Consider the following 72089-nt stretch of genomic DNA (forward strand, 5'->3'; position numbering starts at 1 on the left):
AGTACTATCTTTTCATATATGTTTCCTTTGCTTTCTTTTATTTACCTCAATTCTATAAATTGTAGGTTATGGTCGATATACCTGAGATAGGTGACCTTCTGATAGGAAACCTACACATGATCCTTATGCTTAGGATCAATTACTGTAGAATCTTTAACGATGAGAATCCATGACACTTCGAGTACGATCAACAAAATCAGTGTGTCATTCGGCAATGGACTCATTACATGACAGGATTCCTTGATAAAGCCAACATACCCAAGCGACAGAGAATGCGATATGCTAGCATTTATTTGAGAGGCTCAGCACATATATGGTTTCGTCATAGACATTGGCGGTTGGATTGCGACACGTGGGATGACTTTCATAAGCATATCAAGATAGCATTTGGGCCATTGGTTGACATATCTCAGTGGTTGATAGCATACCTCGTGGCAGAGGAGGATCCGAGAAGCCAGACGAGGATACCGACATAAAGTTGGATATCCTGATGATAGCCTAGATTAGGTTATGTTGTGAGAGTCTTGTTGATACTTTTTGTAAAGACCTTGAAAACCTACTAGGTTGTAGGACTTTGGTGTAGTTATAGTAGGCAGATGTAGAAACCCGACGTGTAGTTAGGGTTCTCTTTTTAGATTTATTGTCCTGCTAACTAAAATTCTATGGCATGATCTGTCATAATCATTTTTTATTGCTAGGTTAGTATTCATCCCTACTATACATTGTGTTATAAAGACTTGTGATGGTGCCTAACACTCGAGCCAAGGGAGGTCAAGTTGTTAATCAACCAGACCCAGCCGAGAGAGCAGTCATTGACCAAGATGCAGGTTGTGGCAGAGCCAGAGGAAGGGGTCGAGGCCGAGGACAAAGAGTACAGCCAGAACCAAATCTAGCAACTCAGATAGAGGTTCTTTGATTTTATGGCAACTATTAAAAAAGAGAAAATGTAATATGCGTTGGTATTAACTTCTCATCTCTATGCGCTTAGGATCTTTTTTATTTTAAATCAAACAAAAATGGTAATGACAATAGCTCAAAGAGGAAAGGGTGTTGCTGGCCAGGGCCAGGCCGCACCTGCTGCTAGAGCTCAGAACGCACCTGTCGCTAGAGCTCCAACCCAAGCTACTAGAATTCGCGAGATAGCCGAGCAGATGAATAATTTACAAAGGCTAGTGGATACATAGGGAGCCCAAATTGAAAGAAGGCAAAAGAGATAGGAGGACATTGATGCCCTCCAAGCTGAAAGGTTTAACACCCTTTTGGGACGACTACCCATGCCACCCAATAATGCTCAGAACAACGAAATACCACCTGAAAACAATGAAGAACAGAACCTTGGCCCACAGGTTGTCATTGAGCAACTGGTACTGCCAGTAGAAGCACCAAGAGCTGCCCGAGCGAAACCTATATCAGAAAGGTTCAGCAACCAGAATCCACCTATATTCGAGGGGAGCAGTTACCCATCAATGGCATAGGAATGGATCAGTATTTTGGAAAGGATCTTCGACTTCATTGGAACTACTGAGAGAGAGAAGGTAGTCTGTGTGACCTATATGTTAATAAAAGATGCCTGCATCTAGTGGGACGCAACCAGGAAAGGGCATAACATTGTCGAGATGGAATGGCTAGAGTTCTTGACCTTGTTCAATGGCAAGTACTTTAGTAAGGTAGCGATCAAGCACATAGTGAATGAGTTCACTGATATGAAGCAAGGAACTTCGAATGTGCAGGACTACGTTCAAAAATTTGACCAACTGTCTAGGTTCGCAAAGAACCAGGTGAACACTAAAGAGAATAAGACCTAAAGTTTTATGAAGAGCCTACGCAGAGACATTGCCAGGTGTGTAGACACTGGTAGAACTGGCCCGGAGACGTATGCCGAAGCTGTGGAACGGGCTCTTCGCTAAGAGTGTTGGATCGTGTCAAACAAGCCAGAACCACAGAAGAACGAAGACAGGAGGTGCACTCCCAACAACCCCGGACAATTTTAGGCCAATCAAAATGGCCCAAGGGGAAAGTTCAACCCAAGGTTCGGCCAGAACTCTGAGCGAACAAACAATCCAAGAGGCACAAGACCGATTTTTGGGGGAGAAAACAAAAGAAAAGGGGGACCTCCCAATCAGGCAATGGCTAGTCCCAACAAACAGCCAAGACGTGATTTGGAACAATGGCCACTGTGCAACAAGTGTAACCGACGCCATCGAGGAGAGTGTGGGATATGTTTTAACTATGAAAAGTTAGGGCACTTTTCTAAAGAGTGTCGAATGCCAGCCAAGGACAATGGAAATGACCAACATAAACAAATTGGAGCTTCGCCTCAAGTTTATGCGCTTACCCAAAGCGACAAAGGAGCTGGACCATCTGATATGGTGTCAGGTCAGATCTCTATCGCCCAAACCTTGGCATATGCATTAATGGATATTGGTGCATCGCATTCTTATATCTGCATCCTTTGTGGAAAAATTAAATAGAAAGCCTGAGCCTATGCTTTTATTTGTGGGGTATCCTTGCCTTCGGGAGAGGATATGCTGGTGCGAACATGGGTTAGAGCCGTACCAGTTTGGGTCGAAGGTCGTGAGCTGACGGTGGATCTGTTAGTCTTGGACCTACATGAATACGACGTCATATTTGGGATGGATTGGTTAACCAGATATGGAGTCATTATCAATTGCAAGCGCAGAAAAGTGGTCTTCACCCCAGCGGGAGAAGAACCATTCGTGTTCAAGGGTACGTCAAGAGAAAAGAAGTGTCCCATGATTTCTGCGATGAAGGCGAGAAAAATGTTGAGTGAAGGATGCATTGGTTTTCTAGAAAACATAGTGGATTAGGATAAGGAGACGGGCCAACAACCTTCTGATGTACCAGTTGTGTGCAAGTTTCCCGACGTATTTCCTGAAGATCTCCCAGGGATTCCGCCAGACCGAGAGATTGTGTTTGAGATAGAGCTAATTCTGGGAACTACACCAATCTCAAAGACTCCTTACAGAATGGTGCCAGCTGAACTCAAGGAGTTGCAGTCGCAACTGTAAGAGTTACTGGACAAGAAGTTCATAAGGCCAAGCCATTCTCCGTGGGGAGACCCGATCTTATTCGTGAAGAAGAAATACGGCTCGATGAGAATGTGCATTGACTATCGAAGCTGAACAAAGTAATGATCAAGAACTAATATCTATTGCCCATGATTGATGATCTTTTCGATCAACTACAAGGAGCGTCAGTATTTTCCAAAATAGACCTGCGATCAGGCTATCATCAGCTCAAGGTTAAGGAGACGGATATACCAAAGACAGCCTTCAAAACGCGCTGCAGTCACTATGAGTTCTTAGTGATGTCCTTTGGACTAACCCATGCACCTGCAGCATTCATGGAACTCATGAATCGCGTATTTCGCGAGTATTTGGATAAGTTCGTCGTCGTGTTCATTGACAATATTCTAATATACTCGAAAAGCCAAGAAGAGCATGCAACGCATCTGGGGCTGATCCTTCAGCGTCTACGAGATGAAAAGCTTTACGTTAAGTTTTCAAAGTGCGAATTCTAGCTAGATAAAGTTAGTTTTCTGGGGCACATAGTACCGGGAGACGGAATTTCTGTAGATCTCGCCAAGATAGAAGTTGTTAAGCAGTGGAAACTTCCGAAAAATGCTTATGAGTTTAGAAGTTTTCTTGGGTTAGTGGGATATTACCGGCGATTTGTGGAAGGATTTTCCAAAATAGTTGCACCAATGACTGCCCTCACCCGCAAAAACATCACGTATGACTGGACTAATAAGTGTGAGAAGAGTTTTCAGGAGCTGAAAACCAGATTGACGACTACCCCAGTGCTGACAATCCCTAACGACACAGAGGGATATACTATTTATAGCGATGCCTCAGGCCAAGGGTTGGGAGAAGTGTTGATGCAGCACAGAAAAGTAATTTCTTATGCTTCTTGACAGCTAAAGAATTACTAGAAGAACTATCCAACTCATGACCTGGAGCTGGCAGCGGTGGTTTTTGCACTAAAAATTTGGAGGCACTACCTGTACGGGATACACTGTGACATCTACATTAATCACAAAAGCTTGAAGTATTTCTTCACTCAGAAGGAATTGAATATGAGACAGCGTCGATGGTTGGAGTTGTACAACAACTACGACTGCAACATTTTGTACCACCCGGGAAAAGCAAACAAGGTGGAAGATGCATTGAGTCGATAGCGAAGTGCTTATGTGATGACAGTGAAAGAGATTTCGCCGCAGTTACGAGTCGACCTTGCTACCTTGGATTTAGAGATAGTAGTCGGTCAATTGGCTAACCTCTCTATCGAGCCTACCATTATGGAAGCTATAAAAGGCGGGCAGTTAGTCGATCCTTGGGTTCAAGGATTAATGTATGAATTGAGGAACAAGGGGAGACTAGGATTTCATATCTCTGAAGATGGAGTATTGGGGTTCAAGGAAAGAATATGTGTTCCGGATGATGACGAGATCAAGAAGCAGATCTTTTTCGAGGGACATAATGCTCCTTATGCCATGCATCTGGGAACCACAAAAATGTACCAAGACTAGAAGAAGTACTTTTGGTGGCCTGGGATGAAGAAGGAGACGGCAAAATATGTGGCACACTGCTTGACTTGTCAGCAGACAAAGGCTGAGCATCAACAACCAGCCGGATTGTTGCAACCCTTAGAAATTCTAGAATGGAAGTGGGAGATGGTCACTATGGACTTTGTCACAGGTCTTCCAAACACTCCCAAGGGGCACGATGCCATTTGGGTTATCGTAGATAGGCTGAATAAGTCTGCTCATTTCTTGTCGATCAAGGTAACTTATGGGGCACATAAGTTAGCAGATATTCACATTGCAGAAATAATGAGACTGCATGTTGTACCCAACTCCATCGTATCAGATCGCGATAGAAGTTTCACCTCGACATTCTGGGATAGAATCCAAATGAGGTTGGGTACTAAACTGAAGTTCAGCCTTATTTCCACCCGCAAATAGACGGTCAAAGCGAACGAACAATTCAGACCCTGGAAGATATGCTAAGAGCCTGCGTGCTCGACTTTCAAGGGTCATGGAATGATAAGCTTCCACTGATAGAGTTCACTTAAAATAATAGCTATCATGATTCCATCAAGATGGCTCCGTATGAGGCTTTGTACGGAAGGAAATGTCGATCACCAATTCATTGGCATGGGACCATTGAAAGAAAGTATCTTGGATCAAATGAGGTTGATCAGATTATTGAGGACATCCGACAGATAAGGCAACGCTTGCAAACTTTAGTTGATCGACAACGCAAATATGCCAACTGACACAGGAGACCCCTGGTGTTTAAGGTTGGCGATAATGTGTTGCTGAAGGTAGCTCCGCTACGAGGGGTTATGATGTTCAGGAATAAAGGAAAGCTTAGCCCAAGGTTCATTGGAACTTTCGAAATCATAGAGAGGATCGGGAAAGCAGCTTATCGTTTAGCTCTTCTGCCCGCCCTGTCTAAGGTGCATGACGTGTTTCATGTATCCTTGTTGAGAAAATACATGAGCGATCCCTCGCATGTACTCAGCTATGAGCAGCTTAGTATTAATCATCAACTCGTCTATGAGGAGAAGCCAGTGATGATTCTAGACCGAAAAGGAAAAAATGTTGAGGAACAAGACGGTGTCGTCTGTAAAGGTGCGGTGGTGTAACCATGGCATTGAAGAGGCAACCTGGGAAATAGAAGACAAGATGAGGGAGTTGTATCCTCATTTTTTTTAAGTTTCAAGGACGAAATCTCTATATTTTGTAGGTATTGTAACGTCTTGCATTTCGAGTACCTTGAAATGACTCGGGTCAGGATTGTTTTCCCCGAGTTAAGAATATTATTTTAAATAATATTATATTTGTTTGGAATTTATTTCCATGAGTTATTGCTAGCCAAATTATGAATTTTGTGTGTAAAATTCAAGATAAGACTTTCGGTCTTGGACTAACACAAAAACCCTGATCGGGTAAAAATCTCATAAAAAAAATGAAAAACTATGGCAAATATATTTTGGGCATAAACTAAATTCATAAAAATTAAATTTTGGTCAAAAATAATAAACCTAAGGGAAAATGGAAATTTTAGGGCATTTTGTGTTAAATGCTTAATTTTACCGAATTGGGGAATTTTATTCCATGAATGGACCTTAGGTTAAAATTTATTGTGTTATTAATTAAATTAAATGTGAGAGACACTTAATTTAATTATTATGTATTAAGTTTTGTTTTTAAAACTTAATAAGAGTGAAAAAGGTTATAGGAAGTCAAATTGGATTTTTCTTCTTAGGAAATATTTATTAACCTTTATAAAAAAAATTAATTAAAAAATATATAAATGCATATATAGAAATAGGTGGCCGGCCATGTGAGGTTTTAAATGGTGTGAACAAAATTAATTAAGTTTTAAAGCCCATTTTAAATATTAGGGTTAATGGCAGGTAGATAGTAAAACACTCAAGTGTTTTAGGATATTTTAATGTAGTCTAAACCCTTCTAACCCCCCCCCCCCCCCCCCCAAAAAAAATCCGACCCCCTCTCTCTCACAATCACTCTTATCTTTTTTTAAAACTCTCTCTCAAGTTTTCTCTTCATCTTCAACCTCAAGAACACTAAGAAGGCTTGGAAGCCTAAGCTTTGGTCTAGGAAGGGTTTCGCTAAGGTAAAGTTTCAAAAATCTTGACTTTGTAAAGTTTTTAACCATAGATCTTTCAATAGCTAACTATCTATGTTGTTGGGGGGGAGTTGTTTAAGGTATTGAAAGAGTTCTGAAGAACTCAAAGCTAGTAGGAACATCAAAATCTAGAGCAAGAACAACAAGAGGTAAAAAGTTAACTTTTTATGGTTGTTGTTGTATGGTTTTTATTTTTAAGAATTATTTTGTATATTTAGTGCTTAAAGTTTCTTATTGATGATGTAATAAGGCTATGGTAGTTGCTCACTAATTTTTATGATGCTTTTGTGTTGATTTTTGAAAATAGGGACCAAAATCCCTAAGGGTTTTGGTGAGAACCCTAAAACAAAATACAAGTTTTGAGCTGTGATTTCCAAGGAGTCAAGCATCCACTGTTTATTGATTTTGTAAAATTTAATTGCACTGTGATGTTGTTGAGATTGAGTACATAAAATTGAGCTTTTGAAACACTAAAAAATGTTACAAATGAGTGAGTTATGCTATTTCAAAGTTTAGGTAAAAAAACTATTATTTCGTATTCTTAATTTCGAGACCAAGTTTGGACATCCACTGTATAGGGAAAATAAACCCAGTTTTTTCTAAACTTTGGTGGACATAATCTTGGCATCACCTAGTATTCCACTGTAAAATTTGGTAACAAAATATTGACTGGTTTGAAAGTTATTAAGTGCCAAAGTTTGGAAAAAATAAGGACTTGAAAATAAGGTCATTTTTACCTCATTGTTGGAAAATATTTTCACCAATCAAAAATGCTCATTTTGACCTAAGATTTTTCAAAGACCTAAATGGCATACCAAAAATGGAATTGGAAAATTTTGGTAACAATTGGGTAAGTAAATTTCAAGTTATGACTTAACAAAGTATGTAGTTAAAAATGTGAAAAATAGGATTTTCACACTTAATGTAAAAATGAGATTTTGGAACTTAAGGTAAAAAGTAAAAAATTTCTTATTGCAAGATAAAAACTTGGTCAGTCTTGAAAACATATTTTGACCTAAAATACCATTTTGAGATTGGTAAGAATTATTTTATTAAATAATTTTTATTCTTTCTAAAAATAAAAGATATAATTTATTAATAAGTTAATAAATTAAAAGATGGTTTAAAACTCTATATTTTGAGAAAATAATTAAGTAAATTATTTTCTACTAAGTAAACTTGATTAATTGACTTCGGAAAAATTAACTAGTCAAGATGGGAAATTTTGAACAGTTTCCTAGTTAAGATAAATTAGGCAATTTTCTTAAAACAATTTTTAGAGATTAAAACCTTAAGAGAAATAAAAGGAAAATTAAGAGTTTATTTACTTGAAAAATAATTAAAGAATTTAATTAGTATTTTTGGGATATAATACCGGCTAAAATATTTTATATATCTTACGGACAGTTGAAAGTACGGGTTAATAGTGGAACTTTTAGAGAATAAAATTTTTAGCGGATTATGGGAAAATACTATTTTGATACCCGAGCCTAGGTGTCGAGACCATAGGGTAGGTCTCCCCGAAACTTAGGGTTTAGTCTCAAATATTTTTGTATGAATTTCCTTAATGGGTTTAAAACCAAATAAGGATCTTTAATCCTTACAAATGATTTTAAAAATGACCAAACTACCCAAAATAATAATAATGAATTATTAAGTGCCATAATTAATCTGAATATATTGTATGGATAATTACAGTATTTGCTAAGCATAACTGGATTATACATTGGAGGGTAAAATCTTGCTGGGAGCAAAGGACTCCAAGTAAGTCAACTTCTATTGTGTGGCTGCAACATGAAACAACTATCGTATTGTATGTTAGTATAGAGACACATGCACATATATACATTTTCGTAGAAAGTTTGCTTAGAAACGTTAGTCTAGTTGGTGCTGATCCAGAAAATATGACCGGTAGATATCAGTCATATTCTAGACGGTTGATCCCCATCACACTACTTGATTTATTTATGTCTGGTTCATTACTGTGGCGACTAGCCAAGAGGTGAGGATAGCTGGTTTAAACCTAGGGGTGCCAAAATAAATGGGACCTAGGGGCCCTCGTGCTTACTTAATCAGTGAAAGATTAGTTACCGAGCAAGTGCTCTGATATGTTATTCCCGGATAGTAGCTGTGAATATTGGCCATTTAGTGAGAGTGCCTAGAGATACTAGGGGTTGCCAAGTTTGAGTGAGGTTGAACACCCTAGGGGCAACTGCTCACCAGCACCACTGATTAACAAATAAGTCTCTGTAAAACCGTGTAACTTCGATTACACTCTTGGATAAGTAGTGATGATGTAATGACCCAACTATTTCTAAGACTTAGATCATTAAACCTACTAGACATAACTACTACTTTGAAGAGAACATACATGAGAAAAATTCATAACTTTATTGAAAAAACTTAAAAATAATATTTGTAATACATAAATGAGCCCATTGTTTTAAAATAAAACATAACTTTAAATGAAATTGTTTACAAAGCTAAATGTTGAAAATACATAAAAACATAATAAAGAGAGACTAAAGAAAATAACGTCGTCCTTTAATCGACACGCAGCCCATCCACTCCATTCACCTCAACGCACACACCGAGCTTCCAATAATCCTTCCGCCTTTGTATCTATCTTCCTGCATCACACTAAAAAAATAAAGGAGTGAGCCTAATGCCCAGCAAGGAAAAACTACTAACAACATAAAACATATACATAAAATTATATCATAAACATATACTATAAACATATGTCATATACTACTACAATGGCCATTATACTACTTGGGGCTTGTTAACTAAACAATTCATATGCCCAATAGATTTGTGGGGCTTGCTAGCTAAGCAAGTCATATGCCCATAAATTATTGGGGTTTGCTAGCTAGACAAGTCATATGCCCAAGGTCTAATATCATACTATACATAATGTTAACATATCATTCCACAACATAAGATAACATAACATATAACATAAGCATAACATATCATACAAACATATAAGATCTATCCTATTTTCCTTACCAACACCGGGATATTTGAGAACAAATGCGGGACTTGGAACACTCCTAAAACCAACAATAAAAATGTTGAGTATTTCTAAAGGGTAAAGAATAATTGTGGAACTAAACCTTCAAGAAGAAACTTACCAAGAATGACACCTTAAGTTCAAAGAACTTAAAAACCTAACCACAAAACCATAACAAAAGTTAGAACCTGAATGAAAACTAAAGAAACTAAGGAATCAAACAGAATTGAACTTAAGAATAAGAGTACCTTAGTTAATCTTACGGATTGGTCTAACTCCAATACCGAAATACACTAAACCTCACTTCCCAAGTATTTTATAAAGCTTAAGAATGGCAAAGCTTTTTCCCAACCCAAGTGCTTATCACTCTTATGGTCTCACTAGCACCTTGGAGTCTGATCACAGCTGAAGAGCAAGTGGAAGGGCTGGGTACTAAGTCCTATTTATAGAGTTTTAGGAATAAATATCTTTTTTTTGGCTTTGAATAAAATAATGAAGATTAAATGAAAATATTTGAATATTCATCAGTCAAAGGCTTAGGACTCGGTCAAATCGTTCAGAGGTAAGTCTAAGGAGTCAAAGCTTGTTTTAAAAATAAAAAACAAAAATAAAAAAAAATAAAGGATTTAGGGAGATATATCGCCCCCATGTGGCGATATATCGGCTCTGCCCTAATCCCGAGCCTCCGTTCCTACGTTCGTGCAACGCCAACGTGTTTTCCGTATTCTTCGTCAGGCGATATATCGGCTCCTAGCTGCGATATATCGGCATACGTGAATATTTTAAACACTTAATTGCACTTTTTCAGCATAATTAAGGTTGGATAACTGCTTTGACTGAGTTAAACTACGACCCTAACGGTTTCTGGTGAAGACTAAAGCTTATATTTCCTTATTTTATCATTAAAATACTAATTCCTTAATAATCATGCTTATGACAAGTGTCATATTCTTATTGGCTCTATCTACACCTTAGGTTATAATAAGAAATATATTTAGGACCAGCAATATTAATCAAATCTTATGTTATAATTAATATTCTTAAACTATAGGTTAAACTTATAAAATCCATAACTATTGCTAGGAGTTTCCAACTAAGTCTCAGTTTTAACCAAAATCCACGAAATCTAAATTACTACAACTACTACTAACTAGCTAACTAAGTAAACATTCTAGGACTCTACAATTCTCCCCTACTACAATGAATTTCATCCCCAAAATTTACTTACAAAACAATTCCGGATACCGAGCTTGCATGTCCTCCTCCAACTCCCACATTGCCTCCCGTTCATAACTATTCCTCCATAGGACTTTGACTATAGGAAAACTCTTAGACAGTAATTATTTCATCTCTCTATCTAGGATGCTAACCGGCTGTTCCTCGTAACTCAAGTCTTTCTGGAGTGCTATCGTATCATACTTGAGGACGTGAGATGGGTCTGACACATATCTCCGCAGCATTGAGATGTGGAACACATTATGACTATCTGCTAATGCTGGCGGTAGGGCTAATCTATATGCAACTGCTCCCACTTTGTCCAATATCTCAAAAGGACCTATAAATCTGGGACTAAGCATGCCTTTCTTCCCAAACCGATTCACACCTTTCATAGGAGATATCTTTAGGAAGACTTGATCTCCATCTTTGAATTCCACATCACACCGCCTGGCATCTGCATAACTTTTCTGACGACTCTGAGCAGCGAGAATACGCTTTCTAATCAGCGTTACTGCATCCTGAGCTTCTCTAACAGCTTCGGGTCCAAGTAGTTTCCTTTCTCCTACCTCATCCCAGTGTAAGAGCGATCAACACCTCCTTCCGTAAAGAAATTCATAGGGTGCCATCCCGATCATTGACTGGTAGCTATTGGTGTAGGAGAATTCTATCAGGGGCAAGTACTTACTCCATGATCCTCTGAAATCAAGTACACAAGCGCGCAACATATCTTCTAAAATATGTATGGTACGCTCGGACTGACCGTCTGTCTGAGGATGAAATGTTGTACTAAGACTTAACTTGGTACCCATAGCTTGCTGCAAGCTTCTCCAAAATCTCAATGTAAACACTGATCCTCTATCGAACACTATTGTCTTAGGGATTCCATGCAGTCTTAATATCTCTTGAACATAAATATATGCGTATTGTTCTGCTGTATATGAAGTCTTGATAGGCAGAAAATGGGCTGACTTGGTTAATCTATCTTTTACTACCCAAGTCGAGTCTTGTTGCTTATTTGTTCATGGAAGTCCTGTCACGAAATCCATGGCTATATCGTCCCATTTCAATTCTGGAATGCTAAGCAGTTGTAATAAACCTGTAGGCTGCTGATGTTCTTCTTTCACTTGCTGGCATACTAAACATTTAGACACGTACTCCGCCATATCTTTCTTCATTCCTAGCCACCAATACATTGCCTTGATGTCGTGAGGCATCTTGGTTGACCCTGGGTGAACTGAGTATGGGGTATTGTGCGCTTCTTCTAAAATCTTCACCTTAATCCCTTGATCGTTTGGCACGCATACCCAATCCTTATATCTTAATAACCCCTGACTTGATATTGAGAAATATGTGGCCTTCCCTTCTCTTACTGCATCCATATGTGTTACTAATGTGTCATCATGCACTTGCCCAATCTGTATATCTTCTAATAGACTTGACTGAATGGACAAGTTAGCCAGTTTACCAATGACTACTTCTATTCCAGCGTTGATCAGCTCCTGCTATAGTGGCTTTTCTATTCTAGCTAACGCTGCTAGACTTCCATAATTCTTTCTACTTAGCGCATCAACAACTACGTTTGCCTTTCCCAGGTGGTATAAGATTTCGCAGTCATAATCCTTCACTAGCTCTAACCACTTGCATTGCCTCATGTTGAGCTCCTTCTGAGTGAAGAAATACTTTAAGCTTTTGCGGTCCGTATAAATCTCACATTATTCTCCATAAAGATAGTGGCGCCAGATTTTCAACGCAAAGACCACCGCTGCCAACTCCATATCGTGTGTTGGATAGCGTTGCTCGTATTCCTTTAGCTGCCTTGAGGCGTAGGCTATCACCTTGTCATTCTGCATCAGCACACAACCCAATCCTTGCTTCGACGCATTGCAATTGACTACAAACTTATCGTTGGGTGTTGGTACATACATGACCCTACTATTTCTAAGACTTAGATCATTAAACCTATTAGACATAACTACTACTTTAAAGATAACATACATGAGAAAAATTCATAACTTTATTGAAAAAACTTAAAAATAATATTTGTAATACATAAATGAGCCCATTGTTTTAAAATAAAACATAACTTTAAATGAAATTGTTTACAAAGCTAAATGCGGAAAATACATAAAAACGTAATAAAGAGAGACTAAAGAAAATAACGTCATCCTTGAATCGACACGCAGCCTATTGTAATGACCCACTAATCTAGACTAATTGGACCATTATCGAAACTATACATAAAAACTTACATTTTACGAAAATACCATAATTTATTGAGTAACTTGAAAATAAGAGTTATCTACAAAAAATGAATACTAAGAAGGATTTTGGGATCCCATTGTCTTTAAAACAAAATAAGATTTAAAATAAAAGACATTACATAATAATGCGGAAAATACATGTAAAACCATAAAAAAAAAACATAAAAGGAGACTACATCCTCGAATCGATAACGCTCGGCCCCTTGACTCCATTCATCATCGATACACATCCTCCCAAGCATCACGAATCTTACCGCCTCTAAGCTTATTTTCCTGCACATAAACAGAAAGGAGTGAGCCTAATGCCCAGCAAGGAAAAACCTAACACATAGTCATATACACAATTTCATAAGAAAACGTAAAGACTTAACATAATACATATAACATACACTTATTATAATGGCCATTATTACTTGGGGTCCCATAGACTAAACAAGCATATGCCCATGGGGTTAATGGGGTCCTACTAGCTAAGTAGGTCATATGCCCATAACCCATTTGGGGTCTTGTTAGTCATATGGGTCATATGCCCAAGCCTACATACACATATACATATCATAACACTTTTAATAACATAAACATATAGATAACATAAGCACATAACATATTAATTCTAGCCTATTTTCCTTACCAAAGTTACCGGGATAAAATGGACTGAGTTAGGACTTTTGGAACACTCCTAAAACCACAATGAACAAGGGTGAGTCTAAAGAAAGGAGATGAAATGAAAGAGAATAGGAAGACTAAACCATTAAACGAAAATATGCTTACCACCACTTAAGTGCTTAAGAACTTGGATTCCCTAACCAAAAATAAGAATAAGGTTAGGGGACTGAGTAGAAGGTTTTGAGAAAAGAAATAACATAGAATACAGAAAGGACTAGAGTTTTGGGTTTACCTCAAAGATTGCAAGATCAATCTAACATCCACCGAAATACTATAGCACTCACTTACTTCCCAAGTGTTTGATAAGCTTATGATGTTTAAGCTTATAGTTTTTCCCCAAACCAAGTGTTTACACTCTCTCACTCACTTAACACTAGCAGCCTCTGAACTTAGAGCAAATGGTGAATAATGGCTGGGTACTAGGTCCTATTTATAGAGTTTGGGAATGAAAATATCTTGATTTTACTTGAATAAAAATAATGGCTTTTTAGGTGAAAATCATTTGAATAATCGTTCAGCAGAGGCTGAAGACTCGTTCAGAAGATGCTGGACTGTTGAAGGAGTTTGAATGGCTGAAGGGAAAAGAATTCAAACGAATTTGAAAACATGCTGGTGGAGGCGATATATCGCCCCCTATAGGCGATATATCGCCTGGACCTTTGTTCCCGAGGCGACCGTGCATCGATTCGTGTTTTCCGTATCTACGTGCTGCGACATATCGCCCCCTATAGCTGCGATATATCGGCATACGCAGAATATTTAAACACGAGTTTACACATTTTTAGCTAAGTTTGAATGGACTAAACAGCCTTGACTAAGCCCTCAACGTGCTCAAAGCTGCTGACTGACCCTATACATTCAAACTTTTACCCTTATTTAATTTAATCCTCAAAAATACTTAATCCTTAATTACCATTCAAAACATGTGCTTAAAATCCTATTGGTTGATGTCTAAACCTTATAATATAATAATATATTCCTTAATATCAGACACATTAATCAAACCTTAGGTTATACTTAATATTCTTAAACTATAGGTTAAACTTAGAAAATCTATAAGTACTACTATGAGTGTCCAAATAACTCCCGGTCTGAACCAAAAATCCAAAGTAACAATGATAACACTAAACATACTATAATACTACTAAACAATTAGCTAAGTAAAGTTCTTGGACTCTACAATTCTCCCCTACTAAAAAGAATTTCGTCCTCGAAATTTACTTACCAAATAACTCCGGATACCGGCTCTGCATGTCCTCTTCCAACTCCCACGTTGCCTCGCGTTCAGAACTATTGCTCCATAGGACTTTAACTATAGGAAAGCTCTTGGACCGTAACTGCTTCATCCCCCTATCTAGGATGCTAACCGGTCGTTCCTCGTAACTTAAGTCTTTCTGGAGCGCTATGGTATCGTACTTGAGGACGTGAGATGGGTCTGACACATACTTGCGTAACATCGAGATGTGGAAGACGTTGTGACTATCGGCTAGTGCTGGCGGTAGGGCTAGTCTATATGCAACTGGTCCCACTTTGTCCAATATCTCAAAAGGACCTATGAATCGGGGACTGAGCTTGCCTTTCTTCCCGAACCGCTTGACACCCTTCATAGGAGATATCTTCAGGAAGACTTGATCTCCAACTTGGAACTCCACATCGCGTCGCTTGGTATCCGCATAGCTCTTCTGTCGGCTTTGAGCAGCAAGCATACGCTGTCTAATAAGCGTTACTGCTTCTTGTGCTTGTCTAACAGCTTCGGGCCCTAGAAGCTGCCTTTCTCCTACCTCGTCCCAGTGCAACGGTGATCGACACCTTCTTCCATATAGCAACTCATAAGGTGCCATCTCGATCGTCGACTGGTAGCTATTGTTGTACGAGAATTCGATCAGCGGTAAGTACTTGTTCCACGATCCTCCGAAGTCAAGTACACATGCGCGTAGCATATCCTCTAAAATCTGAATTGTACGCTTGGACTGCCCATCTGTCTGAGGATGGAAAGCTGTACTAAGACTTAACTTAGTACCCATGGCTTGCTGTAAGCTTCTCCAAAATCTTGACGTAAACACTGATCCTCTATCTGATACTATCGTCTTGGGGATTCCATGCAATCGTACAATCTCTTGAATGTAGATGTCTGCATATTGGTCTGCCGTATAAGAAGTCTTAACAGGCAGAAAATGAGCCGACTTGGTTAGTCTATCTATGACTATCCAAGCAGAATCATGCTGCTTATTTGTCTTTGGCAGACCCGTCACGAAGTCCATGGCTATATCGTCCCACTTCCACTCCGGTATGCTAAGTGGTTGCAATAATCCTGCAGGCCGCTGATGCTCCGCCTTCACTTGCTGGCATACCAGACACTTAGATACATACTCTGCTATGTCCTTCTTCATCCCTGGCCACCAATAGACTGCCTTGATGTCATGAATCATCTTGGTAGACCCTGGATGAACTGAGTACGGAGTACTGTGCGCTTCTTCTAGGATCGTCTTCTTAATACTCTGATTGTCTGGCACGCATACCCGATCCTTATATCTCAATAAACCTTGACTGGATATTGAGAAATCTGTAGTCTTGCCTTCTCGGACTGCATTCATGTGCGTTGCTAGTGAATCATCATGTCTCTGACCATTCCGTATATCTTCTAGCAGATTCGATTGGATAGACAAGTTAGCCAGCTTGCCTACAACCACTTCTATTCCGGCACTGATAAGCTCCTGCTGTAGTGGCTTTTCTATTCCGGATAAGGCTGCTAAGTTCCCATAACTTTTTCGGCTAAGTGCATCGGCAACTACGTTTGCCTTCCCCGGGTGGTATAGGATTTCGCAGTCGTAATCCTTTACTAATTCCAACCACCGGCGCTGCCTCATGTTAAGCTCCTTCTGAGTAAAGAAGTATTTTAAACTTTTGTGGTCCGTATAAATCTCGCACCGTTCTCCGTAAAGATAATGGCGCCAGATTTTTAACGCAAAGACCACCGCTGCCAACTCCATATCGTGAGTTGGATAGCGTTGTTCATACTCCTTTAACTGACGTGACGCGTAGGCTATCACCTTGTCATTTTGCATCAGTACGCATCCCAATCCTAACTTTGATGCATCACAGTAGACAACGAACTTGTCGTTGGGTGTTGGGACACTAAGTACTGGTGTTGAGCAAAGCTTATCCTTAAGCAACTGGAAGCTTTCCTCACACTTATCATTCCAGTTAAACTTTTGTTGCTTCCGGGTCAGGTTGGTGAGTGGAGTGGCTATTTTAGAAAAGCCCTCTACAAACTTTCTATAGTAACCTGCTAGCCCTAAGAAGCTTCTTACTTCCGACGCGTTCTTTGGTCTAGGCCAATCTTTCACGGCCTCTACCTTCGATGGATCTACTGCAACTCCGTCTTTCGATATGATGTGCCCGAGGAACGCCACTTGTGAGAGCCAAAACTCGCATTTCTTGAACTTCGCGTAGAGTTGGTGCTCCTTCAATCGCGTCAAAATTATCCTCAAGTGTTCCTCGTGCTCCACTTCATCCTTGGAGTAAATTAAAATGTCGTCGATGAACACAACGACGAATTTATCCAAGTAGTCCTTGAAGACCCTATTCATTAAGTCCATAAACGCGGCTGGCGCGTTAGTAAGACCAAAAGACATAACTAAGAACTCGTAATGTCCATAACGAGTCCTAAAGGCTGTCTTAGGAATATCTTCCCCCTTTACCTTGAGCTGATGATACCCGGACCGTAAATCGATCTTAGAGAATACAGTCGCGCCTCGGAGTTGATCAAACAAATCATCAATCCGAGGTAGCGGGTATTTGTTCTTAATCGTTACTTTATTCAGCTCACGGTAGTCTATGCACATGCGCATACTTCCGTCCTTCTTTTTCACGAATAGTACCGGAGCTCCCCATGGTGAATGGCTTGGCCTAATGAAACCCAAGTCTAGGAGTTCTTGTAGCTGCGTCTTTAACTCCTTGAGTTCCGTAGGTGCCATCCGGTATGGTGCCTTAGAGATAGGCTCGGTGCCCGGTACTAATTCTATCGTGAAGTCTATTTCTCTAGTTGGCGGCAATCCTGGCAAGTCATCGGGGAAAACTTCTGGAAATTCTTGTATGACTCGAACATCTCCAACTTTGAGTGATGTCTCCTTCTCCACATTCGTGATGTTGGCTAAGAATGCTTGACATCCTTTCTCCATCATTCTCTGAGCTTTGAGAGATGATACTAACGGTGTGCGTAGTCCTGAAGCTTGTCCCATGAAACACAGTTTCTGGCCGTCAGGAGTATCGAATGTCACCTTCTTGCGTCTGCAGTCGATCGTTGCGCCATGCCGTGCTAGCCAATCCATGCCTAGTATGACGTCGAAGTCTTTGATCACCAGCTCTATCAGGTCTCCTTCTAGTTCCTTGTCCTCAATCTTGATTGGTACGCCTCGTACAATTCGTGATGATAGAACTACTTTGCCCGAAGGCAACTCGGTTGCAAACCTAGTTCTAAATCTTTCACTAGGTTTGTCTAGTTTATCTATCATTCCTAACGAAATATACGAATGGGTGGCTCCCGAATCAAATAATACATGACATAATTTATTGAGGATGGAAACCTGACCTGTGACCACCTTGTTGCTAGCATCCGCCTCTCCTTGGGTTAAGGCAAAAACCCGAGCAGGAACCATCTTTTCGTCCTTCTTTCCTTCCGGCTTTTGCTGAGGACAGTCTCTTTTACGATGCCCTTCTTGACCACAGTTGAAACACTCCTTGGTGTTGGCACGGCATTCTCCGGGGTGCTTCTTCTGACATTTGGCACATGGCGGGTATTCCACGTAGCCCGACCTATTTCCCCCATTACTTGGTCGTGCCCTTTTATTGTTGTCGGCTTGCTTGTTGTCAGGATGCCTTCTCTTCTGTCCGTTACCGTTGTTGTTGGACTGACTGTTGCTGGATTGATTGTTGTTCCGACTGGCCTGAGGTTGGCTCTGCTGCCTAGGTTCCGGCTTGCTGGCTTCTTCTTTGCTCACGTTGGCTTGCAACCTTTCTACTTCAATTGCCGTCTCAAGAACGTCGGCATATGAAGTGTTTCCCGGGTTTGCTAGTTTAACCCCCATCTCGATCTTCGGGCGAAGTCCTCTAACAAACTTGTTCACCCTTAGATAGTCGGTTGGAACCAACTCTGCTGCGAACTTTGCTAAGCGATCGAACTGACGAGCATATTCCGCCACTGTTAAATTCCCTTGCTTCAGATTGGTGAACTCCTCAACTCTCGTAGCAAGCACTGCTGAATTGTAGTACTTCTTGTGGAAGAGCTCCACAAATCGGGTCCACGTCATGGTGGCAGCATCGTGGGATTGCTGGACCAAGTCCCACCATATCCTGGCATCTTTCTTGAGCAAAGATGAGACGCAGGATATGCGGTCTGCATTACTAAGGTTCATGTGGGCTAGGATCGGCTCCACATTCCTTAGCCATTCTTCTGCTTCAAAGGGGTCCGTAGTCCCTTCGAAGTTCGGAGCGTGCTGCTTGCGGAACCTCTCGTACACTGGCTCCATGTGCTGAACAGGATAAGGAGCGTAGTTCGTCATAGGCCATCCCCCATACGGACCAACTTGTTGGGGTGCTGGGGCCATTGGCTGTGGCTGCGGCTGTGGCGGAGGCTGAGGCTGAGATTGAGCCTGTTGGCGTTGTTGCTGCAGAAGTTCCTCAACTTGCTGTCGTAGTCTGGCAATCTCTGCAGTGTTGTCAGCTGGCTGTGCCGGTGCGTTGCGGCGAGCAGTAACACGTACTCTCCTTCGGCGAACGGTAGGGACCGCATTGGTCGCTGGAACATCGTTGGAAGCGTTCCCGTTGGTGCGAGCAGATCTTCGGAGAGACATCGAAGCAGAGTTCTAACAGTTAAAAGAAACATGTTAGAACTTTTTCCTAATAGGCTCTAAGGCAAAAACTTATTCTAAAACAAACATATCTCGGACCTATTTATTATGACTTTTTATGAAAAATTATATAGGTCTTTATTTATTATTAGAGTGGGTTTCTATACTTAGAAAAACAAGTCATATTTATTTTCTAAGTGTGTTTCTAATCATCCTATATGACTTAATTCTCAGGCTCGAAACTTATCTTTGTTCCAAAGTTAACCATATTGAGGGAGGGCTGGGATCAGTAAAATCGTTCCCACTACTAAGGCCCCCTAACTCTCAACAAGGAAACCAGGTTCATTGATTCGTATCCACCCTCACCGAACTCAGTCATTATTCATTTTATTTAGTATTTATTATGATTGTGAAAAAAAATTTCAAACTCACACATGATATTCAAATAGCATGTTTATTCATTTGGAAAACAATTTCACTTATTACAATCATAACATAAAAGTAAATAAAACAAATAAAAACTACTAATCTAAAAATCGGGATCTTCTACATCCGATCCGTCATCTAACATATCATCATCTATAGCCTCATAGTCATCATTATCATGAGCATCAAAATGCCCTCTAGGAAGGTTTGTGAGAATCCTATTCTTTTGCTCCTTGGTGAATTGAAATTCAAATTTTGCGGTGAACCTAACTAAGAGGAAATAGTATCTCATTGCTAATGGTGATTCATCCTCATCATTCATTTCTTCCCATATTTCTTCTAAGGCTGCTATTACAGGATGGAAATCTTTAAACAACCTAATCACTAATACATATTGTTCTGTTGATCTTAGCATTATTTGTTTAGCCTCTTGAAGGCCACCTATTGCTTGGTGAAACAAAAGCAACCTTCGTGTAATCCTTTCTAAGGCTCCTACGGTGTTTCTTGGCTCCCTTATTCTTTTTAAGGCCTTAATGGCTCGGATATCTTGGTAGGTTAAAGCTCCATTCATTTTTAACTGAAACATAAACACTAAAGTTGTTAGCTATACACATAGACAAAGTAACTTGTAACTTGTAACTTAAACACTTACTTGGCGGTCCGATTCGGAGCTTTGAGCATGTGTATCGAGGAGAACTTCATGCGAAGGAACCGTTTTCTCTGATACCAACTGTAATGACCCACTAATCTAGACTAATTGGACCATTATCGAAACTATACATAAAAACTTACATTTTACGAAAATACCATAATTTATTGAGTAACTTGAAAATAAGAGTTATCTACAAAAAATGAATACTAAGAAGGATTTTGGGATCCCATTGTCTTTAAAACAAAATAAGATTTAAAATAAAAGACATTACATAATAATGCGGAAAATACATGTAAAACCATAAAAAAAAAACATAAAAGGAGACTACATCCTCGAATCGATAACGCTCGGCCCCTTGACTCCATTCATCATCGATACACATCCTCCCAAGCATCACGAATCTTACCGCCTCTAAGCTTATTTTCCTGCACATAAACAGAAAGGAGTGAGCCTAATGCCCAGCAAGGAAAAACCTAACACATAGTCATATACACAATTTCATAAGAAAACGTAAAGACTTAACATAATACATATAACATACACTTATTATAATGGCCATTATTACTTGGGGTCCCATAGACTAAACAAGCATATGCCCATGGGGTTAATGGGGTCCTACTAGCTAAGTAGGTCATATGCCCATAACCCATTTGGGGTCTTGTTAGTCATATGGGTCATATGCCCAAGCCTACATACACATATACATATCATAACACTTTTAATAACATAAACATATAGATAACATAAGCACATAACATATTAATTCTAGCCTATTTTCCTTACCAAAGTTACCGGGATAAAATGGACTGAGTTAGGACTTTTGGAACACTCCTAAAACCACAATGAACAAGGGTGAGTCTAAAGAAAGGAGATGAAATGAAAGAGAATAGGAAGACTAAACCATTAAACGAAAATATGCTTACCACCACTTAAGTGCTTAAGAACTTGGATTCCCTAACCAAAAATAAGAATAAGGTTAGGGGACTGAGTAGAAGGTTTTGAGAAAAGAAATAACATAGAATACAGAAAGGACTAGAGTTTTGGGTTTACCTCAAAGATTGCAAGATCAATCTAACATCCACCGAAATACTATAGCACTCACTTACTTCCCAAGTGTTTGATAAGCTTATGATGTTTAAGCTTATAGTTTTTCCCCAAACCAAGTGTTTACACTCTCTCACTCACTTAACACTAGCAGCCTCTGAACTTAGAGCAAATGGTGAATAATGGCTGGGTACTAGGTCCTATTTATAGAGTTTGGGAATGAAAATATCTTGATTTTACTTGAATAAAAATAATGGCTTTTTAGGTGAAAATCATTTGAATAATCGTTCAGCAGAGGCTGAAGACTCGTTCAGAAGATGCTGGACTGTTGAAGGAGTTTGAATGGCTGAAGGGAAAAGAATTCAAACGAATTTGAAAACATGCTGGTGGAGGCGATATATCGCCCCCTATAGGCGATATATCGCCTGGACCTTTGTTCCCGAGGCGACCGTGCATCGATTCGTGTTTTCCGTATCTACGTGCTGCGACATATCGCCCCCTATAGCTGCGATATATCGGCATACGCAGAATATTTAAACACGAGTTTACACATTTTTAGCTAAGTTTGAATGGACTAAACAGCCTTGACTAAGCCCTCAACGTGCTCAAAGCTGCTGACTGACCCTATACATTCAAACTTTTACCCTTATTTAATTTAATCCTCAAAAATACTTAATCCTTAATTACCATTCAAAACATGTGCTTAAAATCCTATTGGTTGATGTCTAAACCTTATAATATAATAATATATTCCTTAATATCAGACACATTAATCAAACCTTAGGTTATACTTAATATTCTTAAACTATAGGTTAAACTTAGAAAATCTATAAGTACTACTATGAGTGTCCAAATAACTCCCGGTCTGAACCAAAAATCCAAAGTAACAATGATAACACTAAACATACTATAATACTACTAAACAATTAGCTAAGTAAAGTTCTTGGACTCTACACCTATCCACTCCATTCACCTCAACACACACACCGAGCTTCCAAGAATCCTTCCACCTTTGTATCTATTTTCCTGCATCACACTAAAAAATAAAGGAGTGAGCCTAATGCCCAGCAAGGAAAAACTACTAACAACATAAAACATATAAATAAAATTATATCATAAACATATGTCATATACTACTACAATGGTCATTATACTACTTGGGGCTTGTTAACTAAACAATTCATATGCCCAATAGATTTGTGGGGCTTGCTAGCTAAGCAAGTCATATGCCCATAAATTATTGGGGCTTGCTAGCTAGACAAGTCATATGCCCAAGATCTAATATCATACTATACATAATGTTAACATATCATAACACAACATAAGATAACATAGCATATCATACAAACATATAAGATCTATCCTATTTTCCTTACCAACACCAGGATATTTGAGAACAAATGCGGGACTTGGAACACTCCTAAAACCAACAATAAAAATGGTGAGTATTTCTAAAGGGTAAAGAATAATTGTGGAACTAAACCTTCAAGAAGAAACTTACCAAGAAAGACACCATAAGTTCAAAGAACTTAAAAAACTTACCACAAAACCATAACAAAAGTTAGAACATGAATGAAAACTAAAGAAACTAAGGAATCAAACAGAATTGAACTTAAGAATAAGAGTACCTTAGTGGATCTTATGGAAAGCTTTCTGGGTTTTTCTTGGGAAGTTCTTCTCAATTCTTGAGGAGAGAGAAGGATACGGTAAAAAGTGAAAAGTGGGAAAGGTGATATATTTATACTAATCGTGGTGCAGTTAAAGAGGTAATGATGGTGGTAAGTTTTCGATGCATGGGGAATCGTATTAGCCGTCGAAATATATTTGGGAAACAGTAATGGTCATGATTGCTTACTTTTTCGAAAAGGTGCTGACAGATGTGATAGGTCAGACGAATAGCTGGTCGAGTAAGTTTAATAAATGCTAGTCGCAGTAAAATAAACTTGGGGGAAAATGTTTGCCCTAAAAAGATTCACCTGATGATGTGGCAAAATTAGTCTGCATGTGGGATGCGCGTGACTACTTAATTGGGTACGTTTTGGTCAACCATCGACCAGAATAGAATTAACTCGGCAGAAGGCATATTTTATGGGCGACCAGGCTGGTCGCTGTATATCAGATACTTTCTATAGATATATAATCTCGCATTTATGTGATAATTTTAATTTCCATTATTATTTGACATACGCTTGTATTAAATGTAATCAAGGTCTACCGGCCCATAAGGAGATCCTTGAGCCTATAAATAAGACTCAAATGGTTCATGAGAAGTGACTTTTTTGGGATCTTGAGAGAGAGAATTATTGTTTTACGCAATACCTTGTATCTTTTGTTGAGCTTGTGAAACTCAGTTGACCCTAGTTTACTGATCGCATGTTTTCTTTACACTAATAAGAACACTAAGTGGGCGTAGGTCATTACCAATACCTGGGGCCGAACCACTATAAATATTTGCGTCATTTATCTTTTTGGTTTGAATTCATCTCATTTCTGCGTTTTACTTGACTCTGTGTCGTTGACCAATCCCAAGGTCAACATATATATTAAATCAGAAAAGGAAGAAAAAAACACTCAGCCCATTCTCCCTCTCTCTCTCTCTCAACTTGCTGCCAGCCACAAACGACATCTCTCCGGCCACCCCCCCCCCCCCCCCCGCCTACACGCGCCTCCCAGGCATCTTCCCCGTCCCCCGAAACCCCCAACCCGACGAGCCCGTAGCCGCACGTGCCCCCTATCCCTCTCGACGAAGCCTCCAAAGTTCGGTGACTATGTGGGTTTCGAAAACTTTTTGGGCATTTTCCAACCACCTCTAGCCACCCCGAGCCAAATGACCACCACCACTGCATTCCTTGTGCTTTGGGCTTCAAAACCCACTAAAGGATTGAACTCAATGGTCGTCGAAATTGGAATCAACATTTGTCGAAATCCATGGAGATTCGAGAATTCATGGCTCTAATCCGGCCATTCTAGGCCTTTCCGAGAGAAATCACCACCACCATGACGTTCCTCGAGCTTTGGGCTTCGAAGCCCAGTCATCATTTTCTCGAACCACCATTGTGGGATGGTGGCGCCGCCGTCATCGTCGGAGCTCCGGCGAGAGCTTTAGCTACCAATTAATTTTTTAAAAATTAAAAATAAAATTTTTTAGGACTCGCACAAGTCCTAAAAGCTTTTTCATCACATATTTTGGTATTTTGGTCGTAAAAACTTAAATATAAAAGTGTAATAAAAAATAGATAATTATGATGCAAATATGACTGCTATCAAAATTCACATTAAATAGAAATTTCATTGAAACAAAATTATTTTGTTGTGCGTAAATTAGAAATTCAAACATAATTCAAGTTTTGTGTTCAATTTGTTGTGTTGCTAATTGTCTGCTCTGAGACTAGTCCTTCGTTTTAATAAAAACAAGATATAAGTGATCAAATAATGGCAGACGATTTCTCAAAAAAAAAAAGAGAAAAAAAATGGCAGACCAGGCCAAGGGACAACTTCTCCTAATACAATTATTTTTACATTTGAGGCTTTTTTTTTTTGTCTAAAATATATACTAATATGTCCTGATGAATTTTTTCTTATTAATTTTTACATATAATATCTATATATATATAAACAAAATTCAATTCATAAAGTATCAAACATGACAAGCATAATACAATCATAGAAAATGTAATTTATAGTAGAGATATAATTTTATATTAGGATTGAATTAATGCTTCCGACTAAGAACAATGACATACAATGCCAAGTTTTGCTTGACAACTCCTAAGTCCTGACCTGGTAATATACACGGAACATAACATTAGTCAGAAACCAACATAATAATTTTTATTTTTCACGAAAATTTAGAATTTTGTAAAATATTGATGAAACTAATTGATTTGTTAGTCAATACACTTATTGCTTTGATTTTTTTTTTTTTTTTTTTTGAGAAAACTATTATAATTTTTGAAAAAAAATTATGTATACATTATAGCATGTTAATGGTCGCCTATTATATACTACTACAAAAAAAAGTATTTTAGGACTCGCGGGGCGTGAGTCTTTTATTTGAGAGTATTTAAAAGTAAGGTTTTTTAGGGCTCGCATTGCGAGTCCTGAAAAGTTTATTTTTAATTTTTAAAAAATTAATTGGTAGCCAAAGCTCCCGTCGGAGCTCCGGCAACAGCGGCGGTGCCCGCCACCACCCTACGACGGTGGTTCGAGAAAACAGTGAATGGCTTTCGAAGCCTAAGGTTCAGGGAATGTCGTGGTGGTGATGGTTCTTCATGGAACGGAACGTGGTGGCCAGATTGGATTCAAAAAGTTTCGGACTCCATAGATTCCGACGAACACCAAAAATGAAATCTAGCGACTTCTAACCCGATCCTTGGTTGGGTTTTGCGTGGATGAAAGTTTTGAGTATGATGGTGGTGGTGGATCGACTCACAACGACCCAAGGTGGTCGGAATCTCGTCGGAAACTTTGGGAAAACCCAAAATCGCAGGCGCTGTTGTCCGCCTTAGGTGGCGCGTGAGGGTTTGGGCTCGCATGGGTCGAAGCTTCGATGGCCTCCGAAGCTCCCTGGCTAGCGCGTGTTGCTGGTGGCAGTGGGGAAGGCGACGGTCGAGCTCTGCAAAGACTCAGGCGGGAGAGAGGGAAGGAGAGAGGTTCGGGTGGGAGAGAATCCGAGAGAGAGAAAGATGAGGGGGTTGAGAAATTCTTTAAGGACTCTCAATGAGTGTCCCAAAAAGTCCAGGAGATGTTTTTAGGGCTCGCACCTAGGTGAGTACCCTAAAAAAGTGTCGTAAAAATATGTTTTTGTAGTAGTGTGAAAAGAACGCCCTAGACTAATACTTATAAAATATTCGCATAACATAGCTTATAAAAGAATACCATCCATTATTAAAGTCTCAGGGGGACTTATTTAAAATCATGCAAGTTGGCGCCATAAGTTTAAAATAAAACATAGGTTTTTATGCAAAGTTCAAAAAAAACCAATTAAGTTAAATAACAGAGTCCCACTGATAATTTAGGAAAAGTCCCTTAAAACAAAACATAATTTAAATGGCGTTCTACGTTGATCGTTTTATCGTCCATAGGATTGCCCCACGCCATACACCTCATGATGAAGAACTCCTCACGTCACCACGCGTGCCATAGAGAAATCCTATTTGCTACCTGGAAGGAAAGTAAGGGGGTGAGCTAAAAGCCCAGTAAGGAAGTACAAGCAAATAAGCAAGTAAGAAAACAACAAACAACCAAACACTAACGTTCATCTAAAACATCATGGTCTATCATAACATAATCGTAACATTTCATCATATCATAACATAAATGTGACATATCAACATATCATAACATAAATGTGACATATCATCATATCATAACATAAAAGTGACATATCAACATATCACAAACATACAGCATACATGATGAGCATGGAACGCTAGTTGTCCATGTCACCCTATGAGGTAAACAGGAGATCACTGGTCCTTGAATAACCTCGGCGCGTCCGCCCTAGGAGTCACGTCTCAATGTCCTTAGTAACTCGTACGATGTATCTGACATCGAAATCTGTTTGATGTATCTAACATCACATTCTGTTTGATGTATCTAACATCACATTCTGTTTGATGTATCTAACATCCATATACATATCACATTCAACAGATCATCACATTAAGGCATTCATAATTTCATAACAGTTCATTCATAAAACAGTCTTACCATTCATAGCATAAAATCATAAAATCTATCTAACTTCCTTACCTCAGGTCCAAGCTAAGAATTTCACAATCTTTTCAACGAGCCTATATCATAATCAAAATAACGTTTCTTAGGTTCATAAAATTACTATTTTGCCCTTCCATACAACTCATGTGTGCATGGGCCATGCACTCATGAATACAGTTACACTAAAACATGCAATTATCGCCAAAAGAATAATGCCCGTTCTACCCATTTTACTAACATGATTGCTTTATAAAAATTACATAGTTGAATAATAATCATGATTTTGGACGTAAAAGTTGATTTGCATGTAGCATGCATACATGGGAACGTTGCGTAATAAAGACGTTTTCAAAAATGATAACTCTACATTTCTTGCTTCTATTGTTTGAAAATCAATGGCCATATTACATGCTTTATTTTTCTTAAAATTTCTAAGTTGATTAAATTTCTCAAAAACTTTATTTTATTTTATAAATTTATTTTATTTTAGCTCAAAATAAAATATGTGACATTTTCATTAAATAAATATTAATTTACCAAGAATTAACCAACAAGCTTGGATTTAATTAAAATACCTATTTTAACATGTTTCTTTAGAAAAAATATATTTTATTATTGTGTTACAAAAATGATGTGAACAATATATTTTAAGTGTGGAAAAATACATTTTGATTTAATTTATTTAAGACTTAGTTTTTAAGTAGTAAAAACTCATATGTGACAATTTAATAACAATTGTTAACCTTTTTAAAACAAACTTTCAGCCACTATTTATTTTATTCAAAAATCACAAATAAATAGAGTTTAAATATTTTTCTCAATCAAAATAAAGAAAAATCATTATTTATCAAAATATGCATTCATACCATTAAAATATCATTTTTCAATATTACCATAACTTAGGAAAAATAATTTATTCCAAAAATTAATCAAATTCATTTTTAGTGAAACTTACTTCACATTTTATTACAAAATTCCAGCAACCATTTTTTTATCATTAAAATCACCATATTCAATTTATAAACTCATTTTTTTCTCGAAATTCAATAAAAATTCTGTAGGAAGTTAATTGAGTAAAATATCATAACATGAGACTTAAAATCCTCTTTTAATTTCATAAGAATTAACATATTCATCAAGAACATTATTTATGCATGCAACTCATCTTTTTATCAACTTTTACCCAATTATTTGAAAAAAAACAGCAAGCTTAATTCTTTGTAAAACTCAACTTTTGTCTCAAAAATTACATAAAATCATTCATGCCTATAATCTCATTATGCTCTTATAATATGCATGATTCTACTAACATAATCACATGAATCCTTTTAAAATCATTTGTTGCAATTCCATGAAAGCCAACAAAACGTTTTCAATAAAAATAGCATATAGTAAATTTATACCATATTCACATATGCCTTATTTTAACCTAGCATATTTCTATCATTATTTTCATGCATCTCATAATTTAATCATTCAAAATATAACATGCATCTAACAAAATTTCATGATCAAAATATCAAGATTACCACTTGTTCTCTTACCCATATATCAAAGGTCCTAAAACATGGATCAAATATTTTGTAAATCACACAACATATCAAGAACACCCTTGGGTGTACCTAGGCCGAAATCACCTTACAAGTGTTCCTAGATTATAACAATTTTTTTTTATGCATAGCAAAATCAACATCACAACCCTTAAACACAAATCATGCCCTCACAAAAATCCAAATCCTATACATCAATCCTACCCAAAATCAACCATTAGCACCATTAGCAAAACCTCATATACAACCCACCAAAAACAATATAAGGCTAAGGAAAAGACCATTACCTCTCTTGATTGTAGAATCAAGAACACAAAAGATCAATACCACAAACTCCACACCCTTGTTCAAGCCTAGGGTTTTTATGGGAAAGCCACCATGAAGAGAAGGAAAGACCCAAACACACACAAGAAAAATAACACAATTAAAATCATATTATCAAATAAAAAGATTATGTAAAAGAGAAAACAAGAAGACATACTCTAGGGGGGTTCCTCTTCACTTTCTTCTTCCTTCTTCCTTTCTTTCTTTCTTCCTCTCTCTCTCTCTCTCTCTACACGCCACTCTCTCTCTCTCTCTCTCTCTAGGTCACGGCAGCCACACACACACAAGAGCAATAGCTCTTCTCTCCTTTCTTAGCCCCTTTATCACAAATCCTCTCATAAAGTCTCCCCAAACAATATTAAGGTAAGTTTCCATTTCTCTTTTATTTTCCTTGATTTTTCTTTATTTCAAAAAGATACAAAGGGATAAGATATGATCATGCCTATCCCCAAATGATCATGGTCTTCAAGTCTTGATTTTTTTACCATTTTAAGGAAATATTCCATTCCCACTAGGTCACATGCCCACTCCTCATTTCCCTTTTCTTTTCTTCTTTTTTTTTTTATAAATAAATTACTCAATTAAATCTAAAATAAGGAAACCTAAAATGTGTAGAAAATCTACACATGTGCACCATGCTACCATGCACTAGCACACACTAAATTACTAGGGTGCATTTCTATCTATCATGCACCTTAGTGCATTCCACCATAGCTCACATAAATACCTCATTTGTCACACTTAAATAAAATGTAACACTAGTAGTAAAATAACATGTTACACAATTATTCACTTGTTAAATTAATTAACCAAAACATTTCTAACAATTAAATAAAATAACAAACAATCAAATAAAACAAATAAACAATTAAATAAAATAACAACACTTAAATAAAACAATTCATCACACTTAACATTTAAATCAAATAAAGCACAAAATTTAAATAATCTAAAAAAAAATTTGGTGCACTACATAGTGATATATGAAAGTTACTTTTTAAGTCGATGAACTATTAGAATGATTCAAACAATTGAATAATGAACAATTACTAAGAAAGTAAAGAACACAAGAGAATTTTTAAAAAGTTCACTAATAAAAATCAGCTACTCCTTGGGTCACAAAGCTCAGTTGAAACAATTCCTCTGTAGTAAACTTTGTTCTTTACAAATTATAAAATTAACATGCCAATTTGCTAAAAAATAATCTAAAACTCATAGCAAGATTTACAATTATCCTAAGTTGAGTGTCCCACTCAACTTTTTAGGCTTCTAACTCTCTTAGAAGAATGGTTGAAATCCCTTCAGCACTAAGTGTCTAAAATCCCTTCAGAACTCTCAAAACAGATCCCTCTGCTCTTCACTTTGTAGAATCTAGAAACTTGAAATCCTAACAAAATCTTGGAACAAAAGATTAGAGAGAAAACAAAGAAAACTCTCTGCAATAAAATGAATTGGTTGGTTGCTGAAGACTCAGAACTAATTATACATATATACAGCTAATGAAGCCTAACAGCATCACTAACAACCTCTAAACTGAATTAGTCAAACACTAACTAAACAAATTTATCCTACGTGGAAAATGAGAATACTGAGATCACCATATGCAACAAATACACAATCTAGATGCATCTAGGATCATGATTTGCCATATAAAATCCAACATAGTCCATAACTTTTACAAGTTTGATTATGATTTTCAATGTTGGCAGTATAACTTTGGTACAAAACTTGGTCCTACCTACACTTAAGAGGTCAATTAATATATATCATATTATATATATTTACATAATCACTAGCTGCTTTGAATTGATCTATTATAAATCACTGTGTGTTTCTGTACATTTTAACAATAGGGATGACTTTGTGGTGATAAGCATAATCTAATAGCATAAAATTTGTTTTTTCTTGGAAAGAGGTCTCAAGTGTCTCAGCTTCAAATCCCCTTCCCTAATATATGAGTGACTTTAATACACCAAATTACAGTTTTCATTCAATTTAATTGAGTTATCATCAAGACCCAAAAACAGTGACAACATTAGGTAAATTAATAACCATTCACACTTTTTATACAATCTTTCAAACCAAAAAAATATTTGGTACATGTATCCCACCAATGAATAAAAGAATATAATAATATTGAAAAAAAAAACTCTTTAACGTTAATCAATAATATGAATCAAGATCCATAAACACATTTGGATCTCTTGTAACACATGAAAAGGTGAACTATACACAAACTATAACATAACATGAACAATAATTTATAATACAAATTATTATTAGAACAAAACAACACCTAAGAAAAGGGCCAAAGACAAGGTGACATGAACGAATAATAGACCCGAAGGTCGTTCTCCATTAATGGCCGACGACGATGATGATGAACTGCCTCGAGTTCCGGTTCCAACTCCTCTGCCGCCGCGGCTGACACCTCCTCTACTGCCGCCGCTTGCACCTCCTCTACTGCCACCACCGCTTGAACCTCCTCTACCGCCGCCGCCACCAGCTCTGACGTAAGTCCAAAGATTATGATGACGATGATGAGGTTGGAATGAAGTTAGAAGATCATGTTTAGTTTTTAACGATGATGATATTTGGGTTCCATGATGAGCTGAAGTAGAAAGAGAATATTGGAATAGTAAAAATACTAAGACAAGAATCATACAAAAACAAACAGAGGATTTCATATCTCAGATGATAATATTAGTATAGAAAATATTTGGAATTATTGTATAGCTAGCTGAGAAATTAGGTGGTGTTTTATCATCATTTTGAGCTATAGAAACAATTTATGATGACTTGTGTTCTTATTGTATTTATAATGTAAGAAATTGAGGATTTGTTACATATCCCAGTGGCGGTGGCGCGTTGAATTATAATTATATCATTAATCAAGGGATTTTGGACATTACACGGCATTATTATTATGTATATATTAAGATAATTAAGGTTTGATATTGTAAAACTTGATACAATAATTCATTTGTTGCACGTTAATGGGTCGGTATTTGAATATTTGAATTATAAATCAAGCATAAACATTACACGGTATTGTTTTATTATATAAATTTAATTAATACATTATAATTTTGTTTTTGGAACTAAAATAAAAATTATTAAATAGTGTCATTTGTGATTAAAAAATTAATTATAATAACATAAAAAGGAAACGTCTTGTTTGAAAAAGAGAATTTACTTATTTGGTACCTTATGTTTTTGCAAAATATCGTTTTGGTACCCTCTGTTTACAATAATACTTATATAGTACCATGTATTTTAAAATTATACATATATTTGATACCCTAGACCCAGATTTAATAGATAAAATTTTGTCAATATAATCAAACTGTCATCAGTTATATGTAATTAAGTAATTAAATTTAAATTTGGAACTTACATAATTGACAGCAGTTTGATTAAATTGGTAAAATTTTATTAATTAAATTTGAGTTTAGAGTACCAAATATGTACGGTTTTAAAATATAGGGTACCATATGAGCATTATTGAAAACAAATGGTACTAAAATGATACTTTGCAAAAACACAGGTACCAAATAGGTACCTATCCTTTAAAAAATAAGGTTTGACTAAAATTGAATAAAAGATTAAATTTGATCAATTTTGTAAAATGAAATAGTTTCACTAAAATATTATAAATCAAAGGATAAATGTTTATTTGGTATAATATGTTTTATCAAAATACAAATTTAGTACTCCATGTATCTAATAGTTATCAATCGATACTCTTTATTTGTAAAAACTTTTGTTACTACGAGAATGTCTAAATTTTGAATATTCCAACTTTACCCCTAACTTTAATAATTTACATGATTATTATATTTGTTTTTAAAAAAATGAAAATATATTTTTGAATTTTCTGAATTATTAAAATTAAAACTAAAAAAGAAACATTAAACAAATAGATTTAAAATAGCATTTTCAGTTTCTAGTGCTTTCCCTATAATTGGCTCCTTTATGTCTTCTCTTGCACGCCACGCCAGAGAAGCACATTCATCCATCACCTTCGTCGAAGAAGACAAAGGGAGGCCGCCTGAGAAGACGACGATAGTGGAGGTCGACGCCGTGAGCATCGCCACCAACCCAAGTTGACGCCGTCGCCTTTAGGTATTTTTTTCGTCTCTCTTCTTCTCTGTTCTGGGTTTTTGTTTGATTTTTTATTTCATTGTTAAATTTTGTTTTGGTTGTTTGTTTTGTCAACGATTATGTCTGATTAGAATGTAAGAAAGTTATTTATTTATTATTTTGTCTAGTTGTTTGTTTTGTTAGGTTTTGTTGAGATTAGTTTTTCAAATATAGGTATGATAAAACAAGCTGCCCGTAAGAAAGTAAGTGTTATACCTTCATCATTTTCGTTTGAAAGGCCTGAATCAGTTGTATATGAGTCATCTGAAGATGAGGCAGCCCATCCATTTGAGAATGTAAATGAAGAACCAGTTCAAGAAAAGACAATGGCCCCTGCCACTGTTGAGAATGAGCCACTAGCCCCTGTTGCATTTGAAGTTGAGTAAATGGCCTCTGTTGTAGTAGAAAATGATCCAAGTACCTTTGCTGAAGTTGAGAATGAACGTATAGCCCCACCTGCAACTGAAAATGAGCATTTACCACATGAGAATGTGGAACCAGCAACCCCTGAGTTTGATGGCATGCCAGAATTTGAGTTTGACTATCATAGTTTTCCTACCCAACAAAATTCAACTCGGAGCCACAGATATGCAACTCGGAGTGCAAATTCAATACCACAGGACAGCCAAGTAGCTGTTGTGAATGATGATGCATTGTCAAGCCAAACTGATGATAGTGACATGGAATGGAAAAAATGAAAAAAAATGATACTTCAAGTGATGATAACAGTTCTGAAATAGGCCAATATTGTGGTGAATCTAACATAGAGGAAGCATTTGGGGAGTATTATGACAGTGGCACCAATGGATCTGTTCTCAACTCAAGAGACTCAATAGAACCTGCTTTTGAAGAACATGTGTTTCTTTTTTTAATCCACCAACTCTAGACATAGCTTTTGAAGAACCTGCTCAAGACTTGCTTTTGAATAACCTGTTTTTTTTTTTAAGGTTGTTACAGTATTTATATATTTTGAAGACTGCTTATTGTAAAGCCTAAACTGAATGTTGTTGGTTTCCTTTTGTAAAGCACTTACAATGACTGCTTGTTTGCTTATTGTAAAGCCTAAACTGAATGTTGTTGGATTCTTTTCGTAAAGCACTTGAGTATTCACTTTGGTTAATCAATAAATATGTCGTCAAACTCAATTTTCCAAAATCAATTTTGCTTGAATTTCAGTACTAATTTATGTTTATTGATTTGCTTAATCAATGATTATATGCTGCAATGTTTATAACACATAGACATAGAATAGGTTTACATAGAGACATGAATTAATATGTTGCTTAATCAATGAATATGCTGCAAAGTTTATAAGATAAAGACATTGAAAATGTTTACACAGAGACATGAATATGATATTGAAACACTAAACCATGTCTTTCTAACACTAAACCATAAAATTACATAATATAACTAGAAGTAAATATTATATTTCAACTAAACCATATCTCTTTAATATAAAAACATAAATTACATATTATAACCTGAAGTTGATATTACATTTAAACTAAATCATATCTCTCTAACACAAAACATAAAATTACATCTTCAGGATTATAAATACAACTATAAATACCATACAAATACAAAACACATACAAACACACCTAAGTAACACTTCACAAAGAGCTTAGAATTATAACAAAATTACGTGTCTTAATATCACATAAAATTACACCTAAGTATTCAAAAATATATCCCACATTTGCGTGGGCATGCAAACCTGACAATCACCTTAAGACAAATTACACAATACTAAGTATGTCTCTACTATAAAAACTTAGAACACATAATTGATTCAAATACTTGGAAATAAGCCTTCAAAGCAAACTAAAGCCTAGGCCAAAACCATCATAGGCATACACAACATTTAAACATGCTTGCATAATGTTATTATTGGTGAAATACAAAAAGATAAGTGTTAAAATACAAGCAAAGTAATAAAACTTAGTGAATTTCACATAGTGAAGATGTGAAATTTGAATTTCAATTGTAAGCACTTAAATTGTGTTTTTTGGGTACAAAGTGATGCATGAAGGTATCTAAGGGTCCCCAAAAATTTTCGTAGCATTTGGAGTATTTTTTGGACCTTTGGAGGGGTCCAAAACTAGAGAGGGTGGCAATACGTTGCCACCCAAGTGGCGTAGCATCGCCTGATGCTTAGGGTTTCAAAAAACCCTAGCATGCAATGCACCGCCAACATGTAGGCGACATATCGCCTGGTAGGCTATACATCGCCTGCATGTAGGCGACACGTCACCTACTAGAGTCTATACAAGCTACATGAATTGCTCTAAATATTTACATGCTGGTGACTTGATATACCAAGTCACTATGTTGCCACATCATCATAATTGTTAGTACTAATATATGGGTAGTAACCATTGAGAAGTCTTCCAATATATATATATATATATATCTGTGTGTGTGTGTGTGTGAAGAGGTATTATCGATGGTGTTCTGGCAGAGATGCCCTCATTCGGCGGAAGAAGACGATGGTGGTAGGGGTGGTGGGCTTGTCGACGACGGTGGTAAGGGTTGGCTTAGGGCGAAGGAGGGTGGGCTAGGGCAGAGAAGACACAGAGAGAGGAAAAAGGGAAGAAAATGAGAGAGAGGGAGAAACTGATGAACGGGGTGCTTTGTTTTATTAAATAGGGGAAACCTAGGGGTAGACCCCCGCTGCTAATAATGGGACCCTGCCGCTATTAACAAAACAATAAGAATTTCCCCTTATTAGCGGCTGGCAGTCCGTCGCTAATGATCTGTGGGGCCCGCCGCTAATAGATGTTCTGTTGACGCCGTTTTTCGTCAACAGATAAAAGAATAGAGCACGTAAACAATTTAAGACAATGGCCAAAAATAAACAAACGAATCAAACACGATTTTTTACGTGGTTCAGCAGTTAAATCTGCCTAGTCCACGAGTCTCTGTTATTAATCTCAAGATTATCTCTAAACAATTCTTTAGCAAGAATTCTCCAGAGTTTTCTCTCAAGGATTAGGATTTCCCTCCTTTACAATGGTGCATGCCTTCTCTATTTATAGAGAAGGATGCAGAATACTATCCCACATATTTTGGGTAGTTACTCTTTTGTGAATACAAATAAATGGCTTTAAATGCCAATAATCATATATTAAAGGAAACGTCCCCCAAAGATCAGGGGGCGTATAACTGTATTAAATAATATCCCACAATTCTTGGGGATTTACATCAACTAATGAGGACTACATCTCATAGTTATTACACTTGTGGATACTCAAGGTGGTTATGGCGTATCTTCAAGTCTCCAGCATTTCTGGTTTCATGTCATTGTGCGAGCCACTGACATCTCCCGAGCTAACGTTTCTTTCGAGATGGGATATCGAGCTCAAGAACCATGCTCCGAAGTTCCTGAAGATGAAGGTGTTCTCGGAGCTACCTTTCGAGATCGAGGTCATTTCGAGATCACCGCATTCGAAATCATACATCATACTTTGCAGGCTCGACTTACAACCCTAGATCACTAATCCTCACGAGACCAATTGTTGCGAACTCAGCTTTCGAGGTCATATTTACTATGGCTCGAAATCTGGGTATAACATTTTGCCCCCTCAAAAGTATTTGTTCGAATCCTAAGAGAATGAAACTTTTGAACTACTCTTTTCGGGAACCATACCGTCACACTCTTGAAAATGGACACGTGCCAGATGGGTATTGCTCACTTTAGGTACTTGAGTACCTTGGGAACACGCCCACGATCGTTCGTCTGACAACTTTTCGGCGCCATCATGTCACCGATTCCCATCCATTCGATCTGTTGAGGAATTTAATCAACGCTCCTGATTAGTTTAGTTTTCCCACCTATATATACAAGACTCCCTCTTCGTCTTCTTCACATTTGTTCATCACAAGCCAGAAAAAAGAAAAACACCCCCCCTAAACTTCTTTCCACAGTTTATCCTCATTGCATGTTTTCTAGGCCGAAAAAACAAAAGAATCCTGGTTTGTACGAGTCAGTGAGTTCTTTCTTGCAACCTCTTCTCCACTCGACGATTTCGCTGCAATCACCATCACTGTGTAAGTACGCCATTTTTGTTGTTCTTTTTATACTGTGTTTGCTGTGTATGTTAGTATATCTTCTTAGCATGATGCGATAGGAGGTTTTGAACCGATAGGTTTTTAGGCTTTCTGGACTTCCACTCTGGATGTTCGTCTCTGGTTTATACCCAGTTTCGACGTTTGAATGTGGTTCCCATTTTCTGGGTTTTGAAATTCTTAGGCAGCGTTTCTTGTACATTAAGCTTTCAGATAAAAACATGGGTTTTGACAAATACACGAAACCCAAAAACGCTTTTCCTGGCTAACCGCCACTCTCCTTTCCCTTGAATTTCGGGACTTTAAAAAAAAAATCATCCACGCTCCTTTTCCTTTCCTGTGGAACACATGCTCTGACTCTTTAGTAAGGGTCTAAATACTTAGTTTCTTGTCCTTAGATCTCCGAGCTCATCCATCGAGCTCGTGATTCTTGCATGCATGGCCCTCACCATTTTTTCTTTCTCGTTAGATGTCACAGAATCCGGAAAGACGGTGGGTCATTACGAGCAATTCCTTACGAGCCCAAATCTCCGAGCCCGGAATCGATCTTTGCCCGGAACCAGCGTCGGATTAAAGAATACGAGATCGCACGCGAGCAAGAAGGCATTCGAGCCCACTATCGTCGCCAGATAGACGAGGTCATCGAAAAGAAGAGAAGGGTTCTTCGGGAAGCCATCTATCCGGAGCCTAACCCAGGACCTAGGCCAGTTCCCCTCGATCCCGCGTTAAAAGTCACGGTAGCATACCACCCGGGGGAACTTCAGTTTTCCTTAATGGCGGAGCCTTCGTCTTCGCAGCCTAGGAGGGAGATGTTTGAAGCCGAATTCTACCAGAGCTCGGTTACCACCTCCGACCAGATAACTGACATCCTGGCCATCCATGGCCTTAGCTCGTTGGACACACTGAAGTGTCGAGCTCCGACAAGGCATGAACGGAGCTGTTTCGCTCTTGGGGGCCGCGATTCCAGTGTGAAATACGCGGCCTGGAGCCAGGAAAATATAAGGGCAGGAGCTTTGCTGCCCCTGAAGTCCTTTTTCAGAGACTTCATCGATTTCGTTGGGTTGGCTCCATTCCAACTCAACACCAACTCATACAGGGTGCTGTCTGCCCTGAGGTCCTTATTCCACGAGCTGGGGTGGATAGGACCTTCACCCCAAGAGATTTTATATCTCTTTTGTTTGAAGAGTAATCCCTCCCAAGCTCGGGGAGGAGATGGTTTCTACTATCTTTCGAGCTACCCCAAAGAGACGAAGATCTTTGAAGATCTTCCGAACCACCCCCCTGACTTCAAGAAGGCTTTTTTCTGGACAGACGGTCTGTTCCCGTCTCGACATCGTTCGTTTAGGCGGATTCGTAAGTATTCTCGTTACTTTCTATTTTTGAGCTCGAATTTTTAGCCCTTGAATCCATGTTTAGTTGAAGTTTATCTCGCCTTTCAGCTAACTTTCAGCGTCCCACCCCTGACGAGACAATGAAGGAGCACAGAGAGAGCCTGCTCCGACTCCCTTACGGCAGGAGGTCTCTCTCATTTCTGCTACATGAGGACAAGCTGCGAGCTTGTGGGTTGTTGGGACAGGGCCAGTCAACCTCTGACTGGTCCAGTAAAAAATATGAACGCTGGGAGGAAGTGCCTCTGCCCACAGGCATCCTTCCTCCGAGGAGAGAAAGGAAAGCATCTCTCCCAATTCGCTCGAGAAGTCCGCGGTCGGGAAATGAGGCCAATGACGAAGCCTCGAGCTCGGACTCCGGAGGAGGTAAAACCCTTCCTACTTCGCGAATGTGGTCCCCCACTCTGTTAAAACACAGGCCCAATAGACTAGTCTTGTGCCCACAGGATAGATACCACTTCTACATATGGAGTTGGGTAGATGACTGCGTCCATAGGTTTGATAGTGGGCTCGGGAAATATGATACCATGTACACCACGGACGAGGTGTGGAATGGGATAGCGGTGCAGTATGGGACCAATGTCTATAGGGACCTCTCGAGGTTGTCACCAACTTATAGGGAAGGCACTCCCCCCGCCTCTTCTGAAGACGGGGGAATTTCATGGTCCCCAAGCTCGAGCTTGGGGAAGAGTCCCAGTTAGGTTTTTTTCTTTGACTGGTTTACATCTTTTCCCAAAGTTATTATCATTGTTTAACTCATTGTCATTATGCAGGTGCCATGAATCCCGACCTCGACGCCGTGCTCTTTAGTGATGGGGGAGCTGGCGCCCAGAAGAGCAAACGCCCGAGGATACCAAAGAGGCCCGACCGACAGTCCAAGGTGTCTAAACGTCACGAGACGACTCCCACGGCCCAGATCACTGCGGACACCTCCAAGGAGCCGACTGCCCAGGTCGATGGGTCAGGCTCTACTGCATCCATCTCGCAGCTTCCCACCGAGACCCGGTTAATAGTTTCTCGGCCTCCGAAGAAACCTTCTACCTCAACGGTTCAGCTGCCAACGGCCCAAACTCATACTGAGGAATATGTACTTGATGGCGCCGCTGGGGCAGAAGGGGCGCTTCTCAGCTCGGACGTCCTTTCTCGGGTGGGTCAGAGCTTTTCTGGCTTTGGTGCCGACCACTGGGACCTCGTGCGCAAGGCCTCGGACTGCAACACTCTTTATGAGAAGAGTATCGAACTCTCCGCCGCGGTAGCCTTCTCAATTCTGTTTAGAGTATTTATGTCTTAGAGTATTTATGTCTGATTATAATTCTGATTCATTCTTTGTGTTTCAGGCCCTTGTTGTTTCAGCGCAACTCAACTACAAGCTGACCAACGAGGTGCAAACGAGCTTATCTCTGGCTCAAAAGTCGAAGGATCTCGAGCTGAAGATGGTTGACGAGCTCAAAGACTCGAAGTCTGAAATTGAAAGATTGAAGACCCGTCTCGAGGAGCTTGAAAAGTCAAACGCTGAGCTCGAGAAGGCCAAAGCCAAGCTCGAAGAGGAGAAGTCTGCCACCTTCGACTTCATGGAGAGCGAGAAGACCCGCCTCCTGAATGAGTCTAAGGAGCAGAGGGAGAAAGCGGTCGACCAGGCCATGTACAAACTTTGGGCCGACAATGACGATCTTGACACCAGCTTCCTGGGTCCTCTCGAAGCCACATATGTTGAGCGGTGGAATGCCCGTCTTTTGGCAAGTACAGCTGCTCGAGAGGTGGCCCAGCAGGATAGTCATGCTATTCGTCCTGGAGGGTCTGGTGATATTGATGCTGAGAAGGCCAAGGATACTCCTCTTCCTTAAATCCGATCTCGGAGAGATCAGTTATCGGGGCTGCGTCCCCTCATTCTTGTAACTATTTAAATTTGTGCCCACGGGGCTGACACAATTTCTTTAACTTTTTCTATTATATGCTTTACATTTCTTGGCTCGAAATATTTTGCATTTTTCTTGCATTGATGAGTTATGTTTATTTAATTCATACAAACATAGTTTAGATTTAGGCTCGAAATTCGATGCATTCATGCATAGTTTATTCGAATTATCCGCTTCCAACCTCGTTATTTATCAAGGTCGGACATTACTTTAACCATGAACTGAAAAGTACTTATATGGCATGTAATATGAATGATTTGGTTATATCTCTTCGTCACTTTTCCTCATCCTCAGTATCTTGGCTCCGAGGTTATGAGTTCGAAACTATTTTTCTAAGATATTCCAGCCTCGATTTCGACATATTTCGCAATAGGTTTAGGCTCCCATTTATCATTGATCGATAATTTGGCTGGTTTGTTCCAAATCTGTTGTTTGCACATCTGGTTAACTCCAAATATTTAGGTTTTTTGATGGTTCGGTTATGTTCAAACTATCTAAGATCGCGTACTTGGTTATGTCCAAATACTTTATATTTTTGATAATTCGGTTACGTCCGAACTATCTAAGATCGCATACTTGGTTATGTCCAAATACTTTATATTTTTGATAATTCGGTTACGTCCGAACTATCTAAGATCGCGTACTTGGTTATGTCCAAATACTTTATACGTTTTTGATAACTCGGTTATGTCCGAACTATCTAAGATCGCGTACTTGGTTATGTCCAAATACTTTGTACGTTTTTGATAACTCGGTTATGTCCGAACTATCTAAGATCGCGTACTTGGTTATGTCCAAATACTTTGTACGTTTTTTATAACTCGGTTAAGTCCGAATTATCTGAGCTCGCGTATTTGGTTATATCCAAATACTTCATGTTTTATTTATTACTTTTTTATTTTTTAAGCTGGTGGTATGTATGCCAATGATGCCCCCTTAATATCCTATGAGTGTGACCATAGGTTATTAACTTAAGAGAGATTGCAAAAATAAAAAATAAATTACATGCGGAACAAAGTAGACATGTCATTCAAAAATAAAGAAACATAGATAGAAAATCATGGTTACAGGCAACACTTTTCCTATACTATTGATAATAAGGTCTAAGGTGTTTGCCATTCCATGCTCGTTGTAACGTGCCGGCCTTGATGGCACGTTACAAGCTAGGATGGCGCTCGGTCAGATGCGCACGCGAGGGTGCAGGCTGGTGAGCATGCTGATGCCTAGTTTGTACGGCAGTGGCATTTTCGTAAATATCTTCAATATTGCCCGGAAATGGACGAGACTTGGTAGGTTCCATATTGAAGGGTCAATGAACGCATTGGTATGATCGGATTTGGGAGATTCGGAGAATTGGCGAGCTGGAAGCCAAATATGTCTCCCAAGCGAAAATCATATATGTTCCTGGTAGAAGGCTAAAAGCTCAGAAGGCTCTTTGTAGGGGGAGCACCTGGTGTCAGCTCTCCACCACCCCCTGGCGCAGGCGCGTCAAGTGAGCTACTACTAGTTGGGAGGACTAGTAGGGCGGGCATATGAGGACCATGAGGGGACTCATATGTCTCCATGAGTAGGAGTACTCATGGACATTACCGGGCCGCCCCGGTAGTGCGTCGAAGTGTGCTGCCAGAGGTTTAAGGGTACGGTTCCCTTGGCTTGCCGGGATTCCGCTTGCATGGAACGTGGCCCAAACCCTCGAGAGATGTCGTGGTGCGCCATGGCCACGAATCTCGACACGAGATGGCACGGGAAGTCATTCGTGGGACTTGTTAGCATGCAAGCATTGGAGGGTGCACTATGCTTGAGTAAGACAGAGGTCCAGTGTATGCTACTAGTCTGGCAGCCAGTCTCGAGGGCCTGCCAACATGCATGATGGTATGGTGCCTTGAGGATTGGACCATGGACGTATGGGAGTCCTTGGTCTGTGACGTGAGCTAATCGGATAGTATCGAATGGGACATGATGGGAGGTGTTGGCACGTCAGCTTGGTGTTGGCTCTTAGCCACACATGCTACCTTGACTTGCGAATGTCTGGGTGAGCATTGGTGTTGGGATTTGCCTTGCCATAGTGAGAACCTATGGACAGTGTGAGTGTCTTGGCTAGATAGCCTTGATGCATGGTTGCACTCATAGATGCTTGAGAGCATGACTCAGCGAGAGTTGTTCGAGAGACGGAAGTGTGCAGAGGCACACGGTCGCGCGAAAAATGTGCCCATTGTTATTCGAATGGTTGGAAGGCTGACCTTGGCTCAGAGGAGTCAAGGTGCCGCACGGGCATTTCCGCTGTCAAAATGTCAGCCCGTGACACTCGTGGTATCAGGCTCCCATCTAATCTTGCCAGTTTGTATACGCCAGGTCGAATGACTGATTCTATCTGGTACGGTCCTTCCCAGTTCGGCCCGAGTACTCCAGCCGATTGATCTCGAGTTGCTAAGAATACGCGTCTCAATATCAGATCTCCCACTCCGAACTTTCGATCTCGAACCCTTTTATTGAAATATCTTGTGGTTCGTTGCTGGTAAGCAGCATTTCTTAGCTGAGCCTCTTCCCTTTTTTCTTCGATCAAGTCTAGGGTTTCTTCGAGCTGAGCGTGGTTTGAATCCTGATTGTAAATCTGAGTTCGAATCGTTGGAATTTCGACCTCAATGGGCAACATTGCCTCGCAGCCGTATGCTAGAGAAAATGGGGTATGTCCAGTTGATGTCCGAGCTGTAGTTCTATATCCCCAAAGGACTTGAGGTAACTCCTCAGGCCATCGTCCCTTTGCTTCTTCCAACTTTTTCTTCAAAGAACTTTTGAGAGTTTTATTAATGGCTTCGACCTGACCATTCGCCTGAGGGTGAGCCACTGACGAAAAGCTCTTTATTATACCGTTCTTGTTACAAAAGTTGGTAAATAAGTCGCAATCAAACTGGGTTCCGTTGTCAGACACAATCTTTCTTGGCACTCCATATCGGCACACGATGTTCTTTATCACGAAATCTAGGATCTTCTTCGAATTTATGGTCGCCAATGGTTCAGCCTCCGTCCATTTTGTGAAGTAATCAACTGCGACCACAGCATACTTTACCCCTCCTTTGCCAGTTGGGAGCGAGCCTATGAGGTCGATCCCCCACACTGCAAAAGGCCATGGGGATGTCAACATGGTCAGTTCGGAAGGTGGAGCTCGGGGTATCGTGGCGAATCTCTGGCATTTGTCGCACTTTTTCACGTACTCGAAAGAGTCCGTTTTAATGGTTGGCCAGAAATATCCTTGGCGTATAATCTTCTTGGATAGGCTATGCCCCCCGGTATGATCTCCGCAGAACCCTTCATGAATTTCTTCAATAATCTTCTTTGCTTCGGGGGGAGTCACACATCTGAGCAATGGCATGGAATACCCTCTTCTGTATTGCCTTCCATCCAGGATGGTGTAACGAGGAAGTTGATACATTAGTTTCCGAGCCTGATTTCGATCTTTTGGAAGAATTCCATTTTCGAGGTATTCAACGATCGGGCTCATCCAGGTCGGTTCTGTCTCGATCATACACACATCTTCCTTGTCTGGCTTAGTAATGCTGGGTGCTGACAGGTGTTCTACGGGTACAACATTCAGCTCCTCATTTTCGGTGGAAGTGGCGAGCCGAGCTAAGGCATCTGCATTTGAGTTTTGTTCTCGGGGAACCTGTTCGATCGCTTAAAACTCGAAAAACTCCAATGCGGATTTTGCCTTCTCCAGATAAGCTGCCATTTTTGTGCCACGAGCCTGGTATTCTCCCAAGATTTGATTTACCACGAGCTGGGAGTCGCTGTAACAATGTATAGCTTTGGCCTTGAGCTCCTTTGCTATTCGCAGTCCCGCAAGTAAAGCCTCATACTCAGCTTCATTATTAGATGCTTTAAAGCCGAACTTTAAAGCAGAGTGAAATTTGCTCCCTGCAGGAGTGATCAGAATAACTCCTGCCCCTGCTCCATTTTCATTTGACGACCCGTCGACGTAAAGTTTCCACAGCTCGTGGGCCGTGGTTGTTACCTCGTCGTCGGCTGTACCGGTGCACTCCACTATAAAATCCGCCAGCGCTTGTGCCTTAATGGTTGTTCTCGGATGGTAGGTGATCTCGAACTGTCCGAGCTCAACAGCCCATTTAAGGAGTCTACCAGACGCCTCTGGTTTGGACAAGACTTGCCTTAGTGGTTGATCTATTAGTACATGGATAGGATGCGCTTGAAAGTAAGGGCGGAGCTTGCGAGATGAGTGGATTAGGCTGAGGGCGAGCTTCTCCATCAGTGGATATCTTGACTCTGCCCCCAGTAATCTTTTACTGATGTAGTAGACGGGTTTCTGTATTCTCTCTTCTTCTCGAACTAGCACCGCGCTTATCGCGTGTTCAGTTGTTGAGAGGTATAGGAACAGTACTTCTCCCGTCTCAGGCTTCGATAGGATGGGTGGTTCGGCTAAGTGCCTTTTGAGCTCCTGAAAGGCTAGTTCGCACTCATCTGTCCATTCGAACTTTTTACTTCCTTTCAATAAGTTGAAGAATGGTAGACCGCGGTCCGTTGACTTCGAAATGAACCTGCCCAGAGCTGCCATCCTGCCAGTCAAGCTTTGAACATCTTTATGCTTCCGAGGTGAAGGCATATCGATCAGGGCCTTTATTTTATCGGGATTAGCCTCGATTCCACGAGAGTTGACAATGAAACCCAGAAATTTCCCTGAAGACACCCCAAAAGTGCACTTCTGAGGATTCAACTTCATGTTGTACTTTCTGAGCACGCCAAAGCACTCTTCGAGGTCATCAACATGGTTTTTGTTAAGTTGAGACTTTACAAGCATGTCATCAACATAAACTTCCATGTTGTTCCCTATTTGCTCTGAGAACATCATGTTTACGAGCCGCTGGTACGTGGCTCCGGCATTCTTGAGTCCGAATGGCATGACATTGTAGCAGTAGAGCCCCTTATCTGTGATGAAGCTCGTATGCTCTTGGTCGGGGGCATGCATGGGAATCTGGTTATATCCAGAATAAGCATCCATGAACGACATCAGACCATGCCCCGCCGTGGCGTCTACGAGCTGGTCAATTCTCGGCAGGGGAAAACAGTCTTTCGGGCAGGCCTTGTTGAGGTCTGAGTAGTCAATGCACGTTCTCCACGTCCCATTGGGTTTCGGGACTAACACTGGATTGGCCACCCAGTCCGGGTAAAAAGCGTCCCTTATGAAATTATTTGCTTTCAGCCTGTCCACCTCCTCCTTTAGTGCTTTCTTTCTGTCTTCATCCAGCTGCCTTCGCTTTTGCTGCTTCGGGGGAAAGCTTTTGTTTATATTCAATGTGTGGCTCGCTACATTAGGGCTTATTCCCACCATGTCAGAGTGTGACCACGCGAAGACATCCTGGTTTTTCTTCAGAAAGCAAATTAATTGCTATTTTGATTCGTCTTGGAGGTGTTTCCCGACCTTCACTTTCTTTGAGGGATCAGCTTCCTCGAGCTGAACCTTTTCGAGCTCTTCCAAAGGTTGGAGGTCATCCTTCTCCTCAATCCTCGGATCGATCTCCTCATCAATTTCTAAAACTGTCCCATCTTTATTCTGTATGACAACGAGTGCTTGCGCGCTCGTTTGTTTCTTTCCCCTTAAGGAAATGTTGTAGCACTCCCTTCCTGCCAATTGATCTCCCTTCAATGTTCCGACTCCGCTTGGAGTTGGGAACTTAAGGGCTAGATGCCTTACAGATGAAACTGCCCCCAGCCCGACCAGGGCGGGTCTCCCGAGCAATACATTGTAGGCAGATGGTAACTCTACTACCACGAACTCCATCATCTTGGTCACCGAGACTGGATAGTCTCCCAAGGTCACAGGGAGTTCGATGGACCCCATACAGGCGGTTCCTTCTCCAGAAAAGTCGTACAACATGGTTGCACAAGCCTTCAGGTCGCGAAGGGAGAGTCCCATTTTTTCTAGTGTTGCTTTATAAAGAATGTTAACTGAGCTCCCATTGTCTATGAGAACTCGGCGCACTCTTTTGTTGGCAAGCTGTAGGGTGATGACGAGTGGATCATGATGAGGGAACTGGACATGGGAGGCATCCTCCTCGGTGAAGGTTATAGGCTGAGTCTCAACCCTTTGGCTTTTTGGTGCCCTTGGTTCGGGTTCATAAGGAGACCCGTCCCCTGTCTTCAGCTCATTCACATATCGTTTTTGAGCATTTCTGCCCCCTCCTGCGAGATGAGGACCTCCCGAGATGGTTATTACGTCCTCTCCATCTATCGGCGGAGGCCTGTCTTCATCCCGAGATCGGGAGTTATTATTCTGTGCTGCCGGAAGCGCGGCTACTCTCTGGCTGGCAGTAGCCTGTCCAGTATTCTGGTTTTTGACATACTGCTGGAAATAGCCTCTCGAGATCAACCCTTCGATCTCGTCCTTCAGCTGTCGGCACTCATCAGTTGTGTGTCCGGTGTCCCTATGAAATCGACAATACTTGCTGGAATCCCTCTTGGACTTTTGATTCCTCATAGGGTCCGGACGCCTGAAGGGGACCTGGTTTTCATTAGCCAGGTATATGTTTTCCCGAGACTCGTTGAGCTCGGTGTGCACTTTATATACGGAGAAATACCTTTCTCCTTTTTTCTTCTTTCCTCCATCAGCCTCGGGGTTATTTCCCTCGCTCTTTTTCCTCTTGGAGGGATTCTCCGAGGTAGGCTGTGGAGCTGCTGGGTCAGCCGAGGTTGAGGCGGAGTTAATGTTTATCGTTGTAGTTTCGGTCTGCGAGGTCGCCTTGAGTGATGACCTCGCCTCCTCTACATTGACAAATCTCTGCGCCCGTCTGTTAAACTCGGTTATCGACCTCACCGGTTTCCCTTGCATGTCATCCCAAAGGGCACTCCCGGGTAAAACACCAGCTCGGATGGCCATCAAGTGCCCACTGTCATCCACGTCACGAGCTTGGGCGACCTCTAGATTAAATCTTGTCAGGTAGCTCTTCAGTGTTTCGCCCGGTTGTTGTCGGACGTTAGTCAAAGTGGATGCTTCGGGTCTGACTCCCATCATAGCTCGGAACTGCTTCTTGAAGTCTCTAGACAATTGATCCCACAAAGTTATAGAATGTCTCTTGTACTTCTCGAACCAACTCTTGGCAGGTCCGGCCAATGATGTCGGAAACAACATGCATCTGAGCTCGTAACCCATGTTACTAGCTCTCATGATAGTGTTGAATGTACTCAGGTGACTGCATGGGTCGGTTTTTCCTTCAAACGCTGGGACGTGAGGAATCCGGAACCCTTGAGGGAACTGAGTGTTAGAAATATTGGGAGCAAACGGCTCGAGCTCCTCATCAGAGTCCTCATATCGACCGTTCCCTCGTTCATTCTTCAAAAGCCTAAAGGCTTTTTCGAGCTGATCAATCCTTTCTTGGACTGGGTCCTTAGGCGGTGTCTGGAATTGCCGGTCATTAATCGCGATCCCAGGCTCGCGTCTCCGTGAGGGATCTCTACGCCCATTTAGGTGATTCCTTAGGTCCGGATTCGTCTGATCTCCCTTCCCCCTGCTCTGATTCAGATGATTCCGCAGGTCGGGATGGGTCTTGCGGCTTCCAGTATTTTTACGACCTCGGTCGCGTTTACTGACGGACCTGATTTCTCCGGACTCGTCACTGGTGAAACTTATTGATCGGTCATTTCGTGGTGAATCCTTTCTATGTCGCCTTGTCTCCGCAGTGCGAGACCGGGACGTCTGACTTCTCTCAGATTGTGCGCCTCTCCACTCCTGGAAAGTCTCCCTGTGTCCTTGCCTATCCCCCGTACGCCCTTGACCCTGATTTTGAACAGGTTGAGCGTTTCTACGGGGAGGTGAGGGATATCTTATGGGAGACGGTGGGAACCGTATAGGTGACGGTGGTTGTCTTCCTTGCTTCGGCCTAGAGGGCCCAGAATTTTCCCGAGATGAGCCAGTTGCGTTCGGTGCACTACCAGGAACCTGAGTCTGAGCCTCGGTAGGAGCTCGGTTATTCTCAGTTCCTGCAGGTGCTTCCGCAGGTGTATTAGGCGGGACCCGAGCCCGGGTATTCCTCTGAGGCCTAGAAGGGGCGGATGGCTCTGCTGGTGTTGGAGGTTGTGCGCGGGCCTCCTTGTGGCAGCATTTTTTCGTGGACGTCCACGGGACCTCCGGGGAGGAACGTGCACGTCCCTTGGAGGAGGGACTTGGTCTTCGCGCGGAGGCGGGGGCTGAGCCACCTGCGCCTCTGCGGCTATCCTAGTCAACTCCTCGTTACGTTTGTTGGCTTCTGCCAACAACTGTTTCAGCTGCCGATTCTCCAATTCTACAATAAGGACATAACGTTCAGGGTTATAGTACATGTCCTCATCCCTTGGTTGTGGAGGTGGCCCCCGGGAATCGGAGGACCCACTCCTCTCATCAGCGTTCGGGTTCTCCATTGGCTGTTTTCCAGGACGTCTTGGGTAATTTTCTTCAGGAGTGTTCTGATTGTTTGCAGCCATGAATCTCTCAGGGATGAATGCTTAAGGCTCTCAATGAAAGCACCAAACTGTTGACGCCGTTTTTCGTCAACAGATAAAAGAATAGAGCACGTAAACAATTTAAGACAATGGCCAAAAATAAACAAACGAATCAAACACGATTTTTTACGTGGTTCAGCAGTTAAATCTGCCTAGTCCACGAGTCTCTGTTATTAATCTCAAGATTATCTCTAAACAATTCTTTAGCAAGAATTCTCCAGAGTTTTCTCTCAAGGATTAGGATTTCCCTCCTTTACAATGGTGCATGCCTTCTCTATTTATAGAGAAGGATGCAGAATACTATCCCACATATTTTGGGTAGTTACTCTTTTGTGAATACAAATAAATGGCTTTAAATGCCAATAATCATATATTAAAGGAAACGTCCCCCAAAGATCAGGGGGCGTATAACTGTATTAAATAATATCCCACAATTCTTGGGGATTTACATCAACTAATGAGGACTACATCTCATAGTTATTACACTTGTGGATACTCAAGGTGGTTATGGCGTATCTTCAAGTCTCCAGCATTTCTGGTTTCATGTCATTGTGCGAGCCACTGACATCTCCCGAGCTAACGTTTCTTTCGAGATGGGATATCGAGCTCAAGAACCATGCTCCGAAGTTCCTGAAGATGAAGGTGTTCTCGGAGCTACCTTTCGAGATCGAGGTCATTTCGAGATCACCGCATTCGAAATCATACATCATACTTTGCAGGCTCGACTTACAACCCTAGATCACTAATCCTCACGAGACCATTTGTTGCGAACTCAGCTTTCGAGGTCATATTTACTATTTACTCAGCCTGCCGCTAATAGATGTTCAAATACATGCTCGGAAAAACTCCCTCACTTTTCCTCTTCATTATTAGCGGCGGACACTTCGCCTCTAATCGTAAGTGGGTCCGCCGCTAATAAATTTTTTTAATAAAAAACATTATTAGCGGCGAACTACTGGGTCCGCCTCTACTATCCCTTTTATTATAAGTGGATTTAGGTCCGCCCCTAATGCCTCCACCCCTAATATATAAATTTCTTGTAGTGAAAAATTACTCACATCCAATATTACTCTTCAATTCACTCGAAATGAACAACAAAGTCACCACTCAATCGACAACCCTACTAAAACATTACTTACATAATTAGTAAACTACATAATTATCAAACCACTAAATAAAAAAAAAACACAAATCAAACTAGTTATAGAAACTAATGAACAACATTTTGATCATCTTCAAGCTTATTTTTTCAAATTTTGAAAAAGCAAATTCACCTTGTCACAATTTCTAATATTTACTAATATACATATATATATATTTATAATCAAACAAATTTTTATCACATTATATAAAATAACAAAATAAACAAATAACTAGAAAAATTCACAAAATATTACTAAAACTAATTATTAAATTCAGAATAATATAAAAAATAAATAAATAAAATAACTCAAACAAAGTTTGTAGGATCAAACCTATTCTTTGATGATTGAAATAGCCTCTATCACAATTTTGAAACTCAAACACCTATACACATTCAACACATAATATTAGAACAAAAAAAATTGAAAAAAAACATAGAAAAATAAAAAATTATCATCCAAACAATGATTTATTTATCCATACATGTTTTGAAGCTGAAAAATACCTTAAAATAATAAAACTCCGGTCAAAATCTGGCAAGAAAGATCAAGAACCCATGGGGAAAAAAACCCACAGCCAAACCCCTTTTTTTCCTCTCAAAAACCAAAATGGAACAATTTCTAGGCTATATTTCAGTTTTTAATCAAGGAAAGTTGTAAATAATGATGAAAAACAAAAAAAAAAAAGTTTGATTCAAGAAAATGGGCGTACCGTAGGGGTTTCGCGTCAATGGAGGTCCTAACCTCTCCTTCTGTGCACAGAGGGATGAAAAGCGATAATGGGCCGTGAAGGTGGAAGAAAAGGTTTTAAGACCAGTGAGGCACGCGTGGCTTGGCCCTTTTTACTGCGGTTTTTATATAAGAATCGAAGTGGAAAGTAGAAAGGGCCAAAAAATTAATAAGGGGCGCGTTTGGCTTGCTCCTTTTTCTACACCATTATTCTCTCCAAACCGAAGTCAAGGGCATGTGTAACCAAACGTGGCCATTGGTACATTGCATTTTTAACTTCATTTTTTAAGAAAGTGAAGCAGTGTCCAATTTTTTATTTATCGCCAAATCCAAAAGCGATGTAAAAGCTTTTACTTCAGTTTTTTCTTATGCTAAGTATAAAAACCGATGTAAACGCCTATATTTCTAGTAGTGTGTACGTGGGTGCCTTAGAGAGATGGAGAAGAGTAGTGTCCATAGACACTCCTTGCACCATTTATTGTTTTCTTTCTTCTCTTGGCATATTTTATTGAGGAGCAAGAGTCAATCATCATCTCCATGGTTAAAAGGTTGGTATCTCTCCTATGTACTAGATTGGTATGTTTCAAGTTCTAATGAGGCTAAAGTTAAGATGATAGATGAGTTATTAATAGTTATTATGCCCATTATTATGTTGCAAATCTAACATTTCCCCTTCCAACTCCTTTCCCTTGATAATATCTTCATTATCTTGCACTTCACCATCAAACGCGGCAAGAAACATTCATATCCGGCCATAGATAGAAGAGCGTCATGGAGCTATGGTGATGGAGCCATGCATAACAACTCATCATATTTAATGCTATAGAAAATGCATGTCAGAGTAAAAAAAAATGCAACAAGATGTTGAAGACTCCAATTACAATATTCAAAGGTTATTTGCAAAAATAAAACATCAACTCTTATAGAAAAAGTGAGAGTGTGGAGAATGTGAAGTTCAATGAAAGAATGAACTTGATATCTTGAGTTGAGTTTAGAAAATTTAAGTTAAATGAAAATTGTTGGAGTATTAACTCAAATTCATTATTATTCATATAGATTTAGTTTTATTTTTTTATCATAGGTACTATTGGATCAGATCATGTGGGTTTAAAGAACATTATTAGTTAATTAAGGTGAAAATTGTTAGAATATTAACTCAAATTTATTACTATTCATCATATAATTTTATTTTCTTTTTTGTAAGTTATCACATAAGTTTGAATAACTATTTATTTTTGTAAAAAATAAGTTTTATTAACCAAGTTTTATAACTCTATAAATGTATATATATTATTTTTGTATGTGTGAGTCGATTTTGAAAAGTAAAAGTGTGACCACATAGAAAAGTGATTGAGAAGAGTTAAATGAGATAGACAAATGATGTACTCCATTGTTCAAAACCAGTCACAAAGCATCATTTGCTAAACAATGAGCTAGAACATTAGAGATACTCTTGACTCAAACTTAACTGTAAAGACTTTGAAAAAAAAACAAAATTTAATTTAAATAATATTTTTTAATGGGTGGGACCCACTTTAAGTGAAAATAATCAAATGACTCTTTCTTCTCATTTTTTTTCTTTTTCTTTCTCTTTCCTCGACTGCTCTCTTTCTCTCTCTCTCTCTTTATCTTTCTCTTCTTTTCTTTTCTTTCTCCCTTCTCTCCACGACACCACACCACCATCACAAAGACCCAACCTTCAACAACCACCATTTTTGACACGTGGCGGCTCATTGGATTCGCCTTGCTCCAGTGACCTCAACCACCAAGCGGCGCCACCCAACTCGCCGTCAATTGTTCAAAATAGTCAGTCAAAGTTTTGGTCCATCAACTTTAACTGTGTTTTCTAGCCAACTCCGACCACCCCTTGATGAGTGGTTGATACCTTTGGAACCAGCGTGGAGAGAGGAACAAAACCCACTAAGTCATTTTGGTCAACTCGTCATTTTTCTCCGGCGAGATTTTGGGTATCTCAGCCACTTTTCGATGACGTTCCAGCGAGTCTAAGCACTTTTTGGACCAATGGTTCGCATGAATGTGATCTACCTGCTGATGTGGTCATTTTGATATATGTTACGCCTACCTTCATCGACGTTTCTGATACACCGCTCACTGCCACCACCAACCGCTACTGCGTACCGCTTGGGTGAGGTTCCAGAACTTGAAATTTTAAATATGGTCATATTATATGTCGTTGGACACGATCTTGAATAAGGAATGCAATGATGATAATTGTTTGCTCATTTGGTGCTCGTAGGGAAAGTGTGATATTAAAATTGGACTAAATCACTCTAGGATCATCGTTAAGCTTAGGAGCGTCGCTTTGGGCTCGGATTGAAAATTCTAAGGAGGTAGGGACTCAACTTAACTATTGGACTTATTTTACTCGTATTGAATTGTATTAAACATATTCCAATTTTGATATTTATAAAATGTTTGAAAAATTGAAAACCTAATCTGCATGTTTTCTGATCTATTCTGAGGGCACTAAGTGCCAAATATATTTGTGTTCACTTATTTATGCAGGTTATGAATTTTGGGTTTTATTCAAATCCAGCTGTTATGTTGCCCAAATTTCTAAAATATAAAGGGAATATGTTTCTTTCTTTTCATGTTTACCTGCATTTGGTTATACCGATGAGAGCCATAGTGATCTTGATTTGTGCATGTTGTTGTTTCACGACCTAGTCTCTATGTCATCATAGGTAGATCAGGTGTTCACTCACATGTAGGTGTAAAGACCTAGCATATGTATACAGAAAGTGTTCTGAACCTCCCCCTTGTGGTGGTTATCAAGTCCGGCTACCTGATATAGGATGTCGGTTTTTCTATGGTGGGTAACGGGATCTAGGGATCTAGTGGATGGTGTGATGTGCACTTGTAGCTATGCTCTTATGATTATTTGTGGTTTCTCTCTATTTCGGTTTATACATAGATGATGTATGTTTTGTTTTCAAAGCTAACCATGCAAGGGTTGTATTAAACTTTTGGGTCTTATGTTATTATTTGCTTTCCTACTGGGCTTCATAAGCTCACCCCCTATATCTCTCCCATTCCAGGAGCCTAGTGACGCGAATATGGATAAGGTAAATTATTGATTGAACCAATGTGTTTAGTCTAGTTCTATTTAGTGCCATTGTCTTATAATTTGAACATTATATATGTATTTGATTTGGAACCTAATGATCGGTATATTTTAATTAGCTATGTAATAGTTAGGAATGAGGAATGGTGGGTGCTAAGTATTATTTTGGGTGTTTATGACTTATTAAATTTAACTGTTTGGTGACTACGTAACTGTGGGGATATTATTGTTTTATGTATAATGATAAATGATTATGTTTTTATCACTAATATTTTTATATATAATTATAGGAGTTATTCCATTATTTTGACTTATAATTATAGTATTATTTAATATAAATTAAATGACCATTTATAAAGACTATTTTCCAACAAGGGTCAAAGTTTGACCTTTGACCACCAAAGTTATGGATATTACAAATCTACCACGGCCTAGGGCTCGGGTCGTGACAGAAAAATGGTATGAGAGCACTGGGTTTATATACCTCGGAGTGTGTCACCAAATAGATTAAATTTATTTTAAAATAAAGTATTTTGATCTATAAAGGCGTATGTATGTAGATAGCATCCATTCCTCACTAGCTAGTTAGCTTTTGATTTACTGACCTAAGAAAATGCCTCTGAAAGGAATGACAACAAGGAGAAGGCTTAGTGTTGATGTCCCTGAGGCTGAGGTTCCCTCTTCTCCAGTTGCATTCCCTATAAACGCCATTCTTGAGGCTTTAAGAGGCACTCCTGTCCAACAGATGGATCCAACTGGCCGACTGAGCCATCCCTTCTAGATCTTCCACTGGATTCAAATGCCTGAGTCTAAAGGTGAACAAGATTCCATGGTGGGTGAAAGATGGTCAAGGAAGATAAAGAAGAGTTTAAACATTATGGGAACACCTGAAGAGTATCATGTTAATTTTAATGTGTCCAAGTTGGAAAGGAGCGCACCAGATTGGTAGGAAGCTTTAAGTAGAATAAGAGGAACTGATGGGATGACTTGAGGAAATTTTGAGAAAGGTTTTCAGAGAACAACATTTTAACCCATCTCATAGGAGGACTTGATTGGATCATTTGATTGATCAAGATCAATGATAGGTTGATGAGATCACAGAATGACTAGACAATGATAGATGTGAGTGAATGAATTTTACATAGAGTTTGTAGAGTTGACCTTCTATGTTTATATCAATATCGTTGATCAGTCTCTTTTGATTGAAAATTTCATTACTCGATTGAGAACTACAACACTTGATGAAACCATTACCCTAACCTTTATAGACATGAACGAGTGTGTGATGTTAGCCTTGTGAACTAAATTTAATTATAAGGAAAAAGGTTGGAAAAAGAAATCTGACCAAGAAGAAGGAAAAGCCTTTGGTCAAGCCTATGCTCTTGGTGGTGATGATGTGCAAGGAGGAACATGCCAAGGAGTTGTGGATGGTATGGTTCTTATCTCACACTTTTGGGCTCATGTATTATTTGATACTGGTGCATCACATTCTTGTATATCATTAATGTTTGCTATCATGTTGGGTTTGAGTTGAGAAACTTTTAGTCCTAGGTTGCAGTAGAGTGTACCTATGGGAGGGCATGGTGAAGTATCAACCATCTGTAAATCGGTTTGTATTGTGTTTGAAGGGCATAAGTTATTAGGAAACCTGATAGTGTTACCTATGTGACAAGTTGATGTGATTCTTGGTCTGGATTGGTTGTCTAAGTACTAAACCATTATTGATTGCTCACGCAAAAGGGTGACTCTTTGAACTCCAATTGGAGATTTCATTGTATATCGAGCCAGCATGAATGCAGTAAGGCAAAATCCTATCCTTAAGGCATGTATATGTGGGAAAGAAACTTAGAGTGTTATGGGATTATATTTGCAATTGAGGATGATTATAGGCCTCTAGACAAGTTTCCTTGGATATTAGTGGTTAGTGGCTTTCCAGATGTGTTTCTTGAGGATTTTTCATGACTACCACCTGATAGAGAGATCCATTTTTACATTGATTTGATTCTCGGGACTCAACCAGTTTCTATTGCACCTTATTGTATGGCACCTACAGAGTTGGCTGAATTGAAAAGGCAATTGGGTGAGCTAATGGATAAAGGAACATCAGGAACAGTACTTCCCCATGGGGAGCTCTGGTTTTATTTGCTAAGAAAGCTGATGGATCCTTGCGACTGTGCATCGATTATAGGAAATTGAATTAGATGAAAATTAAGAGCAAGTATCCTTTGCCAAAGATAGATGAGTTATTTGATCAGCTCGGAGATTCAAAGTGTTTTTTCAAGATTGATTTAAGGTCAAGCTATCATCAATTAAGGATTAAGGAAGTGGATATTCCTAAAACTGCTTTCAGAACGTGTTAACCCCGTTTCTTCCAAAATGTACGGATCTACATTCTAAGTCCATGGGTCGCTTTCTTGGGAGTTAAGGCCCAAACCAGGCCCATTAGGCAAAGGGAAAACAGATAGGGGCTGCCCAAGTCTCGGTAAGGCCCAGAGGGCGTCCGGGAGAGTAAGCCGGGACCATCGTCGGGGCTGGTTGTATAGACCCGGGACCGCATACTGGGATGTCCCCTAATGTACGGTAACGGAAGTCGCGGGCTCCCAAATCAGAGATTGGACCGGGACCTCCATGGATAGACCCGGGTCCCAGTAAGTGAACCGGAACCCTAGTAAATGGAGGGGGACTTTGGTAAACGGACTTGGATTGGTTGGTCGAGTTTGGCGAGATAAAGTGCCCTCGATGCTGACATCGTCCCAAGAAGCGTGGGGGTTGTCCCCACGATTAACCTGCAGAGGAGGCTACCTCGGGATTGTACGTCGTTGGTTCAGAACTGCGCCGCCACTACTCTGACCAATCTTGTCCCCCAATTCTTCCTCGTAGCCCATAACACCCAGACTGAAACACTAGTTTGTCACATGTCTTAAAATAAGATCTTATTTGGGCTGGCCCAATGGGCTTTGATTAGTGTATGTTTCACATTTCAATCCTTTGTATTGGGCTCCCATCAGAGAAGCCAATGGTATTTACACCCTTATTGGGCCAAACTAGCCCGGCCCAAGCCCAGTGCACTCGCGCGCCTATAAATACGAATAGTGGTGCACTGAGGAGGGGATCCTAGATTTTGATTGTAAGCAGTTACTCTGCTAAAACTTGTAGAAAACTCCATTGTCAAAAGTTCTCTAAGCTCTAATACAACTGTCCCGTGGACTAAGGCTCATTAACGCCCCAACCATGTAAAAACATTGTTTACTTCTCTTAAATATTTTCTTTTAAGCTCTCTAATCTTTTATAATTCTAGTTTCTAAAAAACTCGGTAAACATTTTGGTGCTTTCATTGAGAGCCTGAGAAAGTTTGAGTTGATCTTGAACATCTGCGATAATGGTGAATACGAGACACACCACTTTCGACCCCACTAATCAAGAACAAGGCAATGGAGAGCCGCTGCCTAGCAAACCTCTTCCTCATAGCCAACCTTAGGACACTCCTCATCAGATGTCCCAGCCTGACGAGTCGCAGAACTATGAAGGTGGAGCAGAGTATGAGGAAGATTACTATGAGGAAGAGGAGGGAAATGAGGGGAAATACCATGATCTCGAAGCTGAGGATCCCGCGATCCCAGAAGAAGTAGACCCCAACCAGGAGGACCTGGAGGTGACCAATCTAAGACAGCAAGTCCTGGACCAAGAGGCCAGAATTACCGAACAAAAGGAAGCTATTCGACGGATGCAAGAGTCTCTCCAAGCCCTGCAAGCTTTCATAGCCGCCCAAGGTTTGGTGGCTAGTCCTCCAGTTGTTCCGCCTCCAGTAACGCAACCGCCCGCTCCGCAGGCTAGGAATAGCGCACCCGAGAGTGCTAGGCTGATTCCTGCCCCGGGACAAGCTCTCGGACAGGGCCCGGTTAACCCGGCCCAAGAGAAAGGAAAGGCCAAAGAAAACCCCCAAAGGGAAATCCTTCTCGTCTAGAAAATCGGGACCCGCCCTCGGCCGCTCCCTAGGAAAGAGAAGGTGCGTCTCGTCCCAGGACAGGGCCACCCAATCAATCCGCGAGGGACGCACCCGCAGGGCAACAGGCCCCGGCCTGCCCCAGGGCGGACTGGACAAGAACGATCTTTCCACCCAAGCATTTCTGTGAATAATGGTCACTAGAGGCGCCAGCATAATGACAAACCGAACGCCCTTAGCTCCGGTGACGATACATCCCGGGTAGACCTGCGCGACGGGCTGAACGCTGGAAAGGAACAGGCCCGCAAGGAAAAGATCCGCCCCTGAGATGGCGATTTGAGAAATAATCTCAATGACAGGAGGAACGAGAGAGTTCCCCTGGAAGATGGCACGGCCAAAAAATTCATGGAACAGCTGGCCGCCTTAAAGAAAGTCACGGACCGCCTGGTCCGCAAGCACGAGGGGGCGGACACTGACTCCGACGAGGAAGAAAAGGAGCCCTGCGCCAAGCACATCCTGGATGTGGTTCTCCCCAAAGGATTCAAGATGTTGTGTCTGCCCGCATACACTAGGAACACAGACCCCAGAGATCATATGTCGCGCTACAATTGGTTAATGACCGTAGCCCACATCTGCAACAACGGCAAGTGCCTCTGTTTTTTTATTACTTTAGGCGGACCCGCAGAGGAATGGTGGAAGAGGCTCAAGCTGAGATCCATCCAATCCTGGTCCGAACTGCAATCGGCTTTCTGCAAACATTTGTGGCCGCCATGAGGATGGACATGCAGATCAGTGCCCTAGCCAACATCAAGCAGCTCCCCACGGAGACGTTGAGGGCCTACATCCAGCGTTTCAAAGAGGAAGCCTCCAAAACCAAGGTGGACGACAGGCAACGCCTGGTGGCCCTGCAATCAAGAATCAGGGCTGGGTCTCCCCTCTAGGATGACATGCAGCGCAGCAAGGCAGCCACCCTCAAGGAATTCATAAGGAGGGCCCAAGGCTTTATCAACTGGGAGGAGGCCCAAATCCAGGCATTTGGATGGCAGCTGGCACCTCAGCCAAATGCCCAAACCTTTCCGGGGTACAGGGCACAGTATCTGGCCCAACAATACCTGACTCCCCCACTAGCGCCAGGATCAGTAGCCGTGCCTGGAATAACCTTTGTCGCGCCCACCGTCCATGGCCCTGCATCTTCGGGATATGCCCCAACCCAGTCTACCCCTTCACCTGGATACAGAATTGCGCTAGTCGGGTACAGTATTGCTCCCGGCGGGGCCCAGCTATCCCAGGTGGGGGGAACTGAAGCAAGTGTGAATCCCTCCCGGGGAAAGAGATCCGGAAAGGGACCAAATCGGTATGAACCATCTAAGAAGGGCAAGAGGGGCTACGAGCCCCAGTATTCGGAGTACACCAACCTAGTGGATACTAGGGAAAACATCTACCTGGCCACAGAAAGGACGGTTCATTACCGAAAACCAGCCCCCATGTTCAAAGGAGGAAAAAACCCAAGGGATACCATAAAAAGGTGCGAGTACCATAAGGAGGCGGGCCACACGACCGAAGAATGTCAGCAGCTAAAGGACGAGATCGAAAATTTGATCAAGCTGGGACATCTCCACCAGTGGATTAGGATGCCCGTGGGAGTTCCGGGACTGCCAGGAGTCCCCGGACAGTCCACGATCCCGGGCGCACCTGGAGCGTACCCACCTCCCTAGGGAGGATATGCAAAGGGCCCGGGATCGCAGGACCCTCAGGGGGGCCCTGCCGTGCAGGCGCCCGGACCCGGAATGCCTTACCCGGCCGGGACCGCGCCCCCACGAGTAGATGGTCACATAGCCACCATCTCGGGTGGACCCCATCTGGGAGGACCGTCCCGGAATGATCAAAAGCGTTACCTCAGCGAACTTGACCACGACCAAGAGGTATGCGCCCTAGTCCAAGCACTGGCTCAACGCTCAAAGCTGATGAATCTCCCCATCACCTTCACAGAAGAAGATGCCCGCAACGTCCATTTCCCGCATCACGACCCTCTCGTCATTGATGCCCAAATCGTCAATAAGATGGTGTCCAGAGTGCTGGTGGACAACGGAAGCTCCGTCAACATCTTATTCAAACCTGTCTTCATCGCAATTGGCTTGACCGAGGCAGATCTAGCCTCGTGCCCAACCCAGATCTATGGCTTCAATGGGGATTCAATACTCCCAATGGTGAAAATCCAGTTTCATGTAACACTGGGGAAGGAGATGCAAAGCTCGTTCAAATTTTGTACATTCGTGGTGGTGGACTGCCCCACCACTTACAACGTCATTTTCGGTCGACCCGCATTGGTCGAATTCGGGGATATCACCTCCATCCGCCACATATGCATGAAATTCCCCTGCGATAACGGAGGAGAGGGAATAGTCCGGGGTGATCAAAAGAGCGCACAGAAATGTTACCACGTATCCGCCCGACCCATTTACATGGTCCGCGAAGAACCTCGTGAGGAAATCGTCGATCCAGTCCCGTCCCTTCCCCCAGCCAGACGGATTGTCCGGGAAGAGGACAAGCTAGATTCGCTGATAGGGGAGGACCGCGTGCTAGATTTTGAGTTCCATGGACGCCTACTCAGGCTACAATCAGATCTCTATGCATGTAGCGGACCAGGAACATACTAGTTTCCAAACTGACAAGGGGGTATACTACTACATCATCATGCCCTTTGGACTCAAAAACACCGGAGCCACCTATCAGCGGCTAGTCAGCAAAATGTTTCGGGCCCAGCTGGGACGGAACATGGAGGTATACATCGACGACATGCTGGTCAAGTCCAAGACCTCCTACGAACATTCTGACGATCTGGCCGAAGCCTTCGCGATCATTCAAAGGTATGGGATGAAGCTGAATCCCAAAAAATGCACCTTCGGCGTAGCATCCGGGAAGTTCCTGGGGTTCATAGTAAGCTACCGGGGAATAGAAGCCAATCCGGACAAAATCAAGGCACTGGTGGAGATGCCCTCACCCTAGAAGCGCAAAGATGTTCAGAGAGCCTGACTGGGCGGATAACCGCTTTGAGCCATTTTGTCTCGAAGGCCACGGACAAGTGTATCCTATTCTTCAACGTCCTTTGGGGAAGCCAAAGGTTTGAATGGTCATCTGAGTACGAAAAGGCTTTCCAAAAATTGAAAGAACATCTGGCCCGATCCCCAATATTTGCGAAACCAGTGGAGGGAGAACCGTTGTACCTCTATTTGGTCGTGACCGAACATGCCGTCAACGCCGCACTAGTACGGGAAGACAGGAAGGCCCAGCTTCTGGTCTATTACGTAAGAAAAAGGTTATTGGGTGCAGAATCATGATATCCACTAATCAAAAAGTTAACGTTTTGCCTACTAATCGCGTCCCGGAAGCTTAGGTCTTATTTCCATGCCATAAGAGTTCTGACCAACCATCCTTTGCAGCAAGTGTTGCAAAAACCTGAGTCATCAGGAAGACTCTTAAAGTGGGCCATGGAACTGAGTTAGTTTGATATTACATACATCCCTAGATTATCCATCAAGGGACAGACCCTAGCCGGCTTCATCGTGTAATGCTCCGGGATCACTAAAGAGGACGATCTCACAGATCCTGCAGCACCCTTATGGAAGGTGTTCGTAGACGGAGCCTCGAATGAAAATGTAGCAGGGGCCAGAATCATCCTAGTCTCGCCACAGGGACACCAGTTACAAAACGCCCTGCGTTTCCAGTTCAAGGCTTCGAACAACGAGGTCGAGCACGAGGCCATGTTGGCCGAATTGCGCCTGGCCCGTGAGGTAAGGGCCATGAACCTAGAGATCTATAGCGATTCCCAGTTGGTTTTCAGACAGATCTCGGGAGAGTACCAGACAAAAGGGGAAAAGATGGCAGCTTACGTGACTCAGATGTGAGAGATGCTTCAAAATTTCAAGAAGCACTTCATCCGCCAGATCCCCAGGGATCAAAACATGTTTGCAGACACGTTGGTGAAACTAGCCATGGATGTTGAGGCAGAGCTTTTCAGGCTAGTCCCGATCAACCATCTCCCCGTACCAATTATTCAAACCTCCACGGTCAACACTATAGACTACTTCACGTCCTGGATGGAACTCATCATCCAATACCTAACAACTGGGGGGTTGCCCACAGACAGGGCAGCAGCCAAGAAGCTTCAATACCAGGTCCATATATACGTCATGATGGACAGAAAGCTTTATCGTAAAGGGTTATCCATGTCGTACCTCCGATATGTGTCCGGGACCAAAATGAGCGCAATCATGCATGAGGTGCACGAAGGCTTCTGCGGAGATCATACACCCGGACTCAGCTTGTCCAAGAAAATCCTGTGCCAAGGATATTTCTGGGCAACCATGAAAAAAGACTGTGTTGATTACGTCCGCAAATGTGAATAGTGCCAGAGGTACGCGAAGATCCCGCGAGCCCCTCCAACGAAAATAACTCTAATGACAAGTCCCTGACCCTTCGCGGTATGGGGAATCAACCTAGTAGGATCGCTCCCGACCGGGAAAGGAGGTGTGAAGTATGCTATTGTGGTCGTTGACTACTATACCGAGGGGGTCAAAGCGGAGCCTATGAACACCATCACCTCAAAGAAGGCCTTGAACTTCGTCATCAACAACATTGTGTGTCGGTACGGGCTCCCCTTGTTGTGAAAATTGATTCAATTAAAATGTGCAAGTGTACACAGTCACAAAATAAGTAATAAAGTAGTAAGTATTCAAGATCGTCTCCACAGGGATTGCAAATTAAAACTCAATGCAAAAATTAATTACTAAACAATTACACTAGTGAACAATTTGAATGTCTTTGATTTTCCAATTTAACCCAATAAAAAGAAAGTAAAATTACTCAAAGTAAACTGAACAAGAACCTTGAGAGAAATATATAAATTTTAAAATGGAATTGAATCGTTGAATCCCCCTATATTATTTTTCCTGAATACATTGCGAACGTATTGCTGCAGCATTTTTCTAGCAAAACTCCCAGGATAACAAAAAGTTCAATTAACATGCATAAAACTTTCCCAAATCTTATGACCTTAATTCTTCTGCCTAATTAAACATATTCCTATGCAAAATCAGATTTAAGAATGCAATCACAGCTCACTTCTCATATGTTACACAAGGTAATTAACATATCCCTATATTAATTACTAACATAACCTAACCTAGATTATGACTTGTGTCATCCAAGTTCTTCCTATTACATTCAACCTTTCCAGCATTAAATATAATTAAAATAACTTGCCATTGTTGGCCAAACAACAACAAGAAATCAATTTAAGCGCACTTGAATGATCAAGGGAAATTTTACTAAAATAAAGTGCAAGAAATGGATAGATTAAAACATAGGGTTCATCAACAATTCAAGCCACCAAGAAATTAGTTCATGGCTGATTTCATATACATTAATTCATAATCAAACCAACCCATAATATTAAGATAAAATCCAACTCAGAAATTAATACAATAGAGTTTAGAAAGAAGAGAAAAACAAATCCAAAATGATGCTTTAGTTTCTTTGGTTGGCCTCCTCCTTCTTTCTTGAACCTCTCTTCTATTTCTTCCTGGCGTTTTTTCTCTGATATTCTCTCTAGTTTTCTACAGTAAACTTCTGGCTCAAGTCTAGTCAAAAATGGAGGCTGCTCCTTCCTTAATTAGCTAGGGTACTACCCTCTCCTTTTTCCTTCTTTTAATTTCTCTATTTTGCCCTCCTTCTTTCTTTCACACGTGGCCCACTTACTAAAATAACTGCTGATTTAATATCTTTTTCCACACTACCATGTCAGACTCCTTAACAGCTGGATAAATGATGCCACATGACCTCCTTTTTGAGCTGCTGATTCCTCCTTCTTTTGCTTAAAAAAATGCTGCAGCAAAAGCTCCTGTCTTCAACAATCCCTATATTTTATCACAAGCAACACCTAATAAAAATATGTTTGCTTTTCTTGCTCTCTTCAGAGAGCACCATGTAAAAACTCTCTAAGTGCTATTAAATGTTCAGATATTTCAAAAAGATTAAAGGATAAGATAAGACCAAAAAATGGATAATAAAATGAGATGAAACCATTAAAAAGTATCACTCAGCTGATTCTTTTTTTGTTTATCATAAGCTTAAAAGTATGACAAATAACTCTTTATTCAAGAGTTATCACACCCACAAGATTTTGTCCGACAACAGGAAGCAGTTTGACAACATCCACTTCACGAACTTCTATGAAATACATGGTATCATCAAGAGCTTCTCCGCGGTCGCCAGACCTCAAGCGAACGGGAAAACAGAGGTCGTCAACAAAATCTTGAAGGGGACCTTAAAGAAAAAACTTCAAGCCTGCAAGAGAAAATGGCTAGAAGAGTTGCCCCGCGTACTATGGGCGTATCAGACCATAGAACAAACGTCTACCAGACACACTCCTTACTCCATGGTGTACAGGTGCGAAGCCGTCATCCCGGTAGAAACGGCCGTCCCATCCCACAGGAGGGACACGTATGATCCTGCCCAGAACCACGCCTTACTCTAGGAATCCTTGAATCTCATCGAAGAGACCTAGGAAGAATCGCAAGTTCAGTTGAAGATGTACCAGGGCAAGATCGCTCGGCATTTTAACTCGAAAGTAAAAAGCCGAAGGTTTGGAAACGGCGACCTAGTCCTAAGGAGAGTCTTCCCTGCAACCCAAGATCCGGGAGTGGGGGTTCTGGGACCGAACTGGGAAGGGCCATACAAAATTCAACATGAAGTATGTTCGGGAACGTACCACTTAAAGCGACTCGATGGAACTGAAGTCCCAAGGGCCTGGAACGCGAAACATCTCCGTAAGTACTATCAGTAGTCAAGGGAGCATGTTTCAGCTTTATATTTTCTTTGTAAAACAATGTATGCCCCAGGGCGATTTCTTGAATAATGAAAATGACATGTACAAAACGTCATAATGAAATATTGTGAAACAATGAAAGTTCTCGTCCTTCTCCATAAGCAAGTGACCCAAGACCAGTCTTGGCTCACTAAGCGGGGGGGGGGGGGGGGGGTGGATGTATCCATTCACATAAGCAAGTCCGAGAACAAAAACAAAACAGGACGCTAATGAAAGGGCACAAGGCTAAGGCCTAGTCTCGACCCAGACCAACAAGGCTTGGGGGGTACAAACCAAATAGGACTAAAGGCTCAGGCCTGATCCAGGCCCGGACCCACATAGTCCGAGAGGTGAAATATCCAGTAGGACATATGGGCCAGCCCAAGTCCTAACTCGGACATGCATGTCCCGGGGATATGAAATACCTAAAAATTGGTTGACCGAGCGTGGTCCCTAACAACCAAATACCTGTCCGCGTCATCTCTGCAATAGCAAACTATTGGAGTACGAATCCCATGTATAAGTTGTCTAAAATTAGTCTTATAAACGGCACAGGTCGTGGGAACCTAACCCAGGTTTTGAAATAAGCTAATCAGCTATTTCTTGATGGTCCAGACCGTTAAAACCTGAACACTAGAATCGGGACAAATAAATTTAGTGATAATTACCAACTCCCTAATGGCCTAGGCCGTTGGAACCTGAGCAACAGGAGTAAAGCGGGTTGATAAGTTAAAATCTAGAAAGACCTCGGGCGGTTCGGGCTATTGAAGCTCGTATTATAAAACCGGAATAATCTAGTCCAGGCCGACAAGACCCAAAGACGGTTCACCGGAAGAGACATTTTCTGCAACTTTTCCCCAGCAGTCCTGGTCATTGGAATCGGGACCGAACATTCGACTCATTTACACAAGGTGTTAAAAATGCTTAGTGAAAGTTTAACGAATGAAGACAGGAAAGCATTATGCAAGAAATAAAGAAAATAAGAACATAAAAATTGTCTTAGACGCATCCGCGTCCGTAAAAGTGTTACAAAACTAGAAAAAAGAGAAAAACAAATAAAAGGCCCGGACCTAGACTTTGCCGAGCCCTGATGCCTCCAGGTTAGCTCTGTCCGCCTCGTCCTCATCCAAGGGTTCCGCATCCTTCTCCTTGGCCTCAAATTTGGCTCTTTTCGCGGCAGGGTCAGGATAGAGCATGAGGTTCATGTTCTTTGCCCTGGAGCCAGACCATGTAGATGGCCTCGTCAAAGGTGACCTCCAGCAAGGCGTTCACCTTTTCTTTCTCACGACGGGTCTCATCGTGGGTCATCACCTCCTGCCGAAATAGCTCGTCCAATTCGCAGACCCGAGACTTAAGGCCGGTAATCCTCTCTCGGTCCTGGGTAGACTAGGCTTCGACCGCCTCCTGCAGGGCCTTCACTCGGAGAAGCTCCGCCTCCAAACCGGCCACCAGCTTGCTATTCTTGGCCTCTCTCCGGGACATAGTCTCTTCGAGTTGAAACTTAGTCTGGGCAGCCTCTTCGCGGTCGGCTTTGGCCTGAGCCACCTCCTTGGCCAGGGCTTCCTTAGCGGCTTCCCGCTGGTTCACGGCCGCCTCTAGCTCTAATTAGCTCATCTCCATTTTCATTGCAATCTTTGATCGCCAAGTCGGCATTCCGGTGAGCCAGTAGAGTGTCCTGGAATGAATTAAAGTTAGAAAAATATGAAGAACTAAAAGTGCAAGAAGAAACAGGTGTAAACGCATAACTTACAGCAATGGCTTGATGGTTGAGAGCCTGGGAGATGAATAGCATGTCCTGGCTGGCTATGGTGGCATACCGCTTCAACTGGAGGTTGGGCATAGTAGCCCCTACCTGGTCCAGCAAGTTCACCGCAAACAGAGCCATGTCCTGCCCCAGTTTGGGATGGAACCCCGTCTCAGCAACAAGTCGGTCCACGATCGGCTGGGAAGCATTGAAAGCTGCTGGACGCTCCGAGAACTCGGCCTGACGACGAATCATCAGGGCCCAGTAAACCTCATCCCTCTTCTCCCTGCCATTCTCCCACGTCCAGGACACTAGTTTGGACTGGTCTTCCTGCAAAACCCCTTCTCCCTCTTCGGGCAAAGCTGGATGGACGGGAAGCGCAGGCGCTTCCGGAAGTTCCTTGGTGGCAAGATGACTCTCCTTGGAGGATTCCTTGGCTGAGCCGGCACCTTTGTTCTTGGCCCTCTTTGTCCCTTTCGCAGCCTCACCCGTGCCTGAGTCCGCAATTCTCTTCCCGAAACTCCGACTCATCAGCGGGTCCCGCTCCAGGTCAATTACCGGAGGATGAGCAAGGGGAGCTAAGACAATTTTATGATTAACTGTCATGATCGAGACTACGGCTGAGGCCTCCCCGATGGAGTTAGGCTTCGGCACCGAGCTCTCAAGGATCGCGTCCGGAGCTTTTGGCTTGGGCGCGCCTTTTGCGGTCTTTTTTACCAAAGCCCTGGCCTTGGCAGCCCGGACCTCAAGGGCCTGTTTCATTTTCTCCACGATATTGGACATGTCGGAGTCTTCTAAAATAGACAAACAAAAAGGGAATTAGCAAAATAAACAAGTCAGGATGAGTCATCAAAAAGAAAAACAAAGCTAGAAGTCCTCCGGGATAAACCCTTGCCTAGACCTCGAACTCGACTTAATTCTCCTAAGGCGAATGAATGAATTCGGTCTCCCATGTCATCCAAGTCCAAGAAGTTCCCATATTGAAGAAACCCGGACAAGTACATGAGAGTTTCTGGATCTACAGTGATGGGAGACGAAGGTCTCATCTCCCCATTAGCCCCGAACAGGGGGCCTCGATAAACTAGTCTATCCCAAACTAAGTCCCCAACTCGGGGAGCATAAGTCAGAAGCAAAGGTGAATTACCTCGCCCTGATACACTAGCACCGGGGGTCCCCGTGTTTGGTTGGGCCTCGTCAAAAAGGGCTTCCAGCTCCCGGAGGTGACACTCTCCTTCTGTCGAGTCTGGTCTCGCTTCCTTTTGGTCGCGTCTGCCTGGGCCGCGTCCTCTACAGTCCTGATGTGCTCAAGGGCCAGCGCCTCCCTCAATGCTGGGTATATCTCGCATTGTATCCCCTGGAGGCTGGGGGCCTTGATGGTTTCGTTGGCTGCCAGCATCCCGACCACTCGGAGGTTCTCGGTGTTGACGTAGCCCCCCACGTCCAAATCTTCCGCGCTTAGTGTGGAGTAGAACTTCTTCCGGTCCAAGATAAACTGGGTGAGGGGAGTCTGAGCATAGGGTCCTGCTATCCAAGGAAATATATCAAGAATGAGGAATAAAGAGTGAAAACAAGAAAGAAACTAGGGAACAAGAAGCCACTTACCCACTTGCTGGAAGTCCAGCATCAGCATGGGGTTCTTTTCTAAAAGAAACTCGGACGTCATGAACTAGTAATGTCTGACATCCGGGGGGGTGTTTCCATGTGTTGGTAGGAGCAGCGTAGTTGCCCCACGGTTTCAGTTTGTAGAAGTCGTCCAAGGTCTTGTCCTTGACGTTGACCTGCGACTCCAACTTGTAGAAATACAGCACCTCTGCCGGAGTTGGACCCGGGATCTGCTTCGCTATGCAGAAGATGCGCCATCCCGCAAGCAGTCGGTACGCTTAAGGCAGGAGCTGAAATGGCACAATCCCCACGAACTTGAGGAATTGCGCGAAGTATTTGTGAAGCGGGAAAGTGGCTCCCGCACTGATGTGGCCTACGCTCCGGGTCCTGAACTCGCCCACGCCGGTGTGAGTCTTCTCCTCTTTTCTGGCCAGGTAGTTATAGAATAGTCCGGGAGTCGACTCCACGCCCAAATGCTTCTCTAGGGCGTACAGCATCCGATAATTTCGGAACAAGTTCTGCACCCCGTCCATCTCCCATATGTTGCCACTGGGAGTCTTGGATCTTGATAAATTGATAGAGGTTGCATTAACTTGTTCTTCCGAATGGAGGGTAACACCCGAAGTCATGGCTGATGATCTGGGAGCAAAATAGAACAAAACAAACAACCAAGCAGTCAGCACCAAAACCCAAGAAGGTTGGTTAAGGTACAGGGGCTCTCCTACGAACTTCTTGGAGTCCCCTCCGGATCAGGTCCGGGATCACCAAGAAGTCGCGAAACCCTGATCGGGAACGAAAAAGAAAGGATCTAGCTGAAGTTCTCCTAAGCCGGCCTATTTCTACTTGTCCGGGAACCACCCGAACCTGAGGAGATCTGGGACAGCCCGGACTAGTTTTTTTTTCCTAACCTATCCTAATGCACCCAGGGCCAATCTAAACATAGGCGAGATCTAATAGCCTAAACAGACAATTATGACGGTATGCCAAACGCAAGAAAATAAAAGCAAAATTCAGGAAAACTTACTGGAAAAGGCTAGTCATGAAAAACAGTGTGTTTTCGGCGACAGTGACGATAAAATCACGGCCTTGAACAAATGAAGGCAACGCAAAAGCTCGTCTATTGGACAGGTTGGTGTCGTCTGCTCAGACGAAGGTACAGAAATCAGGTGCATGGGGAATAGGCGACGGCGAAGGCGAAGTAGATGATGGAAAATGTCGTCGGCGAGCTCGAACATAAAAGGTCCTTTAAGCGTTTTTTTTTTTTTTTTTTGAGAGTGTAAAGATATCAAATGAAAATCTTAGGGTATTTATATGAACTAGAAGGTTGTTTTGATCTGATGGTTCAGCGCGATCCCCCCCATCGGATAGTCCTGGTTCGTGCAAGGACATTAATGGACCTACTTGAGTACTGGATCATGGTTCCCCAGAGGCGTGATCTGCGCCGCCCCAATCCAATGGCCCAGAAGTAGAGCACCTCAAAGTTTGTTCCATCCAACGGTCCTCTTTGTCACAGAGATAATAATGGGGACATTCGTGCGGATGGGACGATTCTTAAATCGATCTGACATTTAACTGCCAACATAGTAACCAATAGAATGTTTGCTAACCTTTCGAATTCGAGTGCCCTCGATGCGCTAGTCGCAAAGGGACACATACCCCTTTTACGATGAAGCAGAGCGAGCGGGAGGCCTCTAGACGGCCCTGAAGTAAATGAATCGGGGCTCTAGTAAATGAACCTGGATCCTGGTAAACAGATCGGGCTTTTTGGATTCAGTCCAGGACATCGAAACAGGCTTTCACTCCGTGATCGTTCAGCAAGCAGTGTCCCCCATACGTGGACCCGTCATCTTGGAAAAGAACCGGGAAGCACTAGGATGATCCGGGAGGGATACAAGCCTCCACCACGCAAGCCCAGATGAAGGCTTGGGGGGTAATTGTTATCCCCGTTTCTTCCAAAATGTAAGGATCCACATTCTAAGTCCATGGGTCGCTTTCCTAGGAGTTAAGGCCCAAACCAGGCCCATTAGGCGAAGGGAAAACGGATAGTGGCTGCCCAAGTCTTGGTAAGGCCCAGAGGGCATCCAAGAGATTGAGCCGGGACCATCGTCAGGGCGGGTTGTATAGACCCGGGACCGCATATCAGGATGTCCCCTGATGTACGGTAACAGAAGTCGTAGGCTCCCAAATTCGAGATTGGATCGGGACCTCCATGGATAAACCCAGGTCCTGGTAAGTGAATCGGAACCCTAGTAAATGGAGGGGGACTTTGGTAAACGGACATGGATTGGTTGGCCGAGTTTGGCGAGATAAAGTGTCCCTGATGCTGACATCATCCCAAGAAGCGTGGGGGTTGTCCCCACGATTAACTTGTAGAGGAGGCTACCTCGGGATTGTACGCCATTGGTTTAGAACTGTGCCACCACTACTCTGACCGATCTTGTCCCCCAAATCTTCCTTGTAGCCCATAACACCCAGACTGAAACACCAGTTTTTCGCATGTCTTAAAATAAGGTCTTGTTTGGGTTGGCCCAATGGGCTTTGATTAGTGTATGTTTCACATTTCAATCCTTTGTATTGGACTCCCATCAGAGAAGCCAATGGTATTTACACCCTTATTGGGTCGGACTAGCCTGGCCCAAGCCCAGTGCACTCGCGTGCCTATAAATATGAATAGTGGTGCACTGAGGAGGGGATCCTAGATTTTGATTATAATCAGATACTCTTCTAAAACTTGTAGAAAACTCAATTGTCAATAGTTCTCGGGCTCTAATACAACTGTCTCGTGGACTATGGCTCATTAACGCCTCAACCACGTCAAACCTTGTTTACTTCTCTTAAATCTTTTCTTTTAAGCTCTCTGAACTTTTATAATTTTAGTTTCCGAAAAACTCGGTAAACAAAACGCATTATGGACACTTTGAGTTTTTAGTGATGCCATTTGGATTGACGAATGCGCCCACAACATTTATAGACCTTATGAATAGAATCTTTAGATCATATTTGGACAAGTTTGTGGTTGTTTTTATTGATGACATTTTGGTGTATTCCAAGACACCTGAGGACCATGCAGAACATTTAACAATTATGTTGCAAACTTTGAGAGACCATTAATTATATGCTAAGAAAGATAAATGTGATTTCTGGATGACTGAGGTCAAATTCTTAGGGCATGTAATATCTCAAGAAGGCATTACTATGGATCCTGCAAAGATAGATTCTATCTTGCAGTGGGAAAGACCAAAGAACATTAGTGAGCTTCGAATTTTTCTTGGGTTAGTAGGTTACTATCGTCGATTTGTGGATAATTTTTCTCGAATTGCTATGCCTTTGACAAAGCTAACAAAAAAGGATTTAAAGTTTGTGTGGGATGACAGTTGTAAAGAAGCATTCAGAGAACTTAAGCAAAAATTGACTACGGCGACTGTTCTCACTATGCCTAATGGTGATGAACTGTATGTGGTATTCATTGATGCGTTTGGTACTAGTTTAGGAGGAGTTCTCATGCAAAATGGAAAGGTTGTTTCCTATGCTTCACGCTAATTGAAGCCACATGAGAAGAACTACCCTACACAAG

General features: G+C 41.4%; 2 long non-coding RNA genes across 3 annotated transcripts; one reads left to right on the forward strand and one right to left on the reverse strand.

The window, feature by feature from the left end:
- Positions 1-26669: 26669 nt before the first annotated feature.
- LOC133784390 (uncharacterized) lies at positions 26670-29921 on the reverse strand. Of its 2 annotated transcripts, none has more exons than XR_009871319.1 (3): positions 29559-29921; positions 29365-29430; positions 26670-26972 (listed from the first exon to the last, which is right to left on the reverse strand). It is a non-coding gene; the product is annotated as an uncharacterized LOC133784390 (long non-coding RNA). The 2 variants fall into 2 exon arrangements; XR_009871318.1 differs by lacking the exon at positions 26670-26972 and adding an exon at positions 27561-27604.
- Positions 29922-33359: 3438 nt separating this feature from the next.
- On the forward strand, positions 33360-34382 carry LOC133784391 (uncharacterized). Its single transcript, XR_009871320.1, has 2 exons — positions 33360-33526; positions 33719-34382. It is a non-coding gene; the product is annotated as an uncharacterized LOC133784391 (long non-coding RNA).
- The last annotated feature ends 37707 nt before the right edge of the window (positions 34383-72089 follow it).

The sequence above is a fragment of the Humulus lupulus genome, chromosome 6 (assembly GCF_963169125.1).
Source record: "Humulus lupulus chromosome 6, drHumLupu1.1, whole genome shotgun sequence".
In the NCBI taxonomy this organism is placed as follows: Eukaryota; Viridiplantae; Streptophyta; class Magnoliopsida; order Rosales; family Cannabaceae; genus Humulus; species Humulus lupulus.